This window comes from Coffea arabica, chromosome 6c (genome assembly GCF_036785885.1).
Source record: "Coffea arabica cultivar ET-39 chromosome 6c, Coffea Arabica ET-39 HiFi, whole genome shotgun sequence".
NCBI classification, from domain to species: Eukaryota; Viridiplantae; Streptophyta; class Magnoliopsida; order Gentianales; family Rubiaceae; genus Coffea; species Coffea arabica.
Genome location: NC_092320.1, coordinates 39,574,944 through 39,647,032, shown reverse-complemented (window position 1 = coordinate 39,647,032; position 72,089 = coordinate 39,574,944). Strand labels below are relative to the sequence as shown.

Genomic DNA, 72,089 nt, shown 5'->3' with positions numbered 1-72,089 from the left:
TCAAGCCTAGGATACACTACAGAGATCTGAAGCCTAAGCTCTGATACCACTTGTAACGACCCCACCTCCCCCTAAGGCGTACCAGAGGGTTCGGCGGCCGCCTGCCCAGCTCTCGCCGGGACTCAGTCGCTCACTACAGTTCTCAACCCAATTACAATATAAATCTCAAAATTACCCCAAATTCTCCAATGATTACATATTACAAATGCAGCGGAAACTGATTCCAATCGTGGAACGTATACTTACATCCATATCAATTTCAAATATTTACACAAGACCAACTCATACATAAAATAGATCCAAACTTAAACTGTACACGATATAAGCCATCCAGTCACGTGAATAAGCACTCCAAGCTTTTCTTCGCCTTGAGCCCTGTGGGGGGAAATAAAACATTTTTGGGGTGAGCTAGAAGCTCAGCGAGTAACCATTAAAATCAGTAATCAATTCAGTTTCACAGTCGTTCATTTCAGTGATGTCATGATTTCAAGATCAAATGTACATTTATTGCTCTCGTGAGCCAGCGAGATCGTTGTACTTAAACACCCAACGCTCCAAACAAACATTAAACAGTAAACAGTCAGTGGGGGAGCCATTTGCTCCAGATGAACAGTACACAGAGGTGGAGACGTTGGTGTTCAGTACACGAATTCCAAGCACTCATTTAAGCCAAAAACATGTCATGGGCCACATGCAAGCACTCATGATATGCAATCAAGTAAATAGTGCAAGAAACGGTTCATAAGAAGCTTTAACAATAGTTTGGGGTCACTCACCTCCACGGCTCAGAAATCATCCATCACATAACATTGCCTTGCTCAAATCCAAGTCTTAGATCACAAACTCAATGCAAACAAGTCCTTTAAAACTTCGGATAGCACTTCCCCTAAATTTGCTTACTTTCCCAGCCATCATGGCTTCATTATTTCTTCAGCCAGTCCCAAAGTCACACAAATAAGTGTGACAGCCCCACCTTCCCCTAAGGCGAACCAAAGGGGTTAGCGGACTGCCTGCCCAGCTCTCGCCAGGACTAACGGTTCAGTTTACGTCAATCTATTACGTTCCGGAACTTACCATTGCGCGCAAACAAGTCAAAATCACAAAATAAAAAAAAAATGAAAATCGAAGCCGAAATTTATCCAAACCACAGCCAAACATATACATACATTGGAAATCAACATTTACAAGCCAAACGGCCTACCAAAATATCCATCTAGTTCATACATATATCACTAGCCAATTACACACCAAACATTGGTGGAATCAAAACACTTAGGGTTTTCACCCTCAAGGAGCTATTCAAAATACATGTACAAAGCTCAACTTGTCATCCAACTATCACAATCTTTCCAAAAATGTTCATTCTCCTGTAAGGAAAACAAATGACACGGAATGAGCTAAAGCCCAGTAAGCAACTATCACAATAGCAGTCAAGATCACATAAGCATAACCATTCAATTCAAGTATGCAATTTCGAAGTAAAGCAAATCAGTGAAAGGATACAGTCGGCTCTTAAGAGCCCATTTCCACGCTTGCAATCTTGATCCAACCTCATTGACCCTCCGTCAATTTTAAAAGTACCAAACAACCGTAGACCTCGCTTAACTTCCATCCTTCCACCCATCATACCCCAACCGGGCCCGCACTCCATTCAGTCATTTTGGTAATACTCGAGTTTACCGGAACCGAGAGTCTCATTACTACAAGGTTCCTCAGTACAGTCCCCGTGGCATGACAATTTTCACGACCAAGCCCTCGCCGGCTCGATCCAATTGACTACCAAACGGGGTTGAGCTCAGTAATACAGTAAGGCCGTTGGACAATCGTCCCAAACGACACCAATTCAGTTTCCATACATGGAATTCAGTATCTCATATAACAAATGCAGTATTTCAGTAAAACGGTAAATAGCTATAAAGGAAATTACAAGGGGTGAGGGCGGTCAAGTACACCCCCACCTCAATCATTTCCAATAACCAAATAAGCCTTCAAGGCAACAATTCACATAGCACGAAGTCACATTGTAACAAATAAGTGAGTAGTATACTCACCAACCAAGTAAATGGTGTTTCATGCACCACGATCACCAAGACGTCGTGAGCTACCGTCACGCCCTAGAACATGTAACACATATAATAAGACTCCATACCGAGCCATAAACAACACCAATTCACAACCCCAATAGGGTTTTATAAACATATACAAGCATGATAGCAAACCAGAAATTAAGAGAGGGCTTTAACTTAAGCCTTGATAAGAAAACCGGATTTGACCTCATAATGCGGTAATGGCACAACTCTCACTACAATTATCGGATGGGGGTGTAAGACCCACCATTTCGAAGCCAAGAAACAGAGCTACAACAATGTAGAAGGTCACTCAATCCAGTTCCTAACACAACTAGGTCAAATATGCAAAATACTATACCAGAATTCCCAAAACAAGTTTGCAAATCACACAAAACTGTAATTACTATAACTCAGTCTATACAAGTCCGAATGCCGAAATTCCAAAGGCATATGTTAGCTAAGACATCCAGCTACATTTCATCAGAAGACACCAACTTCAAAATCCAAACCAATTCCAGTCAAAATAGCCAAATACCAACACAGTTTTCGCATTCTGACCAAAGCAGAACAGCTACTGTAATTCCGACATAACTCACTCTACACTAATCCAAATGACCTGAAATTTTGCAGGCACCTCAAACACATCAATACCTACAACGTTTATGTTTTGAGCAAAGTCCAATTCGGCCTCTAACCCTATGATCTAAAACCGGACAGAATTAGGGGATTATGAACCCTAACTTTTCACAATTCACTTCAAATCCAAAATTGGTTGCATTTATCCACAATTCACACCTACTAGAGTCATTATAGTCCATTGCCAATCATCAAAGATGGCTACAACATCCATTTCATAATAAACCAGAAAATTCATCATAAAATTAAAAACTTCACCAAATCAAGCCAAACCAAGAAATAAATCATATAATCCACCACTTTAGCCACTTCTAAGCCAAACATAAGCATCATTAGATTTAGTAGGGTGTTCAAGCATCACTTACCAAGAAATCAAGAGAGATAGGGATTGTGGACACCTTAGCTCTTCAAATCAACTTCACTAATACACTTATTAGCACTAGAAGAAAGGTTTTTATGGAGTGAAATCTAGTCTAAGCTCTTGTTTGTGGAAGATTGAGTGAGATGGAAGCTTGAGAGTTGAAGAAATTCCTTCCTTCTTGAGCTAGGGAGATCCGGCCACCATGGAGAAGAAAATGGTGAATTTTGTGCATTTTTTTGATATTTAATCCTTTGGTCAAAAAAGTCAAGAACGTGAATAGTAATTCTTAAAGTCCAACCAATCATATTGTGACACTTGTCACACTCATTAATGCATTCTTATCTTTCTTTTCCCTCTCACATCAATCACTTCACACATTCTACTTATCCCTTAACACCCGATAAATTTTACACAGTATCCGAAACTTAACCTTATTGGCCGAATTTTTCCGAACTTTTCGCACTAGTAGGTCCCACGTCCACTATTTACTCTTAATTTTCTAAAAACTCTCCAATACTAGAAAAATCATCTTAAAACTATAATTACGCATAAAATCTACCAGAAAATATTTCTAAGCCCGAAAATGCAAAAATATATGCAATTCAGGGGTAATAAACCCTAAGAAAAATATTAGGGTTTTACGGGTTCTCACACTCTCCCCCCCTTAAAAGAATTTCGTCCTCGAAATTTCTCACCTTAATTCCCGAAAAGGTTTGGGTATTTCTTTCGCATTTCCTCTTCCATCTCCCAGGTAGCTTCCTCCACTCCGTGGTTTCTCCATAGCACTTTCACTAGTGGAATCCGTTTGCTTCGGAGCTCCTTGACTTTTCGATCGAGTACTTGGACTGGTTTCTCTTCATAGGCAAGCGATTCATCTACTTCGATATCCTCCGGTTGCAATACATGGGATGGGTCAGGATGGTGCTTCTTCAGCATCGAGACGTGAAATACATCATGGATTCGAGATAGACTGGATGGCAGTTCCAATCGATACGCGACCGCTCCAACCCTCTGAAGGATCTTGTAGGGTCCGACGTACCGCGGTTGAAGCTTCTTTCCTTTCCCCGCTGTAAGACTTCGTAAATGTGTGATTTTGAGAAATACATGGTCTCCAACTTCAAATTCCAAATCTTTTCTTCGATTATCCGCGTAGCTCTTTTGTCGACTCTGAGCTGTTTGAAGTCGTTGCCGAATCAACTTGACCTTTTCCTGAGCCTCTTCCATCCATGGAATGGTTGCCGGGTCCAGTGCTTTCTTTTCACCTACTTCATCCCAGTAAATCGGTGAGCGGCACTTGCGTCCGTAAAGAGCCTCGTACGGAGCCATTTGAATCGACGAATGGAAGCTATTGTTGTACGCAAACTCTACCAAGGTCATGTGCTGACCCCAATTGCCTCCAAAATCCACAATGCAAGTTCGTAGCATGTCCTAGAGAGTTTGAATCGTCCGTTCTGACTGGCCATCCGTCTGAGGATGATAGGTCGTGCTCAAGTTGAGTTTCGTCCCCAGGGTTTCTTGGAATTTCTGCCAAAATCGTGATACAAACCGTGGATCCCGATCGGAAACGATGCTCACAGGAACACCGTGTAGTCTTACAACCTCATCCATGTACAGTCGAGCCAACTTGTCCATTGAATACTTCATGTTCACCGGCAAGAAATGGGCCGACTTGGTTAATCGATCAACGATCACCCAAACGGCATCGTGTCCTCTTTGCGTCCTCGGTAAACCTGAAACGAAGTCCATGGTGATGTTTTCCCACTTCCACTCGGGTATCTCCAAGGGTTGTAACAGACTCGATGGTTTTTGATGCTCTGCCTTCACTTGCTGGCAAATGAGACATTTCTGCACGTATTGAGCGATTTCCCTCTTCATGTTGTCCCACCAATAGGTTCCTTTTAGGTCTTGATACATCTTGCTGCTGCCCGGATGGATTGTATACTTGGACCGATGAGCTTCCTCCAAAATTTCTGCTTTCAACGACTCTTCCTTTGGTACCACTATTCGGTTTCGATACTTCAAAATACCCTCAGGACTCAAATTGAAGTCCGTTGTTGATACGAACGTCGCCAACCTTGTGACGAAACCCGTAAAAGATTAGCTTCAGGATCGACAAGAGGACACCAAGTTTGAAGCGGATGACCTCAACCCGTTAATCACGTGGTTAACGAACCTTGGTATAATGGTAGAAGACGCCACAACCTAGTGCAATTCTAGATTGATAAGTCACGAACACCTAGAGAAATTCTAAGGTATTCAAGAAGCCTTGGAGAAACCAAGAAAACTCTCAAAATCTGATTTATTGATTGAAATGCCTAAACCATTGGAAGTGTGGGCTATTTATAGCCTTACATAGAGATGAACAACTAAATGTGGAACTAGTCTAGAGTTGTGGTCTTGACTAAGACTAACAATTATAGGCTTGACCAAACCTTATGAGGTCATCCCTTAGGTAAACAACCTTATGAGGTCATCGCTTAGGTAAATGACCTTATGAGGTCATCGCTTAGGTAAATAAAGCAAGGCTATGGACCATTAAACCCTTATTACAATGACTTAACTAAAACAGCAAATGTGACTAGAGAAGGGTCACACATGGTTCTCTTTGACGTGCACTACATGGATGACTTTCATTCCTTCATGCTCAAGCCCCTCAATGACTTTGGGGACAATTTCTTGGCCTTGTATCTCATGAACAAGTCCTTGGAGTTCCTCCCTCATCTTCTTAGCTCGTGCTCGAGTTACGGGTCCTAGGGGAACTCGAATAGTTCGCAATGGTGTCTCTTGGTTCGTATCATCCCCCTCCTCTTCAAAAGGATTTGTCCTCAAATCAGCTTCATCGTCTGCAAGAAAAGGAGATAGATCAGAGACATTGAATGTAGCGCTCACATTGTACTCACCGGGTAGGTCCAGTTTGTAAGCATTGTCATTGATGCGCTTGATGACTTGGAACGGCCCATCTCTTCGGGGAAGTAATTTATTGCGCCTTTGGACTGGGAACCTTTCCTTGCGTAGATGTAACCACACCCAGTCACCAGGTTCAAACACAACGCGTTGGCGTCCCTTGTTAACCCGTTGAGCAACTTGGTCCATCCTTCGCTCAATGTTTAGGCGTACCTGCTCGTGTAATTTCTTGACAAAATCTGCTCGTTTAGCACCATCCATGTTAATGTGCTCAGAAGAAGGTAAAGGTGATAAGTCTAGTGGTGTTAAAGGGTTAAAACCATAGACTATTTCAAATGGTGAAAAATGAGTAGAACTATGCACCGTGCGATTGTATGCAAACTCAACATGGGGTAAACACTCTTCCCAGGTTCTAATGTTTTTTCTAATGATGGCACGCAAGAGTGTAGATAGTGTACGATTGACAACCTCAGTTTGGCCATCAGTTTGTGGGTGACTAGTAGTAGAAAATAGCAATTTGGTACCCAATTTTCCCCACAAAGTTTTCCAAAAGTAACTCAAAAATTTGACATCCCTATCAGAGACAATTGTCCTAGGCATGCCATGCAATCTAATGATTTCTTTGAAAAACAAATCAGCAATGTGCGATGCATCATCTGTTTTGTGACATGGTATAAAATGTGCCATTTTTGAAAATCTGTCAACAATAACAAAGATGCTATCATTTCCCCTCTTTGACCTAGGGAACCCTAAAACAAAATCCATGGAAATGTCGGTCCAAGGTTCCTTAGGTACAGGTAAAGGACTATAAAGGCCATAGGGTTGAAGTTTAGACTTAGCTTTGTGGCAAGTAATGCATTTAGCCACCATTCGCTCCACATCTCGTTTCATCCTTGGCCAATGGAAGTGCTCTTGAAGGATAGCTAAGGTTTTAGCCACGCCAAAGTGTCCCATGCTCGACTCAATGGCAGTCTTTGGTATTGCCTTAGACTCCCACTTAGTCATATCCGGCCTTGGTCTTGAAGGGATGGAATTACTCGGCCCTTTATCCTCTTTCTTTGGTGGTGTAGTTCGGAGATAAGAGGGTGAAAAGTTGGAGTAACTCCGAGTCGAACCCCTCCTCTTAATCCTCCTTTCAATCTTGATGGCCTTTTCCACCAAATCCCCAAGTTCCACATAGTGGTGTAACTCTACTTGGTCAGCGATTTCGGGCCTTAGTCCGTTCAAGAAGCGTGCCATTGTTGCTTCTCGATCCTCCATGATGTCTGCCCATAGCATGAGTATTTCCATTTCCTTGTGATAGTCCTCGACACTTCGTGCTCCTTGGTTGAGGGTTTGAAGCTTTTGGTACAAGTCACGGTAGTAGTGACTTGGTACGAAACGCTTCCTCATTAGTCGTCTTAGCTCCGTCCAAGTGTGTATGGTAGGTTCACGACTCCTCCTTCTACTAGTGGAGAGTTGATCCCACCACACAACGGCGTAGTCGGTGAATTCGACCACGGCCAACTTGACCTTTTGCTCCTCCGAGTAAGTATTGCAATCGAAGACAAGTTCAATCCGCTTCTCCCACTCTAAGTAGGCATCGGGGTCAGATCGTCCTTGGAAAGGCGGAATTTTATCTTTATGCCCGGAATGTGGTCATTTGAAGGCCTAGCATTGCGCTTGGACCTACTTTGCTTATGCTCATAATTGTTGTCTGAGTTAGAGTCGCTAGACTCATCTGCATAAGCCTTTCCACGGCTGCCTTTGGAGCTTCCATGAGAAAACTCTAAGCTGTCAATGCGTTGGTGCATCAGTTCAAGTTTTTGGTCCATCATGCGTCCCAATTCGCCTTTGATTGCTTCTATGAAAAGTTTAAGATCAAAAGCTTGGGAGCTTGCTCCCCCCTCGTTAGCCATGGTAGGGTAAAAAAAATAATAATGGAAAGAAGCAAAGTTTATCTCGCACACTTCCTCACGTGTTTACTCTCGCTCTCGTGTTTGAACACTCTAATGAATTCACCAAGGTATTTTCAAGGCTCCTCAGTCAACTCCTCGAAGAAGTTAGAACTCCTTCTAGTGTGGATCGACTTACCAACCAGGGTCACAAGATTGTAGCACTTTGAACGAAAAAAAAAAAGAACAAAAGATGAAGGGACTAACCACGACTCAATGAATGACTCAAAGTTGAATTTTAAGGATCCTAGACAAAACTCTACCCAAAACTGGAATTTTGAGTTGCTGGTTGCTGCATTTCTGGTCAGTGTTTTGGTAGGTAAATGGACACTTAGAGGATTCAGAAAGACACTTAAAACTGACCTAATGATGCACGAAAATTTTCAGAATTAATGATTGGACAGAAATCCCCAATGGTTGCAAAGATGGAATCTGAATGGAAGATGAATTTGTGTTGCGGTAGGATTGTTTTGGAAACCTAAGGCTGACTTTTCTTCCTTGATCCTTTGGAAACAAGGATTAGTCTTCCTATTTGCTGGTTCCCACAAATTCTAAGGTCAAGTTCAAGATTGGAACTGATTTGGTTGTTTTGGGAACAAGGGTGGAAAATTTGACTTGAACAGGTTGGAAAATTTGACTTGAATAGGTTGGGAAATTTGACTTGAATAGGCTAAATGTTCTTCTTCTTCCTTTGTTTTTGTTTTATAATCAGCCAAGAAGAGTCAAATTCCGTGGCTAAAATGTTCTTAGTCAAGAAAGAAGATTGTTGTGGTGAAGACAAGGATTTTGGCAGCTGGAATTTTGTTGCCTTGTTGTTTACCAAGATTTGGTTCCCAAAACCCAGAAACTTCAAGATTCTTTCAAGAATTCAAGATGTTAATTTCCAGAATTCAAGAAACACGAAATTGAAGATGATTTCCTCCCCAAACAATCCAAGATTTCACGATTTGATCAAGACAGATTTTGGTTGTCTTCAAGAATCCCAACTAAAGTTCCAAGAACTTCAAGATTGTGGTTTTAAACAATCAGGAACTTCAAGAAACCCAAGTTTTGATCAAGACAGATTTGCAGGAATTTTTGATCAAGTTTTGTAAGGTTAGCCAGCTATTTTTTTTTTGTATGTAAACAAGAACACAAGGTAATAACTAGATAGGACTCTAAAACCCTTGCTACAAACTGAATTTTTCGGATGAACAGTAACCTCGAATGATCAAATAGAACAAAAGACTGGAATTGAATGGATATAACAGGATAGAAACAAGACTCAAACAAAGAATCAAGAATAAGACACAAAAAAAAAAGGCTGGACCAAACCAGGCTAACCACAGCAATTAACAACAACTAGACACAAGTTTATGTCGTAACAAATCTGGAAAAATAACGCAAGAACACGAAGTAACAAATTTGGAAATTGCGGATAGCAACTTAGAACACGAAAACAGAATTTTCGACAACTTGACTCGAAAAGCAAATAAAAAAAAGGATATAACGTGATACCTCTTAATTAGCTCTGATTACCAACTGATACGAACGTCGCCAACCTTGTGACGAAACCCGTAAAAGATTAGCTTCAGGATCGACAAGAGGACACCAAGTTTGAAGCGGATGACCTCAACCCGTTAATCACGTGGTTAACGAACCTTGGTATAATGGTAGAAGACGCCACAACCTAGTGCGATTATAGATTGATAAGTCACGAACACCTAGAGAAATTCTAAGGTATTCAAGAAGCTTTGGAGAAACCAAGAAAACTCTCAAAATCTGATTTATTGATTGAAATGCCTAAACCATTGGAAGTGTGGGCTATTTATAGCCTTACATAGAGATGAACAACTAAATGTGGAACTAGTCTAGAGTTGTGGTCTTGACTAAGACTAACAATTATAGGCTTGACCAAACCTTATGAGGTCATCCCTTAGGTAAACAACCTTATGAGGTCATCGCTTAGGTAAATGACCTTATGAGGTCATCGCTTAGGTAAATAAAGCAAGGCTATGGACCATTAAACCCTTATTACAATGACTTAACTAAAACAGCAAGTGTGACTAGAGAAGGGTCACACATGGTTCTCTTTGACGTGCACTACATGGATGACTTTCATTCCTTCATGCTCAAGCCCCTCAATGACTTTGGGGACAATTTCTTGGCCTTGTATCTCATGAACAAGTCCTTGGAGTTCCTCCCTCATCTTCTTAGCTCGTGCTCGAGTTACGGGTCCTAGGGGAACTCGAATAGTTCGCAATGGTGTCTCTTGGTTCGTATCAGTTGTTTCTCCTTTTTCCACTTTCTCTCTCCACTTCCGTACCATCAAATCCTTGCCTTGCGCCTCTTTTATACATTCCAGTAGAGTAGAGGTCACCCTTACATTGCTAAATATCACCTTATGACTCCCAAAACAGGGTTTCCACTCACACACGGATTCTAGCAAATCCCACTCCTTAATCATTAGTCCTGCTACTTGCACCTTACGACTCAAGGCATCTGCTACCACATTTGCCTTTCTCGGATGGTAATTGATCGTACAGTCGTAATCTTCCAGGAATTCCATCCACCTTCGTTGCCTCATGTTCAGTTCCTTCTGGGAGAAAAGGTATCTAAGACTTTTGTGATCCGAATACACTTCGAAGGTCACTCCATATAGGTAATGCCTCCACTTTTTCAGAGCAAACACAACTGCGGCTAATTCGAGATCGTGAGTCGGGTAGTTCTGCTCGTGAAGCTTCAATTTCCTAGAGGCGAAAGCAATCACATTCCGGTTCTGCATCAAAACGCATCCCAATCCCTCTCGCGACGCGTCCGCATATACTGCAAACCCGTCCATTCCATTTGGCAAGACCAGTACCGGAGCCATGGTCAGTCTTCTCTTTAATTCCCGAAAAATTGTTTCGCATCGGCCGTTACAGATAAACTGGCCATGCTTCTTTGTCAAGTCAGTTAGAGGTCCTGCCAGTTTGGAAAAATCCTTAATAAACCTTCGGTAGTACCCAGCTAGCCCTAGAAAGCTACGAATTTCCGTGGGGTTTTCTGGCCTCTTCCAATTTGTCACGGCCTCAACCTTCGCCGGGTCCACCGAAATACCTTCGTGGGAGATCACATGACCCAAAAATGCTACCTTCTCCAACCAGAACTCGCATTTGCTAAACTTGGCATACAGTTGATGTTCCCTCAATGTCTGCAACACCACTCTCAAATGCTCCTCATGCTCCTCGCGTGTCTTAGAGTAGACCAAAATGTCATCAATGAACACCACGACAAATCGGTCTAGATAGGGTTTGAAAACCCTATGCATTAGGTCCATAAAGGCGGCGGGAGCATTAGTCAGTCCAAAGGGCATAACGGCGAACTCGTAGTGCCCGTATCTCGAGTTGAAGGCAGTTTTTGGAATGTCCTCCTTCCTTATTAACAACTGGTAGTATCCCTGTCGGAGGTCCAACTTGGAGAAGACCACTGCTCCTTGCAGCTGGTCAAACAACTCGTCGATGTGGGGCAGTGGATACTTATTCTTGATCGTAACGTTGTTCAACCCCCTATAGTCAATACACATCCTCAACGTTCCATCCTTTTTCTTCACAAATAGAACAGGAGCTCCCCAAGGAGACTCACTCTCGTGAATGAAACCTCGCTCCAACAGATCTTGCAATTGCAACTTAAGCTCCTTAAGTTCCGCAGGCGCCATTCGGTAAGGGGTTTTTGAGATAGGTGCGGTTCCATGTAAAAGATCTATTCGGAATTCTATCTCCCTTTCCGGAGGTAAGGCTACTAACTCATCAGGAAATACATCCGGAAATTCCCTCACTATAGCCACGTCTTCTACTTTTAACTTATCCGTAGGGGTATTAATTAAGAAAGCCAAAAATCCATGCACCCCTCTACTTATCAGTTTCCTAGCTCGAATGCCCGAAATGAGAGCAGATGAGGCTAACCTACCCCTTATATCCAACCTTAAGGTTGCCTCGCCAGGAATGCGAAATTCTACTATTTTCGTTTTACAATCCAATTTGGCGTTATACTTGGCTAACCAGTCCATACCCAGAATCACATCGTACCCCTGAATGGACAAGCTAATCAGGTCCCCTAAAAACCTCCTTTCACCAACCCATACATCGCAATCCTTATAAACCATACTAGTCACCAAACGTTGATTCCCCGTAGGTGTACTAACTTCTAGGTCAAAGGGTAAACTAGCAGGTTTTATATCAATGCCACACATGAAATCAGGGTTAACAAACGAATGAGTGGCACCAGGATCAATTAAAACTTTGGCAAAGCGGTGGAAAATAGGGATCGTACCTTCCACCACCTCGGAAGACTCTGGGACCTGATAGGGCTCTAAGGAGTATACCCTAGCTGACACCTTCGGTTTGGACCCGTCTCCCTTGGCTGATCCAGTATTGGTCCTCGACGGTAGTTGACTCCCCTTTCCGTCTTGTTTCAGGACCGGGCACGTAGCCAGTTGATGGTCCGCACTTCCACACCGCAGACATTTCCCCTGTTTCCTCCAGCAGTTGTCTTCGGTGTGGTTCAGCTTCCCACAGTGCCCACAGGGACCTCGAGGTGCCGAAGCCGAGCCACTCTGAGCGTTTCCTCTTTGTCCTCGCCCAGCTTGACCACCCCTAAATGTAGTCCCTCTGCCTGAACCCGGTTGTCGACCACCACCCGTTCCTCGTCCAAATTTCGAGGGAGTGCTCTTCTCACCTTGTCCAGACGTACTCCCAGGAAAACCACGCTTCTTAGCTTGGAAGTTTCGGACCTGCAGCCGTGCACTTTCCACCCGTTGGGCTTTTTCCATTGCCTCGCTAAACGTAATGATTTGAGCCGCCGCAAGGTCTTTCTGGATCTCAACATTCAAACCCTGAATAAAGTGCCTAATTCGTCTTTGCTCAGTCATGATTAGCTCAGGCGCGAATTTGGACAGACGGGTAAATTGATACTCGTACTCCGCCACAGTCTGAGCCCCTTGCCGGAGCCAGATAAACTCGTCCTCCTTCCTCTCCTGAACTAGAGGAGGGAAAAACTTGGCATTAAATTCTCGGATGAAGTTCACCCAAGTCCTCGGTGTCAGCTCCCGCTCCCATTTCTGTCTAATTACGTTCCACCAGGAACGGGCCGCTCCCTCAAGCTGGAACACGGTAAATGTGACCTGCCGTTCGTCCGGGTAGTGTAGGGCCGCGAATATATCAACCATTTTCTCAAGCCATTTCTCAGCCACATCAGGGCCAAGTCCCCCAACAAACTTCGGCGGGGAAAACTTTTGAAAACGTTCGAGAGCTCTATCCTCGCTCTCGACGTGGTTACCAGGGTTCCCGGGGTTAGGGTTTGGGTTTTGGCCCTGTTGTTGCACTACTTGTGCGAGTAAGTTGGTCATTTGCTGCATAGCGGCAGCTATTTGTACATTCGGATCTAATTGCGGTCCAGGATTGGGTCCAGTTGAGGTTTCCCCAGTTTCCCTAACCGGTGTGGGTTGTCTAGTTCCGCGCCCACGTCCCCGGCCACTCCGTGTACCTTCCATGAGTTCACTCGGTCTAGGCAGAAGTACTAAACCAAAGCGGTATTAAAGCATGTAAGTAATACGCAAAACTTTCACATTAACACACATTCATACATTGCAAACATAAGCACAAACACCCATATATACAAGTCAAACACATATATACAATCAATCATTCAAGTATGGCCAAGGCACGTACTAACACAAACGATTCCCCCCTGAGGATAGGCCTATCAAAAGAGATTTACACGTAGCTAACTCTACATCCAAAACGGTTAGCTAAGGCTCTATCCCTATCCCTATGTACATACAAAAGCCACCATTATCCAAAAGATGCCTAATAGTCTTGGCCTAGTCAGTCGCCGGGGTAGACTCCTCCCCCGCCTCGGCCACAGCATACGAGGCCTCATCACTGGACTCCTCGAGTCCGTCGTCGCATAGGTTAAGGATCGCCTCAGCACGACCCCTGACCTTGCGAGCTCTCTTAGTCTCGCGCTCACGTGCATCTCTCAGTTGATCACATAGGTCATCGACTCGATCCTCGGCCTCATGCACGTCATACTCTAGCTCCATGATACGTGCGGCTTGCTTCTCATTGGTTGCCCTAGCCTGAGTCACCTCAGCTTCCAATGTAGCAACCGCAGCTTCCAGCTTAGTATTATCCTTAGCAAACTCCTCACGTTCCTTTGCCACCGCCAACACTAGAGCGTTTGGATAGGCGTAGTTGCTACGGCACTCGCACTGTCGAACGCGGCTGGCCGGGCTCCAACGCACCACGGCCCCCTCTGCCTAAGTTGATACTTAATTGGCGGCAGCGTACTACGAGGACGATCTCCTGCCGGACGGTCACTCGGGTCACCACTCGCATCCATCCTATAGCAAAGGAAGAAATAATATGATTACACTTAATAGGCATAAACAATAGAATCCTCAAGTCAAGCATTCCTATAACACCCAGGCTAATTCAAACCTAAGCTCTGATACCACCTGTGACAGCCCCACCTTCCCCTAAGGTGAACCAAAGAGGTTAGCGGACTGCCTGCTCAGCTCTCGCCAGGACTAACGGTTCAGTTTACGTCGATCTATTACCATTGCGCGCAAACAAGTCAAAATCACAAAATAAAAAAAAATGAAAATCGAAGCCGAAATTTATCCAAACCACAGCCAAACATATACATACATTGGAAATCAACATTTACAAGCCAAACGGCCTACCAAAATATCCATCTAGTTCATACATATATCACTAGCCAATTACACACCAAACATTGGTGGAATCAAAACACTTAGGGTTTTCACCCTCAAGGAGCTATTCAAAATACATGTACAAAGCTCAACTTGTCATCCAACTATCACAATCTTTCCAAAAATGTTCATTCTCCTGTAAGGAAAACAAATGACACGGAATGAGCTAAAGCCCAGTAAGCAACTATCACAATAGCAGTCAAGATCACATAAGCATAACCATTCAATTCAAGTATGCAATTTCGAAGTAAAGCAAATCAGTGAAAGGATACAGTCGGCTCTCAAGAGCCCATTTCCACGCTTGCAATCTTGATCCAACCTCATTGACCCTCCGTCAATTTTAAAAGTACCAAACAACCGTAGACCTCGCTTAACTTCCATCCTTCCACCCATCATACCCCAACCAGGCCCGCACTCCATTCAGTCATTTTGGTAATACTCGAGTTTACCGGAACCGAGAGTCTCATTACTACAAGGTTCCTCAGTACAGTCCCCGTGGCATGACAATTTTCACGACCAAGCCCTCGCCGGCTCGATCCAATTGACTACCAAACGGGGTTGAGCTCAGTAATACAGTAAGGCCGTTGGACAATCGTCCCAAACGAGACCAATTCAGTTTCCATACATGGAATTCAGTATCTCATATAACAAATGCAGTATTTCAGTAAAACGGTAAATAGCTATAAAGGAAATTACAAGGGGTGAGGGCGGTCAAGTACACCCCCACCTCAATCATTTCCAATAACCAAATAAGCCTTCAAGGCAACAATTCACATAGCACGAAGTCACATTGTAACAAATAAGTGAGTAGTATACTCACCAACCAAGTAAATGGTGTTTCATGCACCACGATCACCAAGACGTCGTGAGCTACCGTCACGCCCTAGAACATGTAACACATATAATAAGACTCCATACCGAGCCATAAACAACACCAATTCACAACCCCAATAGGGTTTTATAAACATATACAAGCATGATAGCAAACCAGAAATTAAGAGAGGGCTTTAACTTAAGCCTTGATAAGAAAACCGGATTTGACCTCATAATGCGGTAATGGCACAACTCTCACTACAATTATCGGATGGGGGTGTAAGACCCACCATTTCGAAGCCAAGAAACAGAGCTACAACAATGTAGAAGGTCACTCAATCCAGTTCCTAACACAACTAGGTCAAATATGCAAAATACTATACCAGAATTCCCAAAACAAGTTTGCAAATCACACAAAACTGTAATTACTATAACTCAGTCTATACAAGTCCAAATGCCGAAATTCCAAAGGCATATGTTAGCTAAGACATCCAGCTACATTTCATCAGAAGACACCAACTTCAAAATCCAAACCAATTCCAGTCAAAATAGCCAAATACCAACGCAGTTTTCGCATTCTGACCAAAGCAGAACAGCTACAGTAATTCCGACATAACTCACTCTACACTAATCCAAATGACCTGAAATTTTGCAGGCACCTCAAACACATCAATACCTACAACTTTCATGTTTTGAGCAAAGGGGTTAGCAGACCAAACTTTTCACAATTCACAAACCGGACAGAATTAGGGGATTATGAACCCTAACTTTTCACAATTCACTTCAAATCCAAAATTGGTTGCATTTATCCACAATTCACACCTACTAGAGTCATTATAGTCCATTGCCAATCATCAAAGATGGCTACAACATCCATTTCATAATAAACCAGAAAATTCATCATAAAATTAAAAACTTCACCAAATCAAGCCAAACCAAGAAATAAATCATATAATCCACCACTTTAGCCACTTCTAAGCCAAACATAAGCATCATTAGATGTAGTAGGGTGTTCAAGCATCACTTACCAAGAAATCAAGAGAGATAGGGATTGTGGACACCTTAGCTCTTCAAATCAACTTCACTAATACACTTATTAGCACTAGAAGAAAGGTTTTTATGGAGTGAAATCTAGTCTAAGCTCTTGTTTGTGGAAGATTGAGTGAGATGGAAGCTTGAGAGTTGAAGAAATTCCTTCCTTCTTGAGCTAGGGAGATCCGGCCACCATGGAGAAGAAAATGGTGAATTTTGTGCATTTTTTTGATATTTAATCCTTTGGTCAAAAAAGTCAAGAACGTGAATAGTAATTCTTAAAGTCCAACCAATCATATTGTGACACTTGTCACACTCATTAATGCATTCTTATCTTTCTTTTCCCTCTCACATCAATCACTTCACACATTCTACTTATCCCTTAACACCCGATAAATTTTACACAGTATCCGAAACTTAACCTTATTGGCCGAATTTTTCCGAACTTTTCGCACTAGTGGGTCCCACGTCCACTATTTACTCTTAATTTTCTAAAAACTCTCCAATACTAGAAAAATCATCTTAAAACTATAATTACGCATAAAATCTACCAGAAAATATTTCTAAGCCCGAAAATGCAAAAAAATATGCAATTCAGGGGTAATAAACCCTAAGAAAAATATTAGGGTTTTACGGGTTCTCACAATAAGTTCATCTAATATCCATTCAGCAAGCTCCAAGTAGTACTAGTACAAGTCAAGTTAGGAAAAAGTCCGGAAATGAAGGTTAAGCTCAAAACCAGAAAAACAGTTTTGACGTCATTTTGCGGTAATGGTGTCAATTTCACTATGATTATCGGATGGGGGTGTAAGACCCACCGTTTCGAAGCTATGAAACAGGGTTACAACAATGTAGAAGGCCACTCAATCCAAATCCTAGCACAACTAGGTCAAATATGCCAAAAATACCAAACCAGAACCACTAAAACAGGTTCACAAATCACACAATGCTGTACTGAGTCCAACTCAGTCTATACAGGTCCAAATGCCAAAATTCCAAAGGCATATGTTAGCTAAGACATCCAGCTACATTTCCTCAGAAGACACCAACAGCAAAATCCAAACCAATTCCAGTCAAAACAAACGAGTACAAGCGCAGTTTTCACATTCTGAGCAACCCAGATCAGCAATAGTAAAATCGACATATCTCACTCTACACTAATCCAAATGACCTGCAATTTTGTAGGCACTTCAAACTCATCAATACCTACAACTTTCATGTTTTGAGAAAAGTCCAATTTGGCATCTAACCCTATGATCTAAAACCGGACAGAATTAGGGGTTTATGAACCCTAACTTTTCACAATTCATTCCAAACCCAAAATTGATTGCAAATATCAACAATTCACACCTACTAGTGTCATTATAGGCCATTGCCAATCATCATAAACAACCACACCATCATAATCCAATTAAACCAGAAAAATCATCAATAAAATAAAAACTTCACCAAATCACTTCAAACCGAGATGAAAACCAGAAATTTCAGCACTTTAATCACTAATAAGCATAACTCAAGCTTCATTAAGTGCAAGAGGGAATTCACACACCACTCACCTAGTAACCAAGAGAGATAGAGATGTTGGACACCTTAGCTCTTCAAACAAACTTCACTAAACTACCTACTAGCACCCAAGGAAGGAATTTTATGGAGTAAAAACTAATTTAGGCAAGTAGTTTGGATGATTTGAGCTAGGAATTTGCCAAGATGTTGAAGAGTTTTGTCTTTCTTCTTGCTAGAGAGGGCCGGCCATCCAAAGGTAAGAAATGGTGATTTTTGGGCAATTTTTAAGATATTTAACCTTTGGTCAAAAAAAGTCAAAAATTGGAATAGTAAATCTTAAAGTAAAACCAATAAGAGGGTGACACTTGTCACCTCATTAATGCAATCTTATCACTTCTTTTTCCTCTCACATCAATCAAATCTCACTCTCTACTTATCTCTTAACACCCGATAAATTTTACACAGTATCCGAAACTTAACCTTATTGGCCGAATTTTTCCGAACTTTTCGCACTAGTGGGTCCCACGTCCATTATACACTCTTAATTTTCCAAAAACTCTCCAATACTAGAAAAACCATCTAAAAACTATAATTACTCATAAAAATTCCTCAGGAAAATTTCCTAAGCCAGGAAATGCAGAAAACATGCTATTAAAGGAAAAAAAAACCCTCGGAAAAGATTAGGGTTTTTTTACGGGTTCTCAAACTCTTTTTTTTCGGGGCGTCACAAGCCAATCATCAAACACAACCACTACAAGTTCAATAACACAAGCTTAGAGCTAACTAAAATGTTTAGCATGAAACCCTAATTAGGGTTCATATGGCCAAACATCAAGCCCCAAATTTCACCAAATCAATCCATAAAAACAAGTGGGAAACATAAAAGGCACCATAATCAATCACAACTAACATCCTTGACCACAATAACCGCTAGTTCATGAATCATCAACCAATTTAAACCTTCAACTAGACTTTCTTACCTCAAGATAACGTATGTATGGTGGCTAATGACCTTAAGCCAACTCCAAGGTGGATTCTTTATGCCTCAAGATGAAGATTTATGGAAGAATTTTGGTTGAACTTTGTAAACTTTCCCTTGGTTTTTCTTCTTCTCCCTCACGGCTCACTCTCTCTCTCACTCTCTTGTTTTGCTTTGTTTTGTCTTACTAATGACTTGGTCATGACTCTTGTGACTAATATGTGGTGCAAGACCACTTAGGAAAGATATTTCTTATGGCTAACCAATCACACAAAAGTACTTTATTTGCTTCTTAGCCCTTACACTTCAACTTAGCTTTTGTTCCACTCTTGCCCTTAAACCTTTCCTTTCCTATCAATGTACTCCATAGGTTGTAAACGTAATCTAGTCCCAACTAATTAAACTTCCTAGTTTCTCCACTAATCACCCTACCAACTTAATCACCTATACTTAACCATGTATTAACATACACAAATGCAATTAATGCACACACTTTATACCATGGATGAAATTAGAGGTCAAAACCCAACTTAGGGTTTTGGAAGGTTCCGATTAGGGTTTTGTCAAAAACGAATATGGAAGGAAATCAAATAAATCTTAAAACTTCCTTTGCAACATAAATAAACCCTCATTCACATATTAACAAAATTAAGGACGAACCAGGGTCTCACAACACTCATCCTTATTGGACCCAGATTCGCAAGGCCAAAAAAGAGTGGACTGATAGAATGAATTCATCAGAATTCCAAGATTCTCAGATGCCTGATAATTTTGCACAACACCCAGAATCCTCTAATACAAAAAGATCAGTTCCCAAATATCGACCAGAATGGCAAAGCATTGAAAACAAAAGGAAAAATAAAAGGAGCCATGATAATTGGATTGAACAAATGAATATCACTAATCCAGATTCTACTCCATTTGACACCCCTGATGAAGATTGGACCATTTGAACACATAAGGACCCATATGTTTGTTATATGGCCTACATGTTTGAAAGGCCATATTACTATTTTAAAAGTCATTTACCCTTTGGAGTTTGTAAGCGTTGTCTTTTGAAGATCTCAAGAGAGAAGATGACGTTTGAGAGTTTGAAAAATTAAGTTGTCCTTTGGAGTCTGTAAAAAGTTGTCCTTTGTAAGTTTGAAGAGTTAAGATATCCTTCAGGATATCGAAGAGTCACTTTGTAATCTATAAATAGATGAATCTTGTGACAGCCCCACCTTCCCCTAAGGCGAACCAAAGAGGTTAGCGGACTGCCTGGCCAGCTCTCGCCAGGACTAACGGTGCAGTATAAAGCGATCTATCACGTTCTGAAACTTATAAGGCGCGCAAACAAGGCAAAAGGGCAAAATAACCCAAAATAAAAGAAATGAAATCCAGAGTCGGCCATGAATAGTAACCGACCCGTCCGAAACCCAACCAAACATCGAAATACACATACAACATAACATTAACCATTTACAAGCCACAATGGCATTTAAAAGTGATACAAAAGTCACTACATATGTGGGTTGCCAAAACAAAAGTGAAAACGGCCCTAATGATACATTTAGGGTCCCATTTTATATACAATACAAAAGAGGCATTCATCTAGTTCATTCGGCAACCATTTAACAAAATTCATTCCAAAAGAGTCATATTCCTGTAAGGAAAACAAAAGAAACGGGGTGAGCTAAGTGCCCAGTGAGAATACAACCACCATAGCAACTAAGATCACATAAGCATAACCGTTCAGTTCAAGTATGCAAATAAGAAGTAAATCAAATCAGTGAAAGGATACGGACGGCTCTCAAGAGCCCATTTCCTCGCTTATATTCTTGATCCAACCTCATTGACCCTCCGTCAATGTTAAAAGTACCAAACCGTAGACCTCACTTTACTTCCATTCCTTCCACCCAACATACCCCAACCGGGCCCGCACTCCAATCAGTAACTTTTGGTAATACTCGAGTATACCGGAACCAAAGGTCTCATTACCACAAGATTCCACAGTACAGTCCCCGAGGTATGTCAATTTTCACGACCAAGCCCTCGCCGGCTCGATTCAATTGACTACCTACGGGGTTGAGCTCGGTAATGCAGTAAGGCCGTTGGATATTCGTCCAAACGACACCAAATCAATTGTCCATGAGTGAAATTCAATATTTCATATAGCAAGTGCAGTATTTCAGTATAACGGTAAACAGTCAAGAATGGAATCACAAGGGGTGGGGGCGGTCAAGTACACCCTCACCTTGATCAATTTCAATAACCAAATAAGCCTTCAAGGCATCACATTCACACATAACAAAGCCACATTGTAACAATTTAAGTGAGTAGTATACTCACCAATCACGTAGGTGATATTTCATGCACCAACGTTAAAAAGGTCGCCGTGAACCCTCGTCACGTCCTAGAACACGTAAACAAAGACCATGAGACTCGATAACGAGTCATAAAGCAATACCAATCACAACCCCAATAGGGTTTCATATACATTTTAAGCATAAAAGCAAACCAGAAAATCAGGAAATGTAACTCATTTGTTCCAACAACAAAAAACAGTTTTGACCTCCTAATGCGGTAATGGCACAAAATGCGCTACGCTTATCGGATTAGGATATAAGACCCACCGTTTCGAAGCTAAGAACCAGGGATACAACAATGTAGAAGGCCACTCAGTCCAAATCCTAGCATAACTAGGTCAAAAATGCAGAATACCAAACCAGAACCGTAATTGCAGGTTCACAAATCACACAAGGCTGTAATTGGTCTAACTCAGTCTATACAGGTCCAAATGCCGAAATTCCAAAGGCATATGATAGCTAAGACATCCAGCTACATTTCATCAGAAGACACTAACATCAAAATCCACACCAATTCCAGTCAAAACAGTCAATTACAAGTGCAGTTTTCACATTCTGAGCAACCCAGATCAGCAATAGTAAAATCGACATATCTCACTCTACACTAGTCCAAATGACCTGAAATTTTACAGGCACCTCAAACACATCAATACCTACAACTTTCATGTTTTGAGAAAAGACCAATTCGGCCTCTAACCCTATGATCCAAAACCGGACAGAAAAGGGGGTTGAAAAACCCTAACTTTTCTCATTTCACTCCAAACCCAAAATTGGTTGCATTTATCACTAATTCACACCTACTAGAATCTTTATAGACTATTGCCAATCATCAAAGATAGCCACAACATCACATTCATATTAAACCAGAAAATTCCTCAAAAAAATAAAAACTTCACCAAATCAACTCAAACCAAGAAATAAATCACATAATCCACCACTTTGGCTCCCATTAGGCACAATTTAAACATCATTAAGTATAGGAGGAAGTTTAACCTTCACTTACCTAGTAAACAAGAGAGAGGGAGTTGTAGGACACCTTAGCTCTCCAAGAAAACTTCACTAATCAACTTACTAGCACCTAATGGAGGGATAATATGGAGTAGAAACTAATTTAGGTAAGTGGTTTGGATGATTTGTGCTAGTTGGGAGCTTGAAAATTGAAGAAATCCTCTTCCTTCTTGAGCTTAAGAGAGCCGGCCATGGAGGAGTAAAAATGAGTGAATTTTGAGCAATTTTTAAAATATTTAACCTTTTGGTCAAAAAAGCCAAAAATTGGAATAGTAACTCTTAAATCCTATCCAATGATACCATGGCACTTGGCACCTCATTAATGCATTCCTATCCTTTCTTTTCTCTCTCACATCAATCATTTCACACACTCTACTTATCTCTTAACACCCGATAAATTTTACACAGTATCCGGAATTTAACCTAATTGGCCGAATTTTTCCGAACTTTTCGCACTAGTGGGTCCCACGTCCAATATATATTCTTAATTTTCTAAAAATTCTCCAATACTAGAAAAATCATCTAAAAACTATAATTACTCATAAAATTCACCAGGAAAATATTCCTAAGCCTGAAGATGCAGAAAACATGCAATTAAGGGGAAAAACCCTAGGAAAAATATTAGGGAAATACGGGTTGTCACAAATCTTGTCATCCGAAAGGATCATCTAGATTTGAAGGGAATAAAAGATTAAAAATATTTTATACATGAGAAGCTAAAGTCTTTCGTTTTCTCCCAAGGGAAGGCCGAGATCCTTATAGTTGCGTGTTGCTTAGTTTATCATAGCCCTGTTATAATTTGCTCTTGTGATAAAAGTCCCTTGAACTTTTAAAGGCCCAATGGAGAGAGGCTGTTGTGTGTTCGGGAATACTTTCAAGGAGCACGTTACAACTCTGATATGGGATACTAAGTAGGCACTCTGGTATTTGGTATCAGAGCCATAGACCATTGGGAGAAAACTAAAATTACTACTTATAACCTTTGTTAAGCAGCCAAATACCAGAGTGCCTGCTTAGAATCCCATGTCCGAGTTGTAACATGCTCTTTGAAAGTATTCCCGAACACACAACAGCCTCTCTCCATTGGGCCTTCAAAAGTTCAAGGGACTTTTATCACAAGAGCAGAATATAACTGAGTTATGATAATCTAAGCAACACGCAGCTACAAGGATCTTGGCCTTCCATTGGGAGAAAAGTAAACCGTTTAGCCTGTCATGTATATAAAACACTCTTAGATTTTATTGAATCAAATTCTAGATGATCCTTTCATATGACAATGTTCATCTATTTATAGATTACAAAGTGACTCTTTGATATCCCAAAGGATATCTTGACTCTTCAAACTTACAAAGGACAACTTGACTCTTCAAACTTACAAAGGACAATTTGACTCTTCGATATCTTGAAGGACAACTGTTTACAGACTCCAAAGGACAACTTGACTTCTCAAATCCTCAAAGGGTAAATAACTTTTAAAATAGTAATTTGGCCTTTCAAACATGTAGGCCACAAACATATGGGTCCTGGTAGGTCCTTATGTCTTTAAATGGTCCAATCTTCATCAGGGGTGTCAGAAGGAGTAGAATCTGGATCAGTGATATTCATTTGTTCAATCCAATCATCATGGCTCCTTTTATTTTTCTTTTTGTTTTCAATGCTTTTCCACTCTGGTCGATATTTGGGAATCGATCTTTCTGTGTGAGAAGATTCTGGTTGTTGTGTGAAATTATCAGGCATACGAGAATCTTGGATTTCTGATGAATTCATTTTATCAGTCCATTCTTTTTTGGCCTTGCGAATCTGGGTCTCATAAGGATGAGTGTTTTGATAATTCCATGATCCATAAGGTCCTGGCCAAATCTCAGGAGGAATGCATCTGTTTTCTTGGAATATATATCTCTGAGCTTCTCCATATTCAACTTCTCGATCTGAAATAGTATGAGACAATTCCCTGTAAATAATTGCGTTGGATAAGGCTTGGATCTGGTTATTGATGAGATGACAGGGGCGATGAAAATGGATGAGAATATGATTGGGATTTGTGTTAAACAAATCTTTCCATAAAGACAAAGGTTTAAACCATTGAAGAAATTTTTGAAGGTTTTGAACCAATGGTCTATTTAAAAAGGGACTCTGAAATTAACAAAATTAAGGACGAACCCGGGTCTCACAACCTCCCCCTCTTACGACAATTTCGTCCTCGAAATTATTACCTTAATTCCCGAACAGAGCGGGGTACTTTTTCTGCATGTCATCTTCCACCTCCCAGGTGGCCTCCTCCACATCATGATTTTGCCCTAAGATCTTCACCAAAGGTATCTGCTTATTCCTTAACTCCTTCACCTTTCGATCCAAAATTTGTACCAGTTGCTCTTCATAGGTGAAGGTCTCATCTAACTCGACGTCCTCTGTGTGTAGGATGTGTGCGGGATCTGGATGATACTTCTTCAATAACGAGACGTGAAAGACATTGTGAATTCGGGACATACTAGCTGGTAACTCCAACTGATACGCCACTGTCTCGACGCGCTGTTGAATCTTATACGGTCCTATATATCGAGGCTTCAACTTCTTCCCCTTCTTAGCCGTAATCGTTTCTCGGAGTGGTGTTACCTTGAGAAATACCATGTCTCCCTCTTCGAACTCCAGATCCTTTCTTCGGAGATCGGCATAACTTTTCTGCCGACTCTGAGCCGTCTGTATTCTCTGGCGAATAATTTTAACTTTCTCTATTGCTTCTTCGATCCATGGCACCGTAGTCGAATCCAAGACCTTTCTTTCGCCAATTTCATCCCAAAAGATCGGGGAGTGACACTTACGTCCATATAGCGCTTCATACGGTGCCATCTGTATGGAGGAGTGGTAACTATTATTGTACGCGAATTCTATTAATGTGAGGTGTTGGCTCCAATTTCCCCCAAAATCCATTACACATGATCGGAGCATATCCTCAAGAGTTTGTATCGTTCGCTCCGATTGCCCATCTGTTTGAGGATGGTAGGCTGTACTTTGCTTGAGTTTAGAGCCTAAAGCCTTTTGAATCATTTGCCAGAACCGTGATACGAATCGTGGATCTCGATCCGAAACTATGCTCACAGATACGCCATGTAATTGTATAATTTCGTCCATATACAGTTGAGCTAGTTTCTCTAGGGTGTACTTCATGTTCACAGTTAGGAAATGAGCTGATTTGGTCAAGAGGTCTACAATTATCCAAATGGCATCATGCCCCTTTTGTGTTCGCAGTAAACCGGATACGAAATCCATAGTAATGTGCTCCCATTTCCACTCCGGTACTTCTAACGGTTGGAGTAAAGCTGAGGGTTTTTGGTGCTCAGCCTTTATTTGCTAACAGGTTAGACATGTTTGCACAAACTGAGCGATTTCCTTTTTCATGCCATCCCACCAGTATAAACTCTTCAAATCATGGTACATCTTCGTCGTACTAGGATGTACTATGTACCGCGAGTGGTGAGCTTCTTCCAACAGCTCTTTCTTGATATCTGTATCTTGCGGTATAACCAATCAATTTCTATATCTTAACATCTCATCCGAATCCACATTAAAATCAGGTACCATCCCTTTCTTGACTTTTTCCTTCCACTTTTGTACTTGGGGGTCCTCCTTCTGAGCCTCATTTATCTTAGGCAATAGCGTGGAAGTCACCGTAATATTGCTAAACAGCACTTTGTGTGACTTGAGTTGAGGATTCCATTTCCCAACTTCTTCTAGTAGCTCCCACTCTTTTACCTGTAGACTTGAAACCTGGGCTTTCCGGCTGAGGGCATCAGCTACTACATTAGCCTTACCGGGATGGTATTTAATGGTGCAGTCATAGTCCTCTAAGAATTCTATCCACCTACGCTGCCTCAAATTTAGCTCTTTCTGCGAAAATAAATACTTGAGACTCTTATGGTCGGTGACAACCTCAAAGGTTACCCCATATAAATAATGTCGCCACTTCTGAAGAGCAAATACCACCGCTGTGACGCCCCGAAAAAAATGAGTTTGAGAACCCGGAAATTTTCTAATTTTCTAGGGTTTATTTTTTTTAATCGCCCGCCTTTTCTACATTTTCTTGATTAGAAAAATTCCCCAGATAAAGTTTTGAGCAAAAATAGTTTTAAAATGATTTTTCTAGTATCGGTTAGTTTTTGAGAAATTAAAAGCGTATTTTGGACGTGGGACCCGCTAGTGCGGTAAATGCATTATATTTTTGACAACTTGTAGGAATTTTGTATTGAGTGATATTATTTTACAAGGTGTTAAGATATTTGTCTTGGAGAGACAAGAAGATAATCTCAAGCTTAAAGGGTGACAAGTGTCACCTTGTTATTGAAGGTTGGACTTTGACATTTGACCATCTTACTACCTTTACCAAATAAGTACCAAATTGATCCAAAATTACCTTCATTCTTCATCATCTTGGCTGAGCTTCACAAGGAGAAAAGAAAGGAAAGCTTTCATCTTACTTCTTCATTTCTTGCTCCAATCAAACAATTTAACCAATTAAACTTGGATTTCCTCCATAAAACCTCTTAGTTTAGTGGTATTAAGGTTGGTTGTGAAGTGGTTTGGAAGACCAAGGTGCTAAGTTGCTTCCTTTCTTGAGTTGCTAAGGTGAGTTGTGAGGAACCACTCTCCTTCCTTAGTTGATGCTTAAATCATGATTAGTGGTGGTGTGAGATGCAAGTTTATGGATTATTTCTTGATTTGTGGTTGAAATGATGAAGTTTTATTATTTTTGGGGATTTTCCTGTTTTAAAATAAGCATGATTGTGTAGCTATATATGATGATTGGAAATAGTATATAATGATTCTAGAAGGTGGAAAAAGTGGAAGATTGCAAGTAATTTCTGGTTTGGATGAAATTTCAGAAAACTAGGGTTCTTGAGGGGGGCATTCTGTCCGAAATTTTAGGTCCTAGTTAGAGGCCGAATTGGCCTTGGCTTAAAACATGAAAGTTGTAGGGAATGACATTTTGGAGGTGGCTAAAAAATTTCAGGTCAATCGGAGTAGTGTAGAATGAGAAAAGTCGAAATTACTATTGCTGTTCTGTTTTACCCGAAATTGGGATTTGCGACTGTAATTGGTTGTTTTGGCTGGAATTGCTTCCGTATTGGATGTTGAGGCCTTCTGATGAAATTTAGCCCTATTTCTTAGCTTTCAGCTGGTTTTGGAATTTCTGGATTTGGACTTGGAGAGCCTGAGTTATGATGTTTCCGCTAGAATGCGTTCTGTGAATCTATTTTTGTGATTCTGGTGTAGTATCTTGCATTTTTGACCTGGTTACACTCGAAACTGGGTTGATTGACCTTCTGTAATATTGTACCGCTATCTCTTAGCTTCGAAACGGTGGGTCTTGGACCTTCATCCGACAATCATACCGCCTTTGGTACCATTACCGCAAAATGACGTCAAAGCTATTTTTCTGGTTTTGAGCTTAACTTTCATTTCCGAACTTTTCCCTAGCTTGACTTGTACGAGTACTACTTGGAGCTTGCTAAATGGCTATTGGATGAACTTGTTATTGTGTGTGTACCTTTGGGACTGGCTGAGGAAATAATGAAGCCATGATGGCTGGAAAAGTAAGCAAATTTAGGGGAAGTGTTGTCCGAACTTTTAAAGGACTTGTTTGCATTGAGTTTGTGATCTAAGACTTGGATTTGAGCAAGGCAATGATATATGATGGATGGTTGCTGAGCCATGGAGGTGAGTGACCTCAAACTATTTCTGAAGTTATTTATGAACCGTTTCCCGCATTATTTACTTTTGAGCTGATTCCAAAGTTACCTTCGTACCGTTTTCTTGCATTATTTACCTTTAAACTGTTTCCAAAGTTACTTTTGAACTGTTTTCTTGCATATCATGCGTGCTTGCATGTGAGTGTTCCTTATTTGTTATATTTTCTTGACTTCATGACTTGTATTATTGATTGATAACGTGTCAAGTGCTTTGAATGATTTCCAAAACGAGCTTTCTAGGTGAGTGTGTACTTTATCGCACTCGACCTAAATAACTGTGCAATTTTCAAGGATTTAATTATTGAAATGCTAGTTGCGCATGAATGTAAGCCGTTTGGCTGAATTGGCCACTGCCCTTTGTTACCGATCGACTCGAGCCAGAAGCGGACTCGGTCGGGCGATATGGTGACCCTGGGTGAATTTGGTATACTCGAGTATTACCTTGTAGTCCGGCTACGTCCGGATGGGTGGAGTCCGGCCAATGGTCGGATGGGTGGAGTCCGGTCTGTGAGAACCCGTAAAACCCTAATAAATTTTCCTAGGGTTAAACCCTTTAATGGCATGTTTTCTGCGTTTTCTGGCTTAGGAATAGTTTCTTGGTGGGTTTTATGAGCAGTTATAGTTTTTAGATGATTTTTCTAGTATTGGAGAGTTTTTGAAAAATTAAGAATATATATTGGACGTGGGACCCACTAGTGCGAAAAGTTCGAAAAAATTCGGCCAATAAGGTTAAGTTTCGGATACTGTGTGAAATTTATCGGGTATTAAGAGATAAGTAGAGAGTGGGATTTGATTGATGGGAGAGGAAAAAGAAAGATAAGAATGCATTTAAGAGATGACAAGTGTCACTCTCTTATTGGTTATACTTTATGATTTACTATTCATGTTTTTGACTTTTGACCAAAATGGTTAAATATCTTAAAAATTGCTCAAAAATTACCATTTCTTACCTCCTCCATAGCCGGCCCTCTCTCTTGCCAAGAAGGAAGAAAACTTCTTCAAACTTCAAGCTTTCAACTAGCTCAAATCATCCAAACCAATTGCCTAAACTAGTTTCTACTCCATACAACCTTTCCATTTGGTGTTAGTGGTGAGTTTGGTGAAGTTTTTGGAAGAGCTAAGGTGGTCTACAACTCCTCTTCTCTTGTATACTAGGTAAGTGATGATTGAACATACTCCTACACCTAATGATGCTTAAGTTATGCTTAGTAGTGGCTAAAGTGATGATATTTGTGATTTATTTCTTGATTTGAAGTGATTTGGTGAAGTTTTTATATTTTTTGAGGAATTTTCTGGTTTAATATGAATGTGATGTTGTGGTCATCTATGATGGTTGATAATGAGGGGGAATGACTCTAGTAGGTGTGAATTAGTGATAATTGCAACCAATTTTGGGTTTGGATTGAATTGTGGAAAGTTAGGGTTTTATCACCCCTTATTCTGTCCGGTTTTGGATCATAGGGTTAGAGGCCGAATTGGATTTTTCTTAAAACATGAAAGTTGTAGGTATTGATGTGTTTGAGGTGCCTGTAAAATTTCAGGGCATTTGGATTAGTGTAGAGTGAGATATGTCAATTTTACTGTGGCTGTTCTGGGTTGATCAGGATGGCAAAACTGCGTTTGTATTTGGCTGTTTCGACTGGAATTACTTTGGATTTGGATGTTAGTGTCTTCTGATGAAATATAGAGGAATGTTTTAGCTACCATATGCCTTTGGAATCAATGCATTTGGACTTTTATAGACTGAGTTGGACTCATTACAGCATTATGTGATTTGCAAACCTGTTTTGGTAATTCTGGTTTCGTATTTTGCATATTTGACCTAGTTGTGCTAGGATTTGGACTGAGTGGCCTTCTACATTGTTGTGTCCCTATTTCTTAGCTTCGAAACGGTGGGTCTTACACCCCCATCCGATAACCGTAGTGAATTTGGTGCCATTACCGCATATTGAGGTCAAATACGGTTTGTGATCCTGTTTTGCGATTCTGGTATAGTGTCTTGCATTTTTGACCTTGTTACATTCAAAATTGGACAAAGTTTCCTTCTTCAACATTGTAGCCCCTTAAGTCCTGGATATTCCTATAAATTTCAGGTTAAACAGATTAGTATATCCTGAGCTATAAACGAAATACTCAGACCTGTTTTGACCGTCAAATTCTGTTACGTTTTTGGAAAGTTTCTGACCGTGACTTTTTCGATTTTGATGGAGTACGATTTGGGTGTCAACTCTGTCATAATAAATGTAGATCTTGGCCACAGCTTCGAAACGCTATAAAGTGCGTCAAAATCCGAGTCCCGTAGCTCTAGTTATGATCGAAATAAGAATTCATGTCAGGACTGTTCTTATATCCGGACAGTTTACGACTGGAACTTTGGCTTCACATTTGACTGGGTTACAAGCTGTTTGGGCTCGTGACCAAAACACCAAACTTATAGCCCTATATCAGAGCTTTCTAACGCCCTTGGAATTTCATGAATCGGATTTATAAAACCTGAGATATAGCCGAGCAAACAAGGCCTGCCCGTGAAAATGACCATTTTCTGGTCAGATCTGTTTTGGTCCTGATGACCAATTTCCGTTCTGGATTTGGATTGCCGACCTTCATGAAAGTTGTTCCATTTGGAATGAACCATCTAACTGCCAATTTTCAGCTCTTTTGACCATGTGTAGCATAGAAAACAGTTTGCACTCAAAACTGACCATTTGTGCATTGGCCAGATTTCGTAAGTGATTGTGTTTGGTTCATTTGGGACTGAAGCCTCCAGTTTCAGTTCTGGATGTCTTCATAACAGTTGTTGTTCATCCTTTAAGCTTCGATATGGCATCTCATACGCCTTAATCCGATATTCGTAGCTCAACTTATGAGTAAACTAGAAATGAGTGTCAAATCTGCCGTTTCCGCTAACGGCCGTTTCCGTTTCCGTCCGTCATATTTATGTGCGCGCGTGTCGTTTTTGCCGTTTTACTTGTTTTAGGCACGATAGTAGCTGTTTACGATATTATGTGACACAATCTTCTATTTCAGACGGTGGTGAGCTGGGCGGAACTGGTGGGGCCCACTACTAGCTGTTCATTTCGATCCGACTTCGTACTTTTGCTATTTCAGTTTCTGTGTAAGTATTCAGGCCAGTTTGGTGTGTTTTCTTTGCTATGTGTTTGAGATATGTGAAAAGGGTACTTAGGCGAGGGTGTACTTTATCGCACTCGACCTAAACCCTAATTTGAATGTATAATTGTACTTGGCATATGTATATGAACCTTTTGGAACCAAAACCCTTGAGCTTGTGGCTCGGGGCGACTTTCGAGTAAAGTTTGTGAAGTTTGCAAAGTTTGTGAGTTCGTGGGCCCGATCTAAGACCTGTATGGACTATTCGAGCCAGTTAGGGCTTGGTCGAAGTCAGTCCAACTTAGTCTGAGGTCACCAAGTTTGTAGGTTCGTGTTATGAACCAATTTTGTGAATCCGGTTCACCGAGAAGGTGACCAAGTTTGTGACCCGAGCTTGTGACTCAAGCTCAAGTTTGTGATTTCGTTCGCCCGGGCAAGTTTGTGAGGTGACTGGCCAGTGAGGGTGATAAGGTGTCGGTGGGTGTACAAGTGAAGTTCTACGGACCATTGAGTGTGGTCGACGGAGTGTCGGCAGGAGATCACGCATGGCATATGAATTGGCTTTGGAGCCACCTGTATCCTTATTATGTGATGTTACTTTTCTGCTTTTGCTTTACTCTTACTGTGTAACTGTTGTTACGTGAAATTTATGCTTTTGCCCCTGTTTACTTACTAAGCATATAGCTTACCCCCTTTCTTTTGTTTTCCTTAGCAGGGGCCGACGCGGGGACTTTTGGCTCGTACACTAGTATAGTTAGATTGGCTTGTAATAGTTGAACAGTTAGAATGTTTGTTTTTTTTGTTTTGGTGGTTTGCATAAGAACCCTTCTTAGGGTCTATCTTCTGCTGGTTGTGGTTATAGTGTATTAGAGTGGTTTGACTCGAGGCTTTTGAAGATGTAAATATAACTTTTGGGATTATATGTGAGAGCCCGTAAAACCCTAATTATTTTCCTAGGGTTTATTTCCCCTTGATTGCATGTTTTCTGCATTTTCTGGCTTAGAAATATTTTTCTTAGTGGATTTTATGAGCAATTATAGTTTAAAGATGATTTTTCTAGCATTGGAGAAATTTTAGAAAATTAAGAATAAATATTGGACGTGGGACCCACTACTGCGATAAGTTCGGAAAAATTCGGCCAATAAGGTTAAGTTTCGGATACTGTTAAAAGTTTATCGGGTATTAAGAGATAAGTAGTGTGTGTGAAGTGATTGATGTGAGAGAGAAAAGAATGATAAGGATGCATTTAATAGAGTGACACTTGTCACCTTCTTATTGGTTGAACTTTTAAGAAATACTATTCACAATTTTGACTTTCTTGACCAAAGGTTAAATATCTCAAAAAATTCACAAAATTTCCTCATTTTTCTTTCCCTTTGGCCGGCTCTCTCTCTCACTCTTGCAAGAAGGAGAACTTCTTCAATCTTCAAGTTTCTACTAGCAAATCATCTCAATCAAGCCCATAAACAAGATTTCACTCCATAAAAACTTTCCTTCTAGTGCTAGCAAGTTGTTTGGTGAACTTTGTTTGAAGGACTAAGGTGCTCCACATCTTCCTCTCTCTTGTTTCTTGGTAAGTGAAGCTTGAAACACCCTACTACACCTAATGATGCTTATTTTGTGCTTAATGGGGGCATGAGAGAAGGAATATATGATTTGTTTCTTGATTTGGTTTGTTTTGGTGAAGTTTTCCATTTTATGATGATTTTTCTGGTTTAATTGGATTATGATGGTGTGGTTGTTTGTAATGATTGGCAATGGACTCTAATGGCTCTAGTGGATGTGAAATGTGGATAAATGCAACCAATTTTGGATTTGGTGTGAAATTTGAAAAGTTAGGGTTCTTGAACCCCCAATTCTGTCCGGTTTTTGATCACTGGGTTAGAGGCCGAATTAGACTTTACTCAAAACATGAAAGTTGTAGGTATTGAGGTGTTTGAGGTGCCTGTAAAATTTCAGGGCATTTGGATGAGTGTAGGGTGAGTTGTGACGAAATTACTGTAGCTGTTCTGTTTTGGACAGAGTGCGAAAATTGCGATAGTAATTGGCCATTTTGACTGGAATTGGCTTGGATTTTGAAGTTGGTGTCTTCTGATGAAATGTAGCTGAATGTCGTAGCTAACATATGCCTTTGGAATTTCGGCATTTGGACTTGTATGGACTGAGATATACCGATTACAGTTTTCTGCGTTTTGTAAACCTGTTTTGGGAATTCTGGTATAGTATTTCGTGTATTTGACCTAGTTGTGTTAGGAACTGGATTGAGTGGTCTTCTATATTATTGTACCCCTGTTTCATAGCTTCGAAACGGTGGGTCTTACACCCCCATTCGATAAACGTAGAGAATTTTACACCATTACCGCATAATAAGGGCAGAACAGTTTTCTATTTGGGACCAAGACTAAGGCCATTTTCCAATTTCTGGTTTGCTATCATGCTTACTTATGCATGTGAAACCCTTTTTGGGTTATGTTTGGCATTGGTATATGGCTCGGTATCGAGTCTCATTGTATGTGTTACATGTTCTAGGGCGTGAAGGTAGTGCACGACGGCTTGGTGATCGTGGTACATGAAATACCACTTACTTGCTTGGTGAGTATACTACTCACTTACTTGTTATAATGTGGCTTTGTGCTATGTGTATTTGATGCCTTGAAGGCTTACTTGGTTATTGGAAATGATTGAGGTGAGGGTGTACTTGATCGCCCTCACCCCTTGTGATTTTATTCATGGCTATTGATTGTGTTTTACTGAAATACTGCACTGGATATATGAGATACTGCATTCCATTCATGGAAACTGATTTGGTGTCGTTGGACGAGTATCCAATGGCTTTACTGCATTTATGAGCTCAACCCCGTATGGTAGTTAATTGGATCGAGCCGGCGAGGGCTTGGTCGTGAAAATTATCATGCCACGGGGACTGTACTGGGGAACTGATACGAACCAAGAGACACCATTGCGAACTATTCGAGTTCCCCTAGGACCCGTAACTCGAGCACGAGCTAAGAAGATGAGGGAGGAACTCCAAGGACTTGTTCATGAGATACAAGGCCAAGAAATTGTTCCCAAGGTCATGGAGGGGCTTGAGCATGAAGGAATGAAAGTCATCCATGTAGTGCACGCCAAAGAGAACCATGTGTGACCCTTCTCTAGTCACATTTGCTGTTTTAGTTAAGTCATTGTAATAAGGGCTTAATGGTCCATAGCCTTGCTTTATTTACCTAAGCGATGATCTCATAAGGTTATTTACCTAAGCAATGACCTCATAAGGTTGTTTACCTAAGGGATGACCTCATAAGGTTTGATCAAGCCCACAATTCTTAGTCTTATGGAAATAGTCAAGCCTACAATTGTTAGTCTTAGTCAAGACCACAACTCTAGACTAGTTCCACATTTAGTTGTTCATCTCTATGTAAGGCTATAAATAGCCCACACTTCCAATGGTTTAGGCATTCAATCAATAAATCAGATTTTGAGAGTTTTCTTGGTTTCTCCAAGGCTTCTTGAATACCTTAGAATTTCTCTAGGTGTTCGTGACTTATCAATCTAGAATCGCACTAGGTTGTGGCGTCTTCTACCATTATACCAAGGTTCGTTAACCACGTGATTAACGGGTTGAGGTCATCCGCTTCAAACTTGGTGTCCTCTTGTCGATCCTGAAGCTAATCTATTACGGGTTTCGTCACAAGGTTGGCGACGTTCGTATCAGTTGGTAATCAGAGCTAATTAAGAGGTATCACGTTATATCCTTTTTTTTTATTTGCTTTTCGAGTCAAGTTGTCGAAAATTCTGTTTTCGTGTTCTAAGTTGCTATCCGCAATTTCCATATTTGTTACTTCGTGTTCTTGCGTTATTTTTCCAGATTTGTTACGACATGAACTTGTGTCTAGTTGTTGTTAATTGCTATGGTTAGCCTTGTTTGGTCCAGCCTTTTTTTTTGTGTCTTATTCTTGATTCTTTGTTTGAGTCTTGTTTCTATCCTGTTATATCCATTCAATTCCAGTCTTTTGTTCTATTTGATCATTCGAGGTTACTGTTCATCCGAAAAAATCAGTTTGTAGCAAGGGTTTTAGAGTCCTATCTAGTTATTACCTTGTGTTCTTGTTTACATACAAAAAAAAAAAAATATAGCTGGCTAACCTTACAAAACTTGATCAAAAATTCCTGCAAATCTGTCTTGATCAAATCGTGAAATCTTGTATTGTTTGGGGAGGAAATCATCTTCAATTTTGTGTTTCTTGAATTCTGGAAATTAACATCTTGAATTCTTGAAAGAATCTTGAAGTTTCTGGGTTTTGGGAACCAAATCTTGGTAAACAACAAGGCAACAAAATTCCAGCTGCCAAAATCCTTGTCTTCACCACAACAATCTTCTTTCTTGACTAAGAACATTTTAGCCACGAAATTTGACTCTTCTTGGCTGATTATAAAACAAAAACAAAGGAAGAAGAAGAACATTCAGCCTATTCAAGTCAAATTTCCCAACCTGTTCAAGTCAAATTTTCCAACCTGTTCAAGTCAAATTTTCCACCCTTGTTCCCAAAAACAACCAAATCAATTCCAATCTTGAACTTGACCTTAGAATTCATGGGAACCAGTAAATAGGAAGACTAATCCTCATTTCCAAAGGATTAAGGAAGAAAAGCCAGCCTTGGGTTTCCAAAACAGTCCTACCGCAACACAAATTCATCTTCCATTCGGATTCCATCTTTGCAACCATTGGGGATTTCTGTCCAATCATTAATTCTGAAAATTTTTGTGCATCATTAGGTCAGTTTTAAGTGTCATTCTGAATCCTCTAAGTGTCCATTTATCTACCAAAACATTGCCCAAAAATGCAGCAACCAGCAGCTCAAAATTCCAGTTTTGGGTAGAGTTTTGTCTAGGATCCTTAAAATTCAACTTTGAGTCATTCTTTGAGTCGTGGTCAGTCCCTTCATCCTTTATTTTTTTTTTCGTTCAAAGTGCTACAATCTTGTGACCCTGGTTGGTAAGTCGATCCACACTAGAAGGAGTTCTAACTTGTTGGAGGAGTTGACCGAGGAGCCTTGAAAATACCTTGGTGAGTTAATTAGAGTGTTTTAAACACTTGAGTGGTACACGAGTGACGAGTGTAAACATGTGAGCTTGTGTGGCGAGGAAAAATATCTTTTGTTTCACTAATTTTTTGCAGGTTTCCTCATACATCATGGCGAATACGAGGCATTTAAAAGCTAGCTTACAACATCTTCTTCTTGATCCTAAGGGAGTCAAAGAAGTAGCATTACGTGGTGTAGATGAACAATTGGATATCGTCAAATCTCAGTTGCATGATTGGTTTTATACTCGTTGTGGTGTCAAAGATAAAACATGCAGCTTGGCCATTGATAAGAGTTGTGAAATCAATCTTGCAAGCGCTATCATGGTTCACAAATTAAATCTTCCAACTATTGATCATCTTCAACCGTATAAGTTGCCGAGTGCTCATGGTGATGTTTGGGTTACTAAGCATACACTTGTACCTATTCAAATTGGCAAGTATGTGGATGAGGTGTTGTGTGATGTAGTCCCAATTCAAATGACACATGTGTTGCTGGGCAAGGCGTGGATGTTGAGGCGAGAAGTTAAATATGATGGACATACTAATAAGTATTCCTTCTTATTTAATGGTCGTCGTTCTGCACTTGTACCACTTATTTATGACCAACTTTGTACTGATCTAGCATACATGAAAAGTGAGCATGAGCATTATAGTATGAAAAAAGAGCTAGATGAGGAAATTGTGACTGATGAGGTAAAATCCGAGGGAGTTGAAAAGGAGAAAGAGGTTGAAAATAATGAGAGGAAAAAGACAGCTATTGAGCATGAGAAAGAGATTGAAACATCCAAAGTATTGACTGAGATTTTAAGTTTCAACAAAAATGAGAGTGAGGGGGTTTATTGCCACCTTAACATTGCTCTGTCTAGTGTTCCTTGTTTTGTGCAGGTTAAACAAAGTGCAATCGCTTTGATCTTACAATGTTCCATCCCAAAGTCACTTGTACAATTTGCGAGTTTCCATGGAGTTTGTCTTCTAGGAGTTAGATCAATTTGGTTCCCATTCATGGAATCGGATGATTTCAACGCTGTTCACGTCTTTGGAGGATCAAACTATGTGTACCCTCAAGACATTAGAATCGACCACGTTCCACGAGTTTACACCAGGAGCGAGGTCTTCAATGGTCACTACAATACCTATGCTCATCTTGTACCTAGTCCACTTGAAGCTCCAACTTCACCAAGTCAGCTTCCATACTTTGCAAGCTTATTCAAGTTTGAGGAGTCTGATTTCATAGGATCTACATCGCATCACTTTGAGGATCCTTACCTCATGATCATAAGCGATCAAGTTGGGCATACATTGAAACTGGTTCGTGAGATTCAAAGTTCAACAAGGTTTACTTTCCAGCTTAGCAAGTGGTTTATGCATTGGATGAAACTTGTGGTAATCATAACAAAATTGACTCGACGGCATGTAACTTTTCTTATCATCATTCATGCTTCAATTTGTGGGCAAATTGCTTTCAAGAGGAGGGGAATGATACGAGTTAAGCTATGCCATTGGATAAGGTTCAAGTCCCACTAGGACTGATTACACGAGTAGGTACGCCTAAACATTGAGCGAAGGATGGACCAAGTTGCTCAACGGGTTAACAAGGGACGCCAACGCGTTGTGTTTGAACCTGGTGACTGGGTGTGGTTACATCTACGCAAGGAAAGGTTCCCAGTCCAAAGGCGCAATAAATTACTTCCCCGAGGAGATGGGCCGTTCCAAGTCATCATGCGCATCAATGACAATGCTTACAAACTGGACCTACCCGGTGAGTACAATGTGAGCGCTACATTCAATGTCTCTGATCTATCTCCTTTTCTTGCAGACGATGAAGCTGATTTGAGGACAAATCCTTTTGAAGAGGAGGGGGATGATACGAACCAAGAGACACCATTGCGAACTATTCGAGTTCCCCTAGGACCCGTAACTCGAGCACGAGCTAAGAAGATGAGGGAGGAACTCCAAGGACTTGTTCATGAGATACAAGGCCAAGAAATTGTTCCCAAGGTCATGGAGGGGCTTGAGCATGAAGGAATGAAAGTCATCCATGTAGTGTACGCCAAAGAGAACCATGTGTGACCGTTCTCTAGTCACATTTGCTGTTTTAGTTAAGTCATTGTAATAAGGGCTTAATGGTCCATAGCCTTGCTTTATTTACCTAAGCGATGATCTCATAAGGTTATTTACCTAAGCAATGACCTCATAAGGTTTTTTACCTAAGGGATGACCTCATAAGGTTTGATCAAGCCTACAATTCTTAGTCTTATGGAAATAGTCAAGCCTACAATTGTTAGTCTTAGTCAAGACCACAACTCTAGACTAGTTCCACATTTAGTTGTTCATCTCTATGTAAGGCTATAAATAGCCCACACTTCCAATGGTTTAGGCATTCAATCAATAAATCAGATTTTGAGAGTTTTCTTGGTTTCTCCAAGGCTTCTTGAATACCTTAGAATTTCTCTAGGTGTTCGTGACTTGTCAATCTAGAATCGCACTAGGTTGTGGCGTCTTCTACCATTATACCAAGGTTCGTTAACCACGTGATTAACGGGTTGAGGTCATCCGCTTCAAACTTGGTGTCCTCTTGTCGATCCTGAAGCTAATCTATTACGGGTTTCGTCACAAGGTTGGCGACGTTCGTATCAGGAACCTTGTGGTAATGAGACCCTTGGTTCCGGTAAACTTGAGTATTACCAAAACTACTGAAATGGAGTGCGGGCCCGGTTGGGGTATGTTGGGTGGAAGGAAGTGGAAGTAAAGTGTGGTCTACGGTTTGGTACTTTTAACATTGACGGAGGGTCAATGAGGTTGGATCAAGATCGCAAGCGTGGAAATGGGCTCTTGAGAGCCGACCGTATCCTTTTACCGTTTTGCTTCATTGCTTATTTGAACACTTTAAATGAAAGTTCATTCTTATATGACTTTGATTGCTTATTGGGTGGTATACCACTGGGCTTTAGCTCATTCTGTGTTATTTGTTTTCCTTACAGGCAAATGAACACTTTTGGAAAGGTTTTGATAGTTGAATGCAAGTTGAGCTCATGTATATGTATTTTTGAATAGCTCCTTGAGGGTGAAAACCCTAAGTACTTTGATTCCACCAATGTTTGGTGTGTAATTGGCTACTTGGATATGTATGAACTAAATGGATACTTTGGTAGGCCGTTTGGCTTGTAAATGTTGATTTCCAATGTATATATATGTTTGGTTGGTGTTTGGATTGATTTCGGAATGACACGACTTTCAAACGGAAAAGGAAAATTTTTGCCGAGGATGAACAGTGGCGAATCCGGCCAGGAATCCGGCCAGAAACTGGCCGGATTGCAGGCCGGATTGCCTGGGGAAAAATGGAACCTGGCCAGTTGCTCTCGGCAGGGTATCCGGCCAGACAATCCGGCCGGATCTTGGCCGGATTGCCGGCCGGATTGTGATGGAAGGAAAAAAAAAAGAGATTTTTGGGGTTTTGCTCTCGGCCCAGTATCCGGCCGAGAATCCGGCCGGAAATCCGGCCAGGTTCTGGCCGGATTCTGGCGGGCATTTTACTATTCATTTCGGCTTCGATTTACGTTTTTTTTTTATTTTGTGATTTTGACTTGTTTGCGCGCAATGGTATGTTCCGGAACGTTATAGATTGACGTAAACTGTACCGTTAGTCCTGGCGAGAGCTGGGCAGGCAGTCCGCTAACCTCTTTGGTTCACCTTAGGGGAAAGTGGGGCTGTCACAGGTGGTATCAGAGCCTAGGTTTGAATTAGCCTGGGTATTATAGAAGTGCTCGATTTGAGGATTCTATTGCTTATGCCTATTAAGTGTAATCATATTATTTCCTCCTTTGCTATAGGATGGATGCGAGTGGTGACCCGAGTGACCGTCCGGCGGGAGATCGTCCTCGTAGCACGTTGCCGCCAATTAAGTATCAACTTAGGCAGAAGGGAGCCATGGTCCGTTGGAGCCCGGCCAGCCGCGTTCGACAGTGTGAGTGTCGTAGCAACTTTGCCTACCCAAATACACTAGTTTTGTCGGTGGCAAAGGAACGCGAGGAGTTTGCTAAGGAAAATACTAAGCTTGAAGCTGCGGTTGCTACATTGGAGGCTGAGGTGGCTCAGGCGAAGGCGACCAATGACAAGCAAGCCGCACATATCATGGAGCTTGAGTATGACGTGAATGAGGCGGAGGACCGAGTTAATGACTTATGTGATCAACTGAGGGATGGTCGCGAGCGTGAGGTCAAGCGAGCTCGCAAAGTGAGGGGTCGTGCTGAGGCGATCCTTAACCTATGCGACGATGGACTCGAGGAGTCTAGCGATGAGGCCTCGTATGCTGGGGCCGAGGCTGGGGAGGAATCTACCCCATCGCCTGGGTCTCAGACCCCGGCAACCGACTAAACTATGATATCTAGGCACCTTTTGGCTAGTGGTGGTTTTTGAATGTACATAGGGATAGGGATAGAGCCTTAGCTAACCGTTTGGGTGTAGGGTTAGCTACGTGTAAATTTCTTTTGATAGGCCTATCCTCGGGAGGATCTTTTGTGTACGTACGTGCTTTGGCCGTACTTGACTGACTGCTTGTATATATGTTTGGCTTGTATATATGTGTGCTTGTGATCTTGTTTGAATTGCATCATTATGTGCTAAGTGAAAGTTTATTTGTTACTTACATGCTTTGTTACTGCTTTGGTTTAGTAATCTTGCCTAGACCAAGTATACCTTATGGAAGGAACACGAAGTGGTCGGGGACGTGGGCGCGGTATTAGGCAACCCACACCGGTTAGGGAAACGGGGGAAGCTTCCACTGGACCAAATCCTGAACCCCAGATAGACCCCAACGTTCAAATAGCTGCTGCTATGCAGCAAATGACCAACCTACTTGCACAAGTAGTGCAACAACAGGGCCAAAACCCAAACCCTAACCCCGGAAACCCTGGCCACCATACTGAGAGCGAAGATAGAGCTCTAGAACGTTTTCAAAAGTTTTCCCCGCCAAAGTTTATTGGGGGACCCGACCCTGATGTGGCTGAGAAATGGCTTGAGAAAATGGTTGATATATTCGCGGCCCTACACTTCCCGGACGAACGGCAGGTCACTTTTGCCGTGTTTCAACTTGAAGGGGCTGCCCGTTCCTGGTGGAACGTAATTAGACAGAAATAGGAGCGAGAGCAGACTCCAAGGACGTGGGTGAACTTCATCCGGGAATTTAATGCCAAGTTTTTCCCTCCTCTAGTCCAGGAGAGGAAGGAGGACGAGTTTATCCGGCTCCGGCAAGGGGCTCAGACGGTGGCGGAGTACGAGAGCCAGTTTACCCGCCTGTCCAAATTCGCGCCTGAACTAATCATGACCGAGCAACGAAGGGTGAGGCGCTTTATTCAGGGCTTGAACGTTGAGATCCAGAAAGACCTCGCGGCGGCTCAAATTACTACTTTTAGCGAGGCAATGGAAAAAGCCCAACGGGTCGAGAGTGCACGGCTTCAGGTCCGAAACTTCCAGGCTAAGAAGCCTGGTTTTCCTGGGAGTACGTCCGGACAAGGTGAGAAGAGCACTCCCTCCAAATTTGGACGAGGCATGGGTGGTGGTCGACAGTCCGGATCAGGCAGAGGGACTCCGTTCAGGGGTGGTCAAGCTGGGCGAGGACCGAAGGGAAACGTTCAGAGTGGCTCGGCTTCTGCACCTCGTGGTCCCTGTGGGCACTGTGGGAAGACAAACCACACCGAGGATAATTGCTGGAGGAAACTGGGTAAATGCCTGCGGTGTGGAAGTGCGGACCATCAGCTGGCTACATGTCCGGTCCTGAAACAAGACGGAAAGGGGAGCCAACTACCGTCGAGGACCAATACTGGAGCGGCCAAGGGAGACGGATCCAAACCAAAAGTGCCAGCTAGGGTATACTCCTTAGAGCCCCATCAGGTCCCAGAGTCTTCCGAGGTGGTGGAAGGTACGATCCCTATTTTCCACCGCTTTGCCAAAGTTTTAATTGATCCTGGTGCCACTCATTCGTTTGTTAACCCTGATTTCATGTGTGGCATCGATATAAAACCTGCTAGTTTACCATATGACTTAGAGGTTAGTACACCTACGGGGAATCAACGTTTGGTGACTAGTATGGTTTATAGGGATTGCGATGTATGGGTAGGTGAAAGGAGATTTTTAGGGGACTTGATTAGCTTATCCATTAAGGGGTACGACGTGATTCTGGGTATGGACTGGTTAGCCAGATATAACGCCCAACTGGACTGTAAAACGAAAATAGTTGAATTTCGCATTCCTGGCGAGGCAACCTTAAGGTTAGATATAAGGGGTAGGTTAGCCTCATCTGCTCTCATTTCGGGCATTCGAGCTAGGAAACTGATAAGTAGAGGGGCGCAAGGATTTTTGGCCTTTCTAATTAATACCCCTACGGATAAGTTAAAAGTAGAAGACGTGGCCATAGTGAGGGAATTTCCGGACGTGTTTCCTGTTGAGTTAGTGGCTTTACCTCCGGAAAGAGAGATAGAATTTTGAATAGATCTTTTACCTGGAACTGCACCTATCTCGAAAACCCCTTACCGAATGGCACCTGCAGAACTTAAAGAGCTTAAGTTGCAATTGCAAGATCTTTTGGAGCGGGGATTCATTCACGAGAGTGAGTCTCCTTGGGGAGCTCCGGTCCTATTTGTGAAGAAAAAGGATGGAACGTTGAGGATGTGCATCGATTACCGGGGGCTGAACAACGTGACCATCAAGAATAAGTATCCACTGCCCCACATCGATGAGTTGTTTGACCAACTGCAAGGAGCAGTGGTCTTCTCGAAGTTGGATCTCCCACAGGGATACTATCAGTTATTGATAAAGAAGGAGGACATCCCGAAAACTGCTTTCAACTCGAGATACGGGCATTATGAGTTCGCCGTTATGCCTTTTGGACTGACCAATGCTCCCGCCGCCTTCATAGACCTAATGCATAGGGTTTTTAAACCTTATCTAGACCGATTTGTCGTGGTATTCATTGACGACATTTTGGTCTACTCTAAGTCACGTGGGGAGCATGAGGAGCATTTGAGAGTAGTATTGCAGACGTTACGGGAACATCAACTGTATGCTAAGTTTAGTAAATGCGAGTTCTGGTTGGAGAAAGTGGCATTTCTAGGGCACGTGATCTCTCATGAAGGTATTGCAGTGGACCCGGCGAAGGTTGAAGCTGTGACCAATTGGAAGAGGCCAGAAACCCCCACGGAGATTCGCAGCTTTCTAGGGCTAGCTGGGTATTACCGAAGGTTCATTAAAGATTTCTCCAAGTTAGCCGGACCATTAACTGACTTGACGAAGAAGCATGGCCAGTTTATCTGGAGCGGCCGATGCGAAACGAGTTTTCAGGAATTAAAGAAAAGATTGACCATGGCTCCGGTACTGGTCTTGCCAAATGGAGTGGACGGGTTTGCAGTATATGCGGACGCGTCGCGAGAGGGATTGGGATGTGTTTTGATGCAGAACCGGAATGTGATAGCTTTCGCCTCTAGGAAATTGAAGCTTCACGAGCAGAACTACCCGACTCACGACCTGGAATTAGCCGCTGTTGTATTTGCTCTGAAAAAGTGGAGGCATTACCTATATGGGGTGACCTTCGAAGTGTATTCGGATCACAAGAGTCTGAGATACCTTTTCTCCCAGAAGGAGCTGAACATGAGGCAACGGCGATGGATGGAATTTCTGGAGGACTACGATTGTACAATCAACTACAATCCGGGAAAGGCAAATGTAGTAGCGGATGCCTTGAGTCGTAAAGTGCAAGTAGCAGGGCTAATGATTAAGGAATGGGATTTGCTAGAGTCCGTGTGCGAGTGGCAACCCTGTTTGGGAAGCCATAAGGTGATATTTGGCAATATTAGGGTTACATCCACTCTACTGGAACGTATAAAAGAGGCGCAAGGCGAGGATCTGATGGTACGGAAGTGGAGAGAGAAATTGGAAAAGGGAGAAACTACGGACTTTAATTTGAGTCCTGAGGGTATTTTGAAACACCGAAATCGAATGGTGGTACCAAAGGATGAATTGTTGAAAGCGGAAATTCTGGAGGAAGCTCATCGGTCCAAGTATACAATCCATCCGGGTGGCAGCAAGATGTATCAAGACCTGAAAGGGACCTATTGGTGGGATAATATGAAGAGGGAAATAGCTCAATACGTGCAGAAATGTCTTATTTGCCAGCAAGTGAAGGCAGAGCATCAAAAACCATCGGGTCTGTTACAACCCTTGGAGATACCCGAGTGGAAGTGGGAAAACATCACAATGGACTTCGTTTCCGGTTTACCGAGGACGCAAAGAGGACACGATGCCGTTTGGGTGATCGTTGATCGATTAACCAAATCGGCCCATTTCTTGCCGGTGAACATGAAGTACTCAATGGACAAATTGACCCGATTGTACATGGATGAAATTGTAAGGCTACACGGCGTGCCAGTAAGCATCGTCTCCGATCGGGATCCACGGTTCGTATCACGATTTTGGCAGAAATTTCAAGAAACCCTGGGGACGAAACTCAATTTGAGCACTACTTATCACCCTCAGACGGATGGCCAGTCGGAACGGACTATTCAAACTCTTGAGGACATGCTACGAACATGTATTCTAGACTTCGGAGGCAATTGGGGTCAGCACATGACCTTAGTCGAATTTGCATATAACAATAGTTTCCATTCGTCGATTCAAATGGCTCCGTACGAAGCTCTCTACGGACGCAAGTGCCGCTCACCGATTTACTGGGATGAGGTTGGCGAAAAGAAGGCACTGGACCCGACAACTATTCCATGGATGGAAGAGGCTCACGAGAAGGTCAAGTTGATAAGGCAACGACTTCAAACCGCCCAGAGTCGCCAAAAGAGCTACGCGGATAACCGAAGGAAGGATTTGGAATTTGAAGTTGGAGATCAAGTATTTCTTAAGATCACACCCTTACGAAGTCTTACAACGGGTAAAGGAAAGAAGCTTCAACCGCGGTACGTCGGACCCTACAAGATCCTTCAGAGGGTTGGAGTGGTCGCGTATCGATTGGAGCTACCGTCCAGTCTCTCTCGAATCCACGATGTGTTTCACATCTCGATGCTAAAGAAGTACCATCCTGACCCATCTCATGTTTTACAACCGGAGGATATCGAAGTAGATGAATCACTGGCCTATGAAGAGAAACCGGTCCAAGTACTCGATCGAAAAGTCAAAGAGCTCCGAAACAAACGGATTCCACTAGTGAAGGTGCTATGGAGAAACCACGGAGTGGAGGAAGCTACCTGGGAGATGGAAGAGGAGATGCGAAAGAAATACCCAAACCTTTTCGGGAATTAAGGTGAGAAATTTCGAGGACGAAATTCTTTTAAGGGGGGGAGAGTGTGAGAGCCCGTAAAACCCTAATTATTTTCCTAGGGTTTATTTCCCCTTGATTGCATGTTTTCTGCATTTTCTGGCTTAGAAATATTTTTCTTAGTGGATTTTATGAGCAATTATAGTTTTAAGATGATTTTTCTAGCATTGGAGAAATTTTAGAAAATTAAGAATAAATATTGGACATGGGACCCACTAGTGCGATAAGTTCGGAAAAATTCGGCCAATAAGGTTAAGTTTCGGATACTGTTAAAAGTTTATCGGGTATTAAGAGATAAGTAGTGTGTGTGAAGTGATTGATGTGAGAGAGAAAAGAATGATAAGGATGCATTTAATAGAGTGACACTTGTCACCTTCTTATTGGTTGAACTTTTAAGAAATACTATTCACAATTTTGACTTTCTTGACCAAAGGTTAAATATCTCAAAAAATTCACAAAATTTCCTCATTTTTCTTTCCCTTTGGCCGGCTCTCTCTCTCACTCTTGCAAGAAGGAGAACTTCTTCAATCTTCAAGTTTCTACTAGCAAATCATCTCAATCAAGCCCATAAACAAGATTTCACTCCATAAAAACTTTCCTTCTAGTGCTAGCAAGTTGTTTGGTGAACTTTGTTTGAAGGACTAAGGTGCTCCACATCTTCCTCTCTCTTGTTTCTTGGTAAGTGAAGCTTGAAACACCCTACTACACCTAATGATGCTTATTTTGTGCTTAATGGGGGCATGAGAGAAGGAATATATGATTTGTTTCTTGATTTGGTTTGTTTTGGTGAAGTTTTCCATTTTATGATGATTTTTCTGGTTTAATTGGATTATGATGGTGTGGTTGTTTGTAATGATTGGCAATGGACTCTAATGGCTCTAGTGGATGTGAAATGTGGATAAATGCAACCAATTTTGGATTTGGTGTGAAATTTGAAAAGTTAGGGTTCTTGAACCCCCAATTCTGTCCGGTTTTTGATCACTGGGTTAGAGGCCGAATTAGACTTTACTCAAAACATGAAAGTTGTAGGTATTGAGGTGTTTGAGGTGTCTGTAAAATTTCAGGGCATTTGGATGAGTGTAGGGTGAGTTGTGACGAAATTACTGTAGCTGTTCTGTTTTGGACAGAGTGCGAAAATTGCGATAGTAATTGGCCATTTTGACTGGAATTGGCTTGGATTTTGAAGTTGGTGTCTTCTGATGAAATGTAGCTGAATGTCTTAGCTAACATATACCTTTGGAATTTCCGCATTTGGACTTGTATGGACTGAGATATACCGATTACAGTTTTCTGCGTTTTGCAAACCTGTTTTGGGAATTCTGGTATAGTATTTCGTGTATTTGACCTAGTTGTGTTAGGAACTGGATTGAGTGGTCTTCTATATTATTGTAGCCCTGTTTCATAGCTTCGAAACGGTGGGTCTTACACCCCCATCCGATAAACGTAGAGAATTTTACACCATTACCGCATAATAAGGGCAGAACAGTTTTCTATTTGGGACCAAGACTAAGGCCATTTTCCAATTTCTGGTTTGCTATCATGCTTACTTATGCATGTGAAACCCTTTTTGGGTTATGTTTGGCATTGGTATATGGCCCGGTATCGAGTCTCATTGTATGTGTTACATGTTCTAGGGCGTGAAGGTAGTGCACGACGGCTTGGTGATCGTGGTACATGAAATACCACTTACTTGCTTGGTGAGTATACTACTCACTTACTTGTTATAATGTGGCTTTGTGCTATGTGTATTTGATGCCTTGAAGGCTTACTTGGTTATTGGAAATGATTGAGGTGAGGGTGTACTTGATCGCCCACACCCCTTGTGATTTTATTCATGGCTATTGATTGTGTTTTACTGAAATACTGCACTGGATATATGAGATACTGCATTCCATTCATGGAAACTGATTTGGTGTCGTTGGACGAGTATCCAATGGCTTTACTGCATTTATGAGCTCAACCCCGTATGGTAGTTAATTGGATCGAGCCGGCGAGGGCTTGGTCGTGAAAATTATCATGCCACGGGGACTGTACTGGGGAACCTTGTGGTAATGAGACCCTTGGTTCCGGTAAACTCGAGTATTACCAAAACTACTGAAATGGAGTGCGGGCCCGGTTGGGGTATGTTGGGTGGAAGGAAGTGGAAGTAAAGTGTGGTCTACGGTTTGGTACTTTTAACATTGACGGAGGGTCAATGAGGTTGGATCAAGATCGCAAGCGTGGAAATGGGCTCTTGAGAGCCGACCGTATCCTTTTACCGTTTTGCTTCATTGCTTATTTGAGCACTTTAAATGAAAGTTCATTCTTATATGACTTTGATTGCTTATTGGGTGGTATACCACTGGGCTTTAGCTCATTCCGTGTTATTTGTTTTCCTTACAGGCAAATGAACACTTTTGGAAAGGTTATGATAGTTGAATGCAAGTTGAGCTCATGTATATGTATTTTTGAATAGCTCCTTGAGGGTGAAAACCCTAAGTACTTTAATTCCACCAATGTTTGGTGTGTAATTGGCTACTTGGATATGTATGAACTAAATGGATACTTTGGTAGGCCGTTTGGCTTGTAAATGTTGATTTCCAATGTATATATATGTTTGGTTGGTGTTTGGATTGATTTCGGAATGACACGACTTTCAAACGGAAAAGGAAAATTTTTGCCGAGGATGAACAGTGGCGAATCCGGCCAGGAATCCGGCCAGAAACTGGCCGGATTGCAGGCCGGATTGCCTGGGGAAAAATGGAACCCGGCCAGTTGCTCTCGGCCGGGTATCCGGCCAGACAATCCGGCCGGATCTTGGCCGGATTGCCGGCCGGATTGTGATGGAAGGAAAAAAAAAAGAGATTTTTGGGGTTTTGCTCTCGGCCCAGTATCCGGCCGAGAATCCGGCCGAAAATCCGGCCAGGTTCTGGCCGGATTCTGGCGGGCATTTTACTATTCATTTCGGCTTCGATTTACATTTTTTTTATTTTGTGATTTTGGCTTGTTTGCGCGCAATGGTATGTTCCGGAACGTTATAGATTGACGTAAACTGTACCGTTAGTCCAGGCGAGAGCTGGGCAGGCAGTCCGCTAACCTCTTTGGTTCGCCTTAGGGGAAAGTGGGGCTGTCACATTATATATATTGTATATAGTGCTCTTTCTATTTATCTAGTTTTATTGCTTTAAGTTTTGAGTCCTGGCGCGAGCTAGGCAGGCGGCCCGCCGATACCCTTGGGTTCGCCTTTGGGAGAAGTGGGGTCGTCACACGGTCAACGTCCGGAAAAGGGGATGAACGAACAAAAGGATGAACGAGGGATTCTACTTACAAAAAAAATGTATTTTCAAACGATTGGAGGAATAAGGGGAAATGTCAGGGGAACTAACGAACAAACGAATAGCTCCATGTGAGCCCTATCCTTTTAATGAATGTTACTATCGCTTTCCATTGTAAATGTTCCTTGAATTATTGATACTCCATTTTAATGTATTGTAAATGTTGTAATTGTTTCTGGACTTATCATTTGATTTATGACATCATTGAAATGAACTATTGTGAAACCGATTTGATTACTGATTTTAATGGTTACTCGCTGAGCTTCTAGCTCACCCCAAAAATATTTTATTCCCCTCCACAGGGCTCATGGCGAAGGAAGGACTTGTAGTACTTGTTCACGTGACTGGATGGCATATATCTTGTATAATTTGGATTTGGAATCATTTTATGTATAGTTGAGAATCATTTCCGCTTTGCTTATGACATGTAATTATTGGAGACTTGGATGTATGTTTGTGGACCATGTGATGTATATTTGAGATTTATATTGTAATTCATTTGAGGATTGTAGTGATCGACTGAGTCCCGGCGAGAGCTGGGCAGGCGACCCGCCGAACCCTGGGGTACGCCCTAGGGGGAGGTGGGGCCGTCACAGTTGGTATCAGAGCTTAGGCTTCAGATCTCTGTAGTGTATCCTAGGGTTGAAGTTTAGGATGCCGGACTGTGGGTTTGATTTGACTCTTGAGAGATTTGTGCGGGATGTCTTGACTTGATAGGTATAAGAGGGAATGTCGAGGACGACATTCTTTTAAGGAGGGGAGATTGTGACGCCCCGAAAAAAATGAGTTTGAGAACCCGGAAATTTTCTAATTTTCTAGGGTTTATTTTTTTTTAATCGCCCGCCTTTTCTACATTTTCTTGATTAGAAAAATTCCCCAGATAAAGTTTTGAGCAAAAATAGTTTTAAAATGATTTTTCTAGTATCGGTTAGTTTTTGAGAAATTAAAAGCGTATTTTGGACGTGGGACCCGCTAGTGCGGTAAATGCATTATATTTTTGACAACTTGTAGGAATTTTGTATTGAGTGATATTATTTTACAAGGTGTTAAGATATTTGTCTTGGAGAGACAAGAAGATAATCTCAAGCTTAAAGGGTGACAAGTGTCACCTTGTTATTGAAGGTTGGACTTTGACATTTGACCATCTTACTACCTTTACCAAATAAGTACCAAATTGATCCAAAATTACCTTCATTCTTCGTCATCTTGGCTGAGCTTCACAAGGAGAAAAGAAAGGAAAGCTTTCATCTTACTTCTTCATTTCTTGCTCCAATCAAACAATTTAACCAATTAAACTTGGATTTCCTCCATAAAACCTCTTAGTTTAGTGGTATTAAGGTTGGTTGTGAAGTGGTTTGGAAGACCAAGGTGCTAAGTTGCTTCCTTTCTTGAGTTGCTAAGGTGAGTTGTGAAGAATCACTCTCCTTCCTTAGTTGATGCTTAAATCATGATTAGTGGTGGTGTGAGATGCAAGTTTATGGATTATTTCTTGATTTGTGGTTGAAGTGATGAAGTTTTATTATTTTTGGGGATTTTTCTGTTTTAAAATAAGCATGATTGTGTAGCTATATATGATGATTGGAAATAGTATATAATGATTCTAGAAGGTGGAAAAAGTGGAAGATTGCAAGTAATTTCTGGTTTGGATGAAATTTCAGAAAACTAGGGTTCTTGAGGGGGGCATTCTGTCCGAAATTTTAGGTCCTAGTTAGAGGCCGAATTAGCCTTGGCTTAAAACATGAAAGTTGTAGGGAATGACATTTTAGAGGTTCCTACAAAATTTCAGGTCAATCAGAGTAGTGTAGAATGAGAAAAGTCTAAATTACTATTGCTGTTCTGGTTTACCCGAAATTGGGATTTGCGACTGTAATTGGTTGTTTTGGCTGGAATTGCTTCCGAATTGGATGTTGAGACCTTCTGATGAAATTTAGTCCTATTTCTTAGCTTTCAGCTGGTTTTGGAATTTCTGGATTTGGACTTGGAGAGCCTGAGTTATGATGTTTCCGCTAGAATGCGTTCTGTGAATCTATTTTTGTGATTCTGGTGTAGTATCTTGCATATTTGACCTGGTTACACTAGAAACTGGGTTGATTGACCTTCTGTAATATTGTACCCCTATCTCTTAAACGGTGGGTCTTGCACCTTCATCCGACAATCGTACCGCCTTTGGTACTATTACCGCAAAATGACGTCAAAGCTATTTTTCTGGTTTTGAGCTTAACTTTCATTTCCGAACTTTTCCCTAGCTTGACTTGTACTAGTACTACTTGGAGCTTTTTGAATGGCTATTAGATGAACTTGTTGTTGTGTGTGTACCTTTGGGACTGGCTGAGGAAATAATGAAGCTATGATGGCTGGAAAAGTAAGCAAATTTAGGGGAAGTGCTGTCCGAACTTTTAAAGGACTTGTTTGCATTGAGTTTGTGATCTAAGACTTGGATTTGAGCAAGGCAATGATATATGATGGATGGTTGCTGAGCCATGGAGGTGAGTGACCTCAAACTATTTCTGAAGTTATTTATGAACCGTTTCCTGCATTATTTACTTTTGAGCTGATTCCAAAGTTACTTTCGTACCGTTTTCTTGCATTATTTACCTTTAAACTGTTTCCAAAGTTACTTTTGAACTGTTTTCTTGCATATCATGCGAGCTTGCATGTGAGTGTTCCTTATTTGTTATATTTTCTTGACTTCATGACTTGTATTATTGATTGATAACGTGTTAAGTGCTTTGAATGATTTCCAAAACGAGCTTTCTAGGTGAGTGTGTACTTTATCGCACTCGACCTAAATAACTGTGCAATTTTCAAGGATTTAATTATTGAAATGCTAGTTGCGCATGAATGTAAGCCGTTTGGCTGAATTGGCCACTGCCCTTTGTTACCGATCGACTCGAGCCAGAAGCGGACTCGGTCGGGCGATATGGTGACCCTGGGTGAATTTGGTATACTCGAGTATTACCTTGTAGTCCGGCTACGTCCGGATGGGTGGAGTCCGGCCAATGGTCGGATGGGTGGAGTCCGGTCAACGTCCGGAAAAGGGGATGAACAAACAAAAGGATGAACGAGGGATTCTACTTACAAAAAAAATGTATTTTCAAACGATTGGAGGAATAAGGGGAAATGTCAGGGGAACTAACGAACAAACGAATAGCTCCATGTGAGCCTGTATCCTTTTAATGAATGTTACTATCGCTTTCCATTGTAAATGTTCCTTGAATTATTGATACTCCATTTTAATGTATTGTAAATGTTGTAATTGTTTCTGGACTTATCATTTGATTTATGACATCATTGAAATGAACTATTGTGAAATCGATTTGATTATTGATTTTAATGATTACTCGCTGAGCTTCTAGCTCACCCCAAAAATATTTTATTCCCCTCCACAGGGTTCGTGGCGAAGGAAGGACTTGTAGTACTTGTTCACGTGACTGGATGGCATATCTCTTGTATAATTTGGATTTGGAATCATTTTATGTATAGTTGAGAATCATTTCCGCTTTGCTTATGACATGTAATTATTGGAGACTTGGATGTATGTTTGTGGACCATGTGATGTATATTTGAGATTTATATTGTAATTCACTTGAGGATTGTAGTGATCGACTGAGTCCCGGCGAGAGCTGGGCAGGCGACCCGCCGAACCCTGGGGTACGCCCTAGGGGGAGGTGGGGCCGTCACAACCGCAGCTAATTCCAAGTCGTGAGTCGGGTAATTTTGCTCATGGGGTTTCAATTTTCGGGATTCATAGGCTATCACTTGTCCATTTTGCATAAGTACACATCCTAAACCCATTCGAGACGCATCCGTATATACCACAAAGTTGTCTTTCCCGTTAGGCAAAGTAAGAATCGGTGCAGAAGTTAATCGCCCTTTTAGCTCTTGAAAACTAGTCTCGCACTTCGAAGTCCAGATAAATTGATTGTGAATTTTAGTCAAGTCCGTCAGAGGTCCAGCTATCTTAGAAAAAGTCCTTTATGAAGCGGCGATAATATCCTGCAAGCCCTAAGAAACTTCTAACTTCAATTGGGCTCTCTGGCCGTTTCCATTCTGTGACGGCTTTCACCTTAGCGGGGTCCACCGCTATACCATCCCTAGAAATCACGTGTCCAAGGAAAGACACCTTGTCCAGCCAGAATTCACACTTACTAAACTTAGCATATAATTGGTGCTCCTTAAGAGTCTGTAGCACTAACCTCAAATGCCGTTCATGATCTTCATGAGTTTTCGAGTAGACCAGAATATCATCAATAAATACCACAACAAATTGGTTTAGGTAAGGTTTGAAGACTCGGTGCATTAAGTCCATAAATGCGACTGGAGCATTTGTCAATCCAAAGGGCATGACTACAAATTCAAAATGCCCGTACAGCGAATTAAACCCGGTCTTAGGGATATCCTCCTTCCGGATCCTTAGTTGGTAATATTCTTGTCGAAGATCCAGCTTAGAAAATACAACTGCACCCTGCAGTTGGTCAAATAACTCATCAATCAGTGGTAGGGGATATTTGTTCTTAATCGTGAGATTATTTAGTCCCCGGTAATCGATGCACATCCGTAACCTCCATCTTTTTTCTTTACAAATAGTACCGAGACTGTGACAGCCCCACCTCACCCTAAGACGAACCAAAGGGTTCAGCGGACCGCCTGCCCAACTCTCGCCAGGACTACGGAGTCGAATCACACAAATCCGATATTATGCAAGATAGGACCCAAAAGAAATGAACGATTGAAGACCGCCAAGCTTAAACATGGGGAAAACGCTTTCATATATACATGTCGCTAGGTTTACAATTCAAATGGAACCAGTGAAACGAAATACATTTAGAGTTTGCTCATTCTCGAGGAGCTATACAAAAGAACAAAAGATTTTCTAACTAGCTCAACTCGCTTCTCAAAATCATGATTTCCAAAAGAGGTTCCTGTAAGGAAAACAAAGGTAACAGAAAGGGGGTGAGCTTACGCCCAATGAGGTACCAAACATGTAGCAAAAAAAATCAGGCATTTCACGTTATACAAATCAGATACACATGCTCGCTATAAAGTAAGACAGGTAAACACAAGAACTCAAATAGGAAGGATACATGTGGCTCTCAGGAGCCAGCTTTCCAGCGCAGTACTTGATCCAAGCCGGTTGACTCTCCGTCAACGTATATAGAACCAACACGTCCGTAGACCCCACTTTACACCAAATTCCGTCCACCAAACACCCCTTTACCGGGCCCGCTCACCTCAACAGAAACAGAAATGGTAATACTCGAGTATACCGGAATCAAGGGTCTCAATACCCAAAGATCCCAAAACAGACTACCGTGGTTCGTTATCTAATCGTCCAGGCCCTTGTCGGACCGACTCGAATAACTTAGCCACAGGGTTTGAGCTCATAGGTCACAGAAAGATCGTTGGTTACAAGTTTCCAAACGACGTCCGAACAGATACAGATACAGATATCAGATACAGATACAGATTCAGATTGACACCAAAATTGGCATATGAACAGACAAGAGAACGAGTGTGATAAAGTACACCCTCGTCTCAAACAAATTAAACAGATTGCAGAGCAGAAATCAAGTTAAACAGCAATGGAGGGGAGTGGTACACTCACCGGTTCAAGTACAGATACCTCAAAAGTTTTCACTTCGGATTGGCTTTAATCGCCAAGAAACCCTAAAATAATCAAAGTAAACCAATTGAAGGTTTCACATCCAGAATCGAGTAAACAAAATGCACATGTGTGGCTCGACTACTAGTCGTATGCCTCGCCAAATAATTACTAATGCAAGGGTACAAAACATGATTTTTGGGAACAAAAAGGTAACATGAAGGCCTAGGTTCAACAACCCAAAAGCCCTTCATTTCTATCACAAGCCAATTCAAACTTAAAGGAACCAATCGGCCTAGAAAATTTGGACAGCACTTCCCCTAAATTTCTTACTTTTCCAGCCATCACGGTTTCATTATTTTCCTCAATCAACTCCCAAAGTCATACTCAATATACATTCATCACCACAGCCGTTCAATAGGCTCAAGGTTATCCAAGTACAAAAGTTAGCTAGGAAAATGACCGGAAATAAAAGTCAAGCCCTAGAATATTCCAATAAGCACAAGAAGACTCGATTACAAGTCATAAACCAATGCCAACACGATCACAATAGGGTTCCATAAGCATATATAAGCATTAGAGGAAACCAGAAAAATCCGGAAATGGAATTAGTTTTAGCCCTGAAAAAACAGTTTTTGACCTCATTTCGCGGTAATGGCACCAATTTCACTACGATTATTGGATGAGGGTACAAGACCCACCATTTCGAAGCTAAAAGATAGGGCTACAACATCACAGAAGGTCACTCAACCCAGTTTTGAGTGAAAACAGGTCAAAAATGCAAGATACTACATCAAAAACGTAAAGCATATTCACCAAAATGCATTCTAGCGGAAACATCATAACTCAGGCTCTCCAAGTCCAAATACAGAAATTCCAAAACCAGCTGAAATCTAAGAAATAGGGCTAAATTTCATCAGAAGGCCTCAACAACCAATTCGGAAGCAATTCCAGCCAAAACAACCAATTACAGGGGCAATTCTTACATTCGGATAAAACCAGGACAGCAAGGGTAATTTCGACTTTTCTCATTCTACACTACTCCGATTGACCTGAAATTTTGTAGGCACCTCTAAAATGTCATTCCCTACAACTTTAATGTTTTAAGCTAAGGCCAATTCGGCCTCTAACTAGGAGCTAAAAATTCGGACAGAATGCTCCCTCAAGAACCCTAATTTTCTGAAATTTCTTCCAAACCAGAAATTGGTTGCAATTAATCACTTTTTCCACCTCCTAGAGTCATTATATACCATTTCCAATCATCATAGATAACCACCCAATCATGCTTATATTAAAACAGAAAAATCTCCAAAAATAATAAAACTTCATCACTTCAACCACAAATCAAGAAATAATCCATAATATTGCATCTCATACCACCACTAATCATGATTTAAGCATCAATTAAGGGAGGAGAGGGGTTCATCCACTACTCACCTTAGTAAAACAAGAGGGAGAGCAACTTGTCACCTTAGCTTCCCAAACAACTCCACCAAACAACTCACAAACACTAAGTGAAGAGGTTTTATGGAGTAATTGCAAGATCAAATGGTTGGATGGTTCAACTTGAGCAAGATTGGAGCTAAAACTTGAAGAGTTTTCTTTCTTTCTTGAGAGAGAGAGGTTCGGCCAAGCTTGCAGAAATTTAGGGGCTTTTTGGGTCAAAATTGAGTATTAGTAAAGGTAAGAAATAATGGTCAAAGTCAAGGTTGAATAGGAAGGTGACACGTGTCACCCTTTTTAATGCAACTCTATCCTTTTGTCTCTCCAATGATAGTCCATCTAGGTATCCTCTAATTATCTCTTAACATCTGATAAATTAAACCCAGTATACAAAACTTAACCTAGTTGGCCGAAATTTTCCAAATTTTCCGCACTAGCGGGTCCCACGTCCAATATACGCTCTTAATTTCTCAAAAACTAACCGATACTAGAAAAATCATTTAAAAGCTATATTTACTCATAAAATTTATTTGCACAATTTTTTGAATAAAGAAAAGGTGGAAAAACGTATAATTAAAAGAAATTAAAACCTAGAAATGAAGAAAATTACGGGTCCTCACAGAGACTCCCCAAGGAGATTCACTTTCCTGAATAAATCCTCGATCCAATAATTCCTGCAACTGTATTTTCAATTCCTTCAGTTCCGCAGGAGCCATGCGGTAAGGGGTTTTCGATATTGGTTCCGTCCCTGGGTGCAGATCAATCTTAAATTCGATTTCTCTTTCCGGCGGTAGTGAGGTCAACTCTTCGGGAAACATCTCAAGATACTCACACACCACCGGCACATTTTCTACTTTTAATTGCTCTCCTGGGGTATTAATCAACATGGCCAAAAACCCTCGAGCACCCTTACTTAGCAATTTCTGGGCCCGAATCCCAGAAATAAGAGTGGTAGAGGCTAACTTTCCTCGTAAATCTAATTGCAATGTAGGCCCACCCGGTATGTGCAAGTCAACCTTTTTCGTACTGCAGTCTAGGCGTTCATGATACTTAGCTAGCCAATCCATACCTAATATAAGATCGTACCCCTTAAGAGCTAATTCTATTAAATCTACCGATAACTTTCGTTCCCCTATCCACACGTCACAGCCTTTGTACATCATATTGGCAAGGATGCTCTTATTGGTAATGGGAGTCTTTATTTCCAAATCATATGGCAGCTTTTCTGCTTTAATAACTATATGTGCCATAAATGCAGGACTCACAAAAGAATGGGTAGCACCAGGATCTATTAACACCCTTGCGGTACGCCGAAATATAGAAAGCGTACCTTCGATGACTGCCGAAGGGTCAATCACCTCCTGATGGCCCATAGCATAAACCCGCGCAAGCACTTTCGGTCGATTCTCTGCTGCATTTACTGGTTTTGGCGTAGTCCCTTCTGCCCGTGAAGTGCTTCCTTCAGTCCGCATATTTGGGCATTGTGCAATCATGTAACAGCCCCACCTTCCCCTAAGGCGAACCAAAGGGGTTAGCGGACTGCCTGCCCAGCTCTCGCCAGGACTAACGGATCAGTTTACGTCGATCTACTACGTTCCGGACACAACAACGCGCGCCAACAAGTCAAAATCACAAAATAAAAAAAAACGAAAATCGAAGCCGATGATGAACAGTACCGGCCACGTCAGAATCCGGAGCTCAACCAAACATCAATCCAACATATACATACATTGAAATTCAACATTTACAACCAAATGGCATGCCAAAACCATTCATCATGAATATACAGGTTCGGTTTGCCAATCAAAAGAAACTGAACCCAATACCCATTAGGGTTTCATTCAAAGAGCTATTCAAAAGATACATTTACATGAGCTCAACTTGACAACCATCTAACACAATCTTTTCCAAAAGTGGTCATTTTCCTGTAAGGAAAACAAATGGAACGGAATGAGCTTAAGCCCAGTGAGTTACTACCACATAAGCAACAAAGAGCATATAGCATGACCTTTCAATTAAAGTACACAATTAAGGAATGAAACAAAACGGTAAAAGGATACGGACGGCTCTCAAGAGCCCATTTCCACGCTTACAGTCTTGATCCAACCTCATTGACCCTCCGTCAATGTTAAGAGTACCAAACCGTAGACCTCACTTCACTTCCATTCCTTCCACCCAACATTCCCCAACCGGGCCCGCACTCCAATCAGTAGCTTTTGGTAATACTCGAGTATACCGGAACCAAGAGTCTCATTACTACAAGATTCCCCAGTACAGTCCCCGTGGCATGTCAATTTTCACGACCAAGCCCTCGCCGGCTCGATTCAATTGACTACCTACGGGGTTGAGCTCGGTAATACAGTAAGGCCGTTGGATATTCATCCAAACGACACCAAATCAGTTTTCCATGAATGGAATTCAATATCTCATATAGCAAGTGCAGTATTTCAGTAAAACGGTAAACAGTCATGAATGGAATCACAAGGGGGTGAGGGCGGTCAAGTACACCCTCACCTCAATCACTTCCAATAGCCAAATAAGCCTTCAAGGCATCAAATTCACATATAACAAAGCCACTTTGTAACATTTAAGTGAGTAGTATACTCACCACTCAAGTAGGTGATGTTTCATGCACCGTCGTTAAACGAACGTCGTGCACCACCGTCACTTCCTAGAACATGCAAACAAGTGCAATGAGACTCGATAATGAGTCATAAAGCAATGCCAATCACAACCCCAATAGGGTTTATAAACATATATAAGCATCATAGGTAACCAGAATTTCAAAAAAAAATGGCATTAGCTTTGGCCCTGAATAAAAACAGTTTTGTCCTTATTTTGCAGTAATGGCACCAATTTCACTACGATTATCAGATGAGGGTGTAACACCCACCGTTTCGAAGCTAAGAACCAGGGCTACAACAATGTAGAAGGTCACTCAGTCCAATTCCTATCACAACCAGGTCAAATATGCAAGACACTAAACCAGAACCACAAAAACAGGTTTACAAACTTCATCCTGCTGTAATCAGTACAACTCAGTCTGTACAGGTCCAAATTCGGAAATTCCAAAGGCATATGGTAGCTAAGACATCAAGCTACATTTCATCAGAAGACCTGAACAACCAAATCCAAAGCAATTCCAGTCAAAACAGCCAATTACAGGCGCAGTTCTGCCATCCTGATGAACCCAGAACAGCAATAGTAATTTCGACATTTCTCCCTCTACACTACTCCAAATGACCTGAAATTTTACAGCCACCTCAAACATATCAATACCTACAACTTTCATGTTTTAAGCAAATGCCAATTCGGCCTCTAACCATATGATACAAAACCGGACAGAAAAGGGGGTTATGAAACCCTAACTTTTCACATTTCCTTCCAAATCCAAAATTGGTTGCAATTACCAATCATTTACACCTACTAGAGTCATTAAACATCATTTCCAACCATCATGGACAGCCACAACCTCATGATCAAATTAAACCAGAAAAATCACCATTAAATTGAAAACTTCATCATTTAATCCAAAAGCAAGAAATAAATCACAAATGTCATCACTTTAGCTTCCACTAAGCACAACTCAAGCTTCATTAAGTGTAGGAGGAAGTTCAAACACCACTTACCTAGAACACAAGAGAGAGAGAGTTGTAGGACACCTTAGCTTCCTTGAACACTTCCACAAAATCACTTACTAGCACCAAATGGAGGGATTTTATGGAGTAGAAACAAATTTCAGCAATTGGTTTGGATGATTTGCACTGGATGGTAGCTAAAATTTTGAAGAGTTCTCTTCCTTCCTTTGCCCAAGAGTGCCGACCAAGAGGGAGAAGAAAAGAGTGAATTTTGGTGATTTTTTTTGAGATATTTAATCACTTGGTAAGACAAGTCAAAAAGTGAATAGTTGTCAACAAAGACAACCAATGGCCATGTGACACTTGTCACTCCATAAATGCAAGTCTATCCTTCTTTTTCCCTCTCACATCGATCACTTCACCTCCTCTACTTATCTCTTAACACCCGATAAATTCCACCCAGTATCCGAAACTTAACCTAACTGGCCGAATTTTTCCGAACTTTTCGCGCTAGTGGGTCCCACATCCATAATAGATTCTTAATTTTTCAAAAACTATCCAATACTAGAAAAATCATCTAAAAACTATATCTGCTCATTAAAAATATCTAGAAAATTTTCCTACTAAAAAAAAATGCAGAAAACAAACCATTAAATAAATAAAATCCTAGAAAATGGGAAAAGTACAGGTTCTCACAAATCAGGTGCTCTGTACTGCCACACTTAAAGCATTTCCTAACTGCACTATTTTTCCAGCAATCATCCGCAATATGATTGCCTCCGCAAAAATCACAGGTCAGTCTCGTCCCTGTAGTCTCCCCTCCTCTGTGGCCACCTCTTTGGGGCCACCTCTTTAGGGCCCTCGCCCCGCTTGTCCCCTTCCGGCATTTCCCTGGTTTGAAATCCCCCCCGGTCGTGGACCTCCTGCTCCCCTACCCATTTTAGTGGGCGGCTCGTTCCTCGAGCTTTGTCCGACACTAAAGTTTCCGGTACCCGGCTGCCTTCTCTTTCTATCATGGAATGCCTTTACTTGACTCTGGGCTGTCTCAATCCTCTGCGCTTTTTCCAACGCCTGACTAAAGGTTTCCAACTGAGCAGTCGCCAACGCCTCTTGAATCTCCACGTTCAACCCCTGAACAAAACAGCGGATCCGCTTCTGCTCTGTTAACACCAAATTTGGAGCGAAATGAGACAATTTAGTGAATTGGGTCTCGTATTCGGCAACACTTAGCGCCCCTTGGCGCAGGCGAATGAAACCGTCCTTCCATCTCTCTTGTACTATCGGCGGAAGGTATTTCTCATTAAATTTCCTGGTAAAGTTAATCCAGGTCCAGGTGGTCCGCTCTCGTTCCCATTTTGCTTTTACCACATTCCACCATGCCCGAGCTGGCCCTTCGAATTGAAAGGTAGAGAACGATACTTGCCACTCCTCCATATATCCCAAGGCGGCAAAAATATCCAACATTCGCTCCAGCCAGCCCTCCGCCACGTCAGGGCTGGGTCCTCCTATGAATTTAGGGGGTGAAAATTTTTGAAACCGCTCTAAACCGCGGTCCTCTCCCTCATGGTTCCCCCTGCTACTCCCAGGGTTTCCGCTGTTATTTCCCTGACCCTGGCCCTGCTGGGCGACCATTTGCTCAAGTAAATCAGCCATTCGCTGGATGGCTGTAGTTACCTGGTTACTTTCAAGTTCACTTTCTACCTCGAGGCCTCGACTGTGAGAACCTTGAAATATATATAATTATCGATGCATATTTCATTTGCATTTTTAATTCTTTAATAATTTCTAGCATTATAACTACTTGTTTTTAAATAAGAGTGTAAAGATAATTTTTATGTAATAAATAATATAATTGTGCCAAAATATTGACATACTTGGTTTCGCTATGTTAAATTAATATTTCTTGAGTTAGAGTAATTTTAATGCCTTAATATAAATTCTTCGAAATTTCGATAGCTCATTTTAATCCCTAATAAGGTTAAGTGTTAATTGGAACTTAGCATTATAACAAAACCGATATAAGTATACTAAGTATACTTAGGACATAAAAATTTTGATAATTGAACTCTCGTAAGATTAGTACATTATTAGGCATTCAAATTACATTTGGGGTAAATTTTGGGAATTAGATTAGAATTGAGGTCTTAGGTGGAAATTCGGAGGAAATGTGAAATGACTAAAATAGCCTCCACAATTTCGGAAAATTTCCATGCAACCATTCGAGCTCCATTGGCCACTCTTCAAATCAGAACATTTCCATTCTCTGCCGGACTGCATTTCTTCTCCACTCGCACACTCAACTCCCTCATTCGTAACTTATCTCCATCTTATCTCCACTACCACAACTACAAAGCACCAAACAACTCCATTTTACATTCTTCTTCTGCCCTGGACAGAGAGAGAGAGAGAGAGAGAGAGAGAGCCTTGTGAGCTGCTACCTTGATAATATCGACAGAGAGAGAGACAAATCAACCTCTCTTCACCGCGAATCACCTCTCTCAAACACTCCACCTAACCTCGTGAGTATCGACCGTGAGAAGAGAGTTGCCTGCTGCATCCGAGAGTAAGAAAAAGAAAACCCCGAGCTGCAGTTTTTCTGTTCTGTCCGGGAGCTAGAGGGAAGAAAGGAGAGAAACACTGCGTGAGTTCCTTCTGCATTTTCTTAACCTCAACCAGCTGCTGATCGTCACCATCTTCATCAGTTCCAACCGCAACTCCACAGCTGCAACCATCGAGTGCGTAAGCTGTCCGAGAGAGGAGGAAACTTGACAGCTTTTGTGCCACGCGTATAAGCTTCAGTTCGAGGTAAATCTTAGACTTAGACTGACCAACTACAAGTAGGTGAAGATGATAAGGAGCTTGCATGTAATGTTTAAGCGTTCGGATGAGTAATTGAGGAAAGGAAAATTCTGATGTGCACAGAAAATAGGTTTGCCGAGACTGTAAGGGGATAATGCTGAGATTAATTCGTTTATCTCTTGACAATCTAAGCATGGAATTGTGTTTAACTAAGTAAAAATAAGATGATTAAGACATGCATGTACTGTTTGTGCGTTCGGATGATGAGATTGATAGCTTAAGAAATCTGATTCGGAAGGAAATAGAAATTGTCGAGAGTTGATTAGGAAATGCAGACTTAATCTTGCTTAATTAAAGTAATCTGAGCTTGTAATTTCGATTATCCAACTAAACACTAGGTGTTTAAGTCTTGCATGAGGATAGTTAGCTCGGTTAGGCAAGAAAAATAAAAATGAAATGAAATCAGCTTGCATGCAAGATCATCCGAGGCTAACTGGAAATATTTCTGGAAAATTTGATTATTATGGCTGCTGTTCGAATTTAATCTTGAACTGGAAATGTTAATTAGCTAGCTAAGTGGTTGCATGTCGAATTTGAGTACCTAATACCATGTTTTAAACGAGGAAAGTTTGGATTTAGGACCATTTGGCTGCTGGAAAAATTTTGTGTTTTGTCAAGGGAGTGAAACTGGAAATTTCAGTTGTTTTTGGAATAAAAATTTCTGGAAAAAAATGTTTAATCTGTATTTGTCTATGAATAATGAGATTTCGATTGCAATCTTGGACAGGATATTGTTGCAAATCTTGTCCCTGTGTTATGTACCTGTTAGTAAATTTAAACATTTGAAATTTTGGCTAAATTGCTATAAGAAATGATTGTTGGATGTTAAGGGCTAATGATTGATGAAGCCCTTGGCTATTTGAGTGATTTTTACAAGCATTAAAGTTTTGATGAAATTAACTGCTGGAATTACTTGTTATTATTTCTACTTGGTGGATAAAACCCTTGCGGTTTAGTCGATGGAATTTCTTGGAGGCCTTGAATTTATTGTGTTTAAATGTGATCTGATATGAGCTTGTTGAAACCAAGAGCTAATGATTGACGAAGCCTTGGTCATTTGTTTTATTTTTGATCAGAAATGAATCTGTTGAAACCTAGGGCTAATGATTGTCGAAGCCCTAGTGATATTGCTGTTTGAAATGTAATTTTGCTATATTGGCAAATCTGAGATATAATGCGCTTGTGAATCGGAATCTGAAAAGTTCGTTTTGACCCTATGAACTTGAGTATTTTCAAATCGGGCTACGTGAATATATTTTACTCTATGTATCAAACTACAAAAAATTCGTCTTGTACGATCACGTGAGAAATTCGGGATTTGAAATACATTGTCAACTAGTTATTTCTTTTCCTGGCTTAAATTAGCTTTATTATTTTTAGAAAATGATTTCACTTGCTTTTAAAACCCTAGGTATTATTTTATTTTCTGTTCTTTCCTTAAAATTTGTCCCTGGCTAGTTGTTTTTGAGAAACTCGTTACAAACGCGAGATTTTAATAGTTTTAAACAAAAGGCGTAGAAAACTTGTTTGGCAAGAAAACTCATTTGACATAAATAAGTTCTATTTGCTCCTCTGGAAAGAAAAGTATTTTTCTTAAAAGAAACCATACTGAATGTTTTATCATTTTTACTAGTTTTAATTTCAAAAGAATGGTTGAGTTACTTCGAGAAAATAATCTAGCTATAAAACCCGATAATCTTGTATATAAATCAAGCATTTGTATAGTAAAACTAATAGTTTTAAAACCTGGTTTTCTAGGGTATAGCGAGGACGTGGAATTTTGAATCCCAGCTTGACCTTTGAGCTTCACTCCTAGGTGAGTGTCCCTGCTTGTTCTATGCCTACTTGATTAAAGTGCTTTCTTGACTTGATATGTGAAAACTGGAAAATGGTTTCTGATCCATCGAAGTGGGCAGTGTATACTTTATCACACTAGCCTTTCGAGTGGTGACTTGTGTGAAATGTTTTCATGAACATCCTGCTTGCGCTTGCTAAGCACTGAGTAGGGGAATGTACCACACCTGAGAGTGGGAGGGCCTCTTATCCTATCTCATGTGCTAAGTACTGAGTAGGGGAATGTACCACACCTGAGGGTGGGAGGGCCTCTTATCCTATCTCAAGTACTAAATCACTAGGCAGGGGAATGTACCACCCCTTAAAGGTGGGAGGGCCTCTTATCCTGACCTAGTAACCACGTGTTGGACGTAACGTCGTTGGGTGAATCCCTCGACCAGTCTATATTAAGGCATACTCGAGTATTACCACTTTCGCGCTTGGCGTTCGGGACCGGGATAGGGGTAAGATTAGTGGTCGGAGTTAAAAAATAATAATAAGATCTACATGGACCGTAAGTAGTGGAAGTTGACGGAGGGTCAACTATGGGAAATTTTGATCAAGTTCGTGGAGAATGACTCCTGAGGGCCCTATATCCTACCTTGTGCTGTTACACGCTTTCCTATTTGTTTACTCTAGTTGAAATCAATGCGTGTTATTTGTTTTATTTGATTGCATGTTTTGGGGCACCACTGAACTATAGCTCACCCCACGTTTATTTGTTTTCCTTAACAGGTCTTGACATTTGAGAGATCTGAGCCTGCTTATATTTTCTTATGAATGTATTTGAACTTCATGACTTCGCTTAGTGGTTTGTAATGTATTTCGAAGTAAACAATATACCATTGTTTTAGGTTGCCACTTGAAGCTGGAAAAATGTAAACCCTAATTCTAATATCTGGTTTGTATGTATATATTTGCGTTGTATGAATTTATATGTATTTGGGATTGTATGACTTTACTCCTTGTAAATAACGCGTGAGGTGTTTAAGAGCCGTTGATTGGCTATCTTCAAATGCTGTTATCTCTGAAGCTAATGTGGCTTTAGCAATTGGTCTATTCTGGGAGATTCGTTATTGTAATAGCTTAGGTTATTCTTCGGAAGGATTTGGGCTAGATTGCTTGCGTGAGTCCTGGCGAGAGTTAGGCAGATGGCCCACCAACCCTCTGGTTCGCCTTAGGGGGAAGTGGGATCGCCACATCGACCTCGCCCCCTACCTCGACCTCGACCACCAGAGTCCATTTTTAAGTGCAAAAAGCTAAAAGAGAAAGGGAAATGAATTACGAAAACATGAAACACAAAACATTTCGTAAAACATAAAGCAAACGCTTATATATACCAGCCAGCACAGTATGTACACACATATACAAATGCACGCCAAAACTATACAAATTACCCAATATCCAGTCGGGGCAAAACCCATTATCTACAAGAGCATTTCAGCTCCCAAAAACTAGCGGATCAAATCCGGATACAAAAGATGGATAAGCAAAACAAGAGTCACATAAGCGGCCCTAAGCGCCTCCCCTAGGGGCCCAATCCCCAACCGAGCCCAAAGTATCAGCATCCTCCATCAGCTCCAGGCTGGTGGCCCTGGGTGGCGCCTCCACGACCACATCTAACACAATCTCACAGTCAGCTATCACACCTCGGACCCTCTCCCGTAGCTGCCTCTTTATGGCGAAGAGGTGCAGGTGTGTGTCGTGTAACTGACGACGGAAGGAATCTATCCTCTCCTCCTCATCTCTAATGCTCTGCTCCATCTCCCTAAGATGTATAGCCTGGCTGTGGTTCATTCCCCTAGCCTCCTCAAGCTGTATGGTCAGGCGATCAACTGCCTTCCCCAGGCGGCGTCTCTCGTCGTCCACCGCCAGGACGACCTCATCTGGGTAGCCATAGGTGAAACGACACTCACATGGTCGATGTGGCATCCTACTAAAGGGTGAATATAGAGTGTAGGGCTCCCCCGGCCTCTTCTGGTAACGGATCACCCATCTACGCGCTACCTGGTTCACCGGGTCCCCCACACCCGGAGGTCTCTGCACCAACTTAATCACCTATACTTAACCATGTATTAACATACACAAATACAATTAATGCACACACTTTATACCATGGATGAAATTAGAGGTCAAATCCCAACTTAGGGTTTTGGAAGGTTCCGATTAGGGTTTTGTCAAAAACGAATATGGAAGGAAATCAAATAAATCTTAAAACTTCCTTTGCAACATAAATAAACCCTCGTTCACATATTAACAAAATTAAGGACGAACCAGGGTCTCACAACACTCATCCTTATTGGACCCAGATTTGCAAGGCCAAAAAAGAGTGGACTGATAGAATGAATTCATCAGAATTCCAAGATTCTCAAATGCCAGATAATTTCACACAACACCCAGAATCCTCTAACACAAAAAGATCGGTTCCCAAATGTCGACTATAATGGAAAAGCATTGAAAACAAAAGAAAAATAAAAGGAGCCATGATGATTGGATTGAACAAATGAATATCACTGATCCAAATTCTACTCCATCTGACACCCCTGATGAAGATTGGACCAGTTGAACACATAAGTACCCATATGTTTGTTATATGGCCTACATGTTTGAATGGCCAAATTACTATTTTAAAAGTCATTTACCCTTTGGAGTTTGTAAGCGTTGTCTTTTGAAGATCTCAAGAGACAAGATGACCTTTGAGAGTTTGAAAAATTAAGTTGTCCTTTGGAGTCTGTAAAAAGTTGTCCTTTGTAAGTTTGAAGAGTCAAGATATCCTTTAGGATATTGAAGAGTCACTTTGAAATCTATAAATAAATGAACCTTGTCATCTGAAAGGATCATCTAGATTTGAAAGGAATAAAAGATTAAGAATATTTTATACATGAGAAGCTAAAGTTTTTAGTTTTCTCCCAAGGGAAGGCCGAGATCCTTATAGCTGCGTGTTGCTTAGTTTATCATAACCCTGTTATAATTTGCTCTTGTGATAAAAGTCCCTTGAACTTTTAAAGGCCCAATGGAGAGAGGCTGTTGTGTGTTCGGGAATACTTTCAAAGAGCACGTTACAACTCTGATATGGGATACTAAGCAGGCACTCTGGTATTTGGTATCAGAGCCATAGACCATTGGGAGAAAACTAAAATTGCTTATAACCTTTGTTAAGCAGCCAAATACCAGAGTGCCTGCTTAGAATCCCATGTCCGAGTTGTAACATGCTCTTTGAAAGTATTCCCGAACACACAACAGCCTCTCTCCATTGGGCCTTCAAAAGTTCAAGGGACTTTTATCACAAGAGCAGATTATAACTGAGTTATGATAATCTAAGCAACACGCAGCTACAAGGATCTCAGCCTTCCATTGGGAGAAAAGTAAACCGTTTAGCCTGTCATATATATAAAACACTCTTAGATTTTATTGAATCAAATTCTAGATGATCCTTTCATATGACAAGGTTCATCTATTTATAGATTACAAAGTGACTCTTTGATATCCCAAAGGATATCTTGACTCTTCAAACTTACAAAGGACAACTTGACTCTTCAAACTTACAAAGGACAATTTGACTCTTCGATATCTCGAAGGACAACTGTTTACAGACTCCAAAGGACAACTTGACTTCTCAAATCCTCAAAGGGTAAATAACTTTTAAAATAGTAATTTGGCCTTTCAAACATGTAGGCCACAAACATATGGGTCCTGGTAGGTCCTTATGTCTTTAAATGGTCCAATCTTCATCAGGGGTGTCAGAAGGAGTAGAATCTGGATCAGTGATATTCATTTGTTCAATCCAATCATCATGGCTCCTTTTATTTTTCTTTTTGTTTTCAATGCTTTTCCACTCTGGTCGATATTTGGGAATCGATCTTTCTGTGTGAGAAGATTCTGGTTGTTGTGTGAAATTATCAGGCATATGAGAATCTTGGAATTCTGATGAATTCATTTTATCAGTCCATTCTTTTTTGGCCTTGCGAATCTGGGTCTCATAAGGATGAGTGTTTTGATAATTCCATGATCCATAAGGTCCTGGCCAAATCTCAGGAGGAATGCATCTGTTTTCTTGGAATATATATCTCTGAGCTTCTCCATATTCAACTTCTCGATCTAAAATAGTATGAGACAATTCCCTGTAAATAATTGCATTGGATAAGGCTTGGATCTGGTTATTGATGAGATGACAGGGGCGATGAAAATGGATGAGAATATGATTGGAATTTGTGTTAAACAAATCTTTCCAAAAAGACAAAGGTTTAAACCATTGAAGAAATTTTTGAAGGTTTTGAATCAATGGTCTATTAAAAAAGGGACTCTGAAATTCCATTAAAATATGATATTGGTGGCACAAACACCAGAAATACCATAACAATTCTTTTGGAAATTCAGTAGGACTGGCAATAAATATTTGACAGAAGGGATACTCAGGATTAGTACCAAAGGGACTAAGTATTGACCCACCATATGAACGGAAAAGTTCGAGTTCATATTGTTTTCGAATTCTTTCAATATTTTCTTTTTCCCATGGGTATGGTACTTCATAAATATCTGGAGGATGATCTTGAATTGGAGTGAACATGAAACAGGTTAAGGCTTTTGGTGGTAAGACTTGTTGAGGCAAAGGTTCTTTTCTTGAAAAGAAATCAGCAACAATATTAGCTTTCCCTTTAATGTGTTTAACATCAAAAAAGTATTGGGAAAACTATGCTGCCCAACGAAGGAGTTGTGGGTGTGGGATGGTCTTTTGCTTAAAATGCAGTATTTTAGGGAATGATCCCACATCCATTTCAATCAAAAAATGTTGAGAAATGAGGAAGAAAGAGAATTTCTTTATTCTATTTCTTACTGCAAGTATTTCCTTGAAAGTGGAATGATAATGTTGTTTAGAAGCTTTGAATTTTCCACTGGCAAATCCACAACAATGCCTTTTTCCATCAAGATCTTCTTCAAGAAGAATGCCTCCCCAGTATCTGTCACTAGCATCTGTTTGTAAAATCTTCTTCCCCGTGGATGGAATGAACAAGGTATGAAGACTCAAAAGAGTTTCCTTCAGCTTTTGGACTGCAGTTGTCTGAGATGATCTGTGACGCCCCGAAAAAAATGAGTTTGAGAACCCGAAAATTTTCAAATTTTCTAGGGTTTATTTTTTTAACGCCCGCCTTTTCTACATTTTCTTGATTAGAAAAATTCCCCAGATAAAGTTTATGAGCAAAAATAGTTTTAAAATGATTTTTCTAGTATCGGTTAGTTTTTGAGAAATTAAAAGCGTATTTTGGACGTGGGACCCGCTAGTGCGGTAAATGTCGCGCCCCATTTTTTGATAAGAAAAATAAATAAATAAAAATGGTTTGAGAAAGATGTGTTTGATTCAATTTGCGATTGAAAAATGAATTGTGACTTAAAAGAAAAGTGGGTCTAAATGGGGGTTTGAAAATGCGACGATTTGACCCAAAATTATAGTTTAAAAAGGGTTTTTGAAAAAATGGGAGTCGCCACTTGGTAATGAGTTAAGGTGTACCAAGTCACCTAAAAATGAGTTTTTTAGGAAAAAGTTGTAAGAAACCCCTTTTAAACGACTCCTAGTCTACGTAAACCAATGAAAAAGGTTCGGGAGTCACATTTGACGAAGGGGAAGGCAAGGATAAAAATCCAAGGCACCCCTTCGACCTAGCCAAGGCTAGTTGCATGATTTAATCAAAGTTTTTCTTATTTTAACCAAAGACTTTATTACATTTGGATGTACTATATGAATGCAAAAGGAAAGAAAAAAAATGCAAATCTAAATTCTAAAATGTCTCTTGTAAGGTTTTTGGTCCCAACCACATGAATTGTGGCGGCCAATAAAGGAAAACCTTATAGAGGTCGATTAATGCAAATGATGGCTAAAGTGCAAGTGTGCAAGTGTATAAAAGGGTGCACGTGAGAAATTGTATGAAAAATCCAAGTGTTTGTGTGCAAGTGTATGAAAAGGTGCATGTGTGAAATTGTATGAAAAATCCAAGTGTTTGTGTGCAAGTGATGATAAAAATGTTCGTGTGCAAGTGAAGAAGTATAAAGGTGCACGTGTGCAAAATGGGAGGAAAAATGAAAGTGTGATGAGGGTATAAAATGGTAGAATGGATTTAAAAATGCATGAGCCTAGGGAATTCATGCATATTGGGTATGGGGGGACCTAAATCGTGACTCACTTTGCCCTTTTATAGAGGGAATACAAGCGTGCTAAGGCTTAGAAAAAGCCACACTCGTCTATATCCCATATTTAAGGGGACTCTCAAGCAAATGAACCCTATAACTAGCATGAAATACAAAAATCCTAAAATGAGGGGAAAAGGGGTTCGAGGAGCATGCCAAATGATAAAACTAAGAAAAATGCATGACATGTAGTGAACATGCAAATATGCACTATCGAAAGGGGAAATGGCTTATTGGGTCTAGCATTGGACTAGCCCTTTCTATGAATTTCTACTAGCATTGGACTAGTGGAAACGGAACAATGAACCACAACTAACGTTGGACTAGTGTGGTGACGGGAAAAGAGGCCACAACTAGCATTGGACTAGTGTGGTGACGTCCATTCATCCATCACATTCATTCATGACTATAAAAAGCGAGTAGACATGCGAATCACTTATAAACACGTAGCACATAACACGTAGCATGCTTGACTAGATGCAAGGACCTAATGAAGCGATTAAACACGTAGCAACGAAAGCAAGCAATGAACTTATTACATTTGCTAACTAAAACAAAGGGGGGAAAGGGAAAATGGACAAGAAAGCTCGCCAAGCCCTATCTATTACAAGCCAAGAGGTGTACACATACCCCATAATGAATAACTTAAATAAAAGTAAAAGTAGATGAAATAAATGCAAGGAATTAAGGGAAGGCAAGAAAAGCGAAGTAGACATGCATATTCACATAACACGTAGGAGCACGTAGGGTCAAATGAAGTGCAAATATAAGGGGTAGAATGTACCTCCCTTGAATCGACGCCCTAACGTAGTGAAGTTACTAATTTACCCTCCAAAATAATAAAAAGGTCAAGGTACCACTTAAATTATCAAATAAATCAGAGAAAATGGAAACAAACGTCAAATTGAATCACTCGAAGCATTCCAAGGAAAGTAAACTACTCGTACTTAACCAATTAAGACAAACAAAGACCCAATTGAAAAAATTAAAGAGGTCTAAAGGGCCAATTTATTACTATTATAAACACTAAGGGACTAAAAAACATAAAATAAAATTAAGAATCTAAGGTGAAACTTACCAAATCAAACTAGAAAATTCACAAAAAGGTAAACGAGGAGCAATTTACTAGTAGCTAAACAACCAAATGCCAAAGAATCCAAAAAAATCAAATTAACTACAAGTCTAGGAAAAAGAAAATATTAGACCCTTCAAATTCATTCTACAACCCCTTAAGTATCTACCCAAAACAAATCAAGATGTATTAAAGAGGAAATGGCATGTTAGGAGGACAAAATTAATTAAGTTTTCCAATTAATTGGGCCATGGAAGCATTAGATGGAAGCCAAGGGGTTGGAGTGCGATTTTTGAAAGTCATTTTCATGCAAAAGCCATGCAATCACGTAGAAGAAACTTTCTCTGCAACAAATTTCATTTCCAGCCGTGGCTTCTTTCCATTCTACCATGCAAACACAATCCAACAAACAAAAAAAACTTGTAAGGAGATCAAACATTCTTCCCCCTCTTCGGAACGCAAAAATCCAGAAAAACAAGAATATGCAAATGCTAACACAAAATCCAGCAACTTTGGCTTGTTCTTGCTATTTCATGCTGCAAAAACTGAAAACTAGCAAGGTAGACAACTAAACCAGTTTTGGTGAATTGCTGCACTACCGAGTTGCTCAAATGCACTCCTAGCACAATTAAAAATTCAG

General features: G+C 41.0%; 1 protein-coding gene across 1 annotated transcript; it reads right to left on the bottom strand.

The window, feature by feature from the left end:
• Positions 1 to 25,845: 25,845 nt before the first annotated feature.
• LOC113693474 (uncharacterized) lies at positions 25,846 to 57,399 on the bottom strand. The gene is made up of 3 exons (XM_072053615.1): positions 56,548 to 57,399; positions 52,949 to 53,347; positions 25,846 to 26,205 (listed from the first exon to the last, which is right to left on the bottom strand). The coding sequence occupies exons 1-3, from the start codon at positions 57,397 to 57,399 to the stop codon at positions 25,846 to 25,848; spliced, it is 1,611 nt and encodes a 536-aa protein (XP_071909716.1).
• Between the last annotated feature and the right edge of the window lie 14,690 nt (positions 57,400 to 72,089).

Coding starts and splice junctions, on each gene's coding strand:
- LOC113693474 (XM_072053615.1), bottom strand. CDS start 57,399: ATGCGGACTGAAGGAAGCACTTCACGGGCAGAAGGGACTACGCCAAAA. Junction 53,348..56,547: donor AATCTCCTTGGGGAGTCTCT/GTGAGGACCCGT, acceptor GACCAACTGCAG/GGTGCAGTTGTATTTTCTAA. Junction 26,206..52,948: donor TAGCGGTGGACCCCGCTAAG/GTGAAAGCCGTC, acceptor TTATTTTCGCAG/AAAGAGCTAAATTTGAGGCA.